The sequence below is a fragment of the Teleopsis dalmanni genome, chromosome 1 (genome assembly GCF_002237135.1).
Source record: "Teleopsis dalmanni isolate 2A chromosome 1, ASM223713v2, whole genome shotgun sequence".
In the NCBI taxonomy this organism is placed as follows: Eukaryota; Metazoa; Arthropoda; class Insecta; order Diptera; family Diopsidae; genus Teleopsis; species Teleopsis dalmanni.
Genome location: NC_051846.1, coordinates 66,539,597 through 66,611,685, shown reverse-complemented (window position 1 = coordinate 66,611,685; position 72,089 = coordinate 66,539,597).

The following is a 72,089-nucleotide window of genomic DNA, read 5'->3' as shown; positions in this document are numbered from 1 at the left end:
GCTGCTAACGCCAGGAGTTTTCCTTTTCACGACCGCACATAACCAGACAAGAGACCTTCTTCCAAGTGTACGCAACTTTTATACCGTCAACGATCAACGGTGCCAGCTGTTGGTACGTTAAAGTTCAACGACCGTTGATCGAAGCTCGTGAACTGATCCCTCTGCAATGCACCAGCGAAAGTCTAGCTTTAGGGCGAATTCTACTTTTCCTCTCATGTGGAAGCTGGAACTTGTTCTTTCTTTAAGCTTCGCCCTAGTTCTACACCTTTTCCACAAAAGCTTTCTTCGTTTGACAGCTCGTGTTGTTTTGTTTTGATTTTGTTCTATTTTTTTTTTACAACGTGTTGTGCCGGTGAACGTGTGTATTTAATTCTATTAATTAGAAAATTATTTTAAAATTATTTTATTTTCCAATAAAGTTCCAGCAAAATAGAACACCCAACGATAGCTCAAGATATGTGTCTTATGTTATGGTTTTATTCAAAAATTGTTCACGCACTAACCAAGGATTTCCATACAATTTTAAGATTTGTCAAATTCAAAGTCACGTTGTTGGTGGCAGAGGATTGGGGTGAGTTGGTTTAACTTAATGTTTTTGTAAGTATTTAACAATTTTTTTATTACAGGAACCTTCGAGTGAGTGTTACTTGTTGTGTGTTAGGTGGTCGTGTTGTGTTTAGTAGACAGCTATACCCACGACGTTGTAACGATCAAATTTTTGGTTGACAAAATTTTGGCCGTTACAGTGTTCATAATAGTTAATAGATAATACACAGATAATAGATTATAGTTAATTATTATCAAACTTTATTATATCTTAACTTACTAGTTTTGTTTAATTATATGTTCTCTTTACTTTACTTTATAATCTATATAACATAAAATAGACTAAATATGTTATATATTTATTTTGGCTATGAACTCATGACAGTGATTAATGTCTGCTGTTAAAAAAAGTTGTTATCAATATAATTTTTACTTTTTATGTGTATATTTAAGCTTAAACTTATCTATTCCATGTCCTTTACTTTTATCGATGTGGTCCTCACTTTATTTGCAATTTGTTCCGATCATGTGTTTACCGGTTCCTCCTTTGCCTAAAACTATGACTTCAAGTCCATAGTTATAATTTATTAGATAACTTAAGTTGTAATTCAACTTGTCAATTACCTATAATTTATATGTCTTTTTGTCTTTTTTAACTGATTTTATGACAATAGCCATCAGAAAGAAGTTTAGAATAGGATGATCTTGAGATGGTACTCTAGATATTCGTTTAGATTAGACTTTAATTTATTTAGATGCTAAATGAACTAATGATTACCTTGGCTATTTGCTCGTCAAACACAAACTGAATATCATAGCTGCCTGTTAGTTAACACCTAATTTTCTGGTAGCACAACCAATACATAAAAAAATACTTAACTATTTTGATTACAACTTCTTTATTAATGTTTTTCACGACTTAAGGAAAAAGCTCTTAAATTTTTCATAATATTTTCATTACAACTTTATTTGCATATATCAATGCAAATGTACATTTTTTGATTAAATACATAAATTGTTATTTGTTTAGCACATGATTTAATATATTTTAATTCTACTTTTATTTATCAAATTAATTTATCAATTAAAATTTATCTCTTCATTTGAAATATTTCTACAAATAATGAATAATTCTACAAAGAAATATTTAACGCCTGCAACAATTTCCAAAATAAATTGACAAATTAAATTCATATCTATAAGGTGAGGATTAGGCCTGTAAAATAATTTAAACATATCTGTAAAGGCGAATTACCGCAATTTTAGTAAATATTTTGATTTTCTCAATTTTGGAGAAAAACAATTTTCCATTTCCAATTGCAATTGCAAATTTTTTTGATAAAAACTCAACTGAAACTGAAGTCGTCTTAGAATTTATTTTAGACAATGTAAGACATAAATCAGATTTTTGGCATATTTTCTTAGGTAATTAAGTCTTCTTAAATTTAATTTTATTGTCTATATGATAATGTATCTGAATTCGTAATTTTAAGCAGATTATTTTTGTATGTCACACAATTTACTATTAAAATATTTTTATATATACTCGTGTGTGTGCAAAATTTTCACTTCACTTGATAATAAATATCTCCGAGTTTTTTTTTTTTGACAATAATAGAAGCATTGGGATTTGGTTATTTATGTGGTTGCATTGGAAACCACATTCAATTTGAATGGCAAATTAAAATTGTAGAAATTATAGTATATTTTTTTTATTTTTGTAAGACTTAAACATTTTTTGTTAGATTCAATATTTATGTTTAAGCCTCTAAACATCGGATTGATTAAGAGCAATAAAATCTTAAGAAGTAAGTTATTAACATTGTAAATTATATAAAAATTGCGAAACTGCAATAGAAAAATCTTTCATTGATTTCAAAAAAGTATTTACAGCACATAAAGTTTAGTTATTTTATCACGTATGAGTTCAAAACAAGAAAGATGTTCAGAAAGAAATATGGTAAAGCTTCATCGGCTATGAGAGACCATCATTCTTGAACGGACTAACGGACATTGTTCAATTAAGATGGATAGGGATATAGGATTAAGGAATATGACACATTCTTGTGTTACTGCTTTATTAAAAATTTGTATTGGAAAGAAACTGCTCGTATAAACATCTGTGCTGATATGATTGAAAGATTGTCCATGTTATCAGGAGATATATATCTGCTGATATGACTAAAGGATTGTCTAAATTATGAGAAGAAATATCTCTACTGATATGACTGAAAGAATGTCCATCTTATGAATAGAAATATCTTTACTGATATGACTGAAGGAATGTCCATCTTATGAATAGAAATATCTCTATTGGTATGACTGAAGGATTGTCTATCTTATGAGGAGAAATATCTCTACTGATATGATTAAAGGATTGTTCATCTTATGAGGAGAAATATCTCTGCTGATTTGACTGAAGCATTGTCCATCTGAGGAGGAGAAATATCTCTGCTGATATGATTGAAAGATTGTCCATCTTCTGTAATTCTGTAATACATGATATTCCACATATTATATACATACTTTGAGAAGATTATTCAAGATTCGTTTATTAACATTGATCAAGGTGTTAAAATCACAAATGTATTCATTGAACAAATGAAGATTTGTAATAACAGCAGTCATATACTTTGAAGTCTCATAGATTTACACTTTTAGCTAATAAGTGGTACTTATTGGTAGAGTATCTTGATATAGATAGGTCGTTTCTTATTAAACCGTATATAATCTGGCATGATTACGGGCTATTTGTATCAAATAAATGTAAAAAATTAGTTATTTTTTAATAGTAAATACTATCAAAATTAAACGACAATTTAAAGAGAACTAGTGTATCTTGTAAATTTACTTATACCAAGCGACTTATTGGTGCTTATTATATGAGCCATGCGTTGATTAAGTTTTTCCTAATCAAATTCAATCAATGTCCTTATTTCAGTAAAAATTGGTTCACTTACCTGACATTGAAAAATGTTTATTTATTATATAATTGGTACTTTCTAATAATGTATTAGAGAGCTTTTACTATTGCGTGGAGGATTTTATTTTGGAAGGAATATACGACCTTATAATATGTTTTTTTAGCAGATTTTTAGCATAGAGCTTTATACATTTTGGTGGATTTCACTTTGATAATTTGATTATAATACTAATAATAAGAATATTTAAATATATTATTATTATTACAAAATTTATAGTTTTATTTCGAAACATAAAGAATTGCAGTTTTATCTGCAAGTGTGGTTTCAATTGATTTATCATGATGGTACATCGAAAGTATAAAGATGTAATTTAGATCCAGCTATACTGACTTGAAGAAAACTTTTTTTCAAAGGCTTAGGCTTAGAAAAACCGTTTTTATGTTTAAGATGGAAAAATCAATAGAACTAATATGTTTCAAAATGATTTAATTGGACTTAATAGCCAAAATTTATCGAAGGCCTCTACTATCTCAAGAAGTACAGCAGAGTAAACTTATTCTGTACATGTGTTTTATTGTTCTGTGTTTAATCTGGAAACTAATTTAATACGATGGCATAAAATTTGAGTTGTCAATTATTGTAAGTATGAATCCCAGAAGTATTCATACAAATACTTTCGTCGTCGTAGGTGACAGTGATAAAGGCTTGTTTCTTGAGTTTTTATGGAGATGCTAGCCTGATTTGTGGATTATGACGGTTTTGGTGAAAATAAATTTTCAAAACAAAATATGTATCAATTGTTCGGTTTATTCAAGAACCTGCCTTTCGTGCTTAAAATTTATAATATAAATAGCTCAAATTCTGGAGCCTCGTTGCTTTTAATTTGTTTTAAAAAAGTTTCAGCAAATCCGTTGGCTTTTGGAAAACACGTTTGGCTCATATATAAATATCTGAATAGATTTAAAATTTCTTAAAGTAAAGTGTTAATATCTGTTATTATATATTTATATTGAGTGTCATATACACGCTTAATATATCTAGGATTTATAAAAAAAATCAGTAGATATGTTAATTTTTTCTTGTTAAGAGTGACGCATCTTTATGGCGATCAGTTTCAATTCTTCTACTTCAATTCTTCTAGATCAATATATTTCACTTAGCTTTAGGTTATAGTCAACCGATTTGGATTGTTTGGAATCTTAACCCACAAATTTCTTTTTAAAACTCTAGCACTTGTATGCTTTGAAACGCTTTTAAGTGTAGTATAGAGTGGACAACATTGGATCGATTTGAAATTAATTTGAAATATATATCACCACTTCAAAACGCATTCATTGTTGTTTTTTATTTTGTAAGAAATATCTAATATTGATAATAGATTTGTCAAATTTTGAAGCTTAAAGTCAGTATAAAGGGTATTAGTTCACCCTTGGTATCTGCAATTTCAAAAATATTTTGTGGGAACTTTGTTTTTCTGTTAATACTTACATATACATGTAGTTATTGCATCTTCTTTTACAATGAGACTTACAATAAATTTTAAAATCTTATCACTAATTACATAATATTACAATTTTTCATTTTAACTATACATTGTATTATATAAAATAATATTAGTAAAGCTTATAACACGGACTTCACTTACATCTATGGTTAAATTTCATTGGAGTGAATATTAGGTTTATGAATATTAGTGAATATTAGGTGGTTTATTAAATAGGTGATTAAGCTTTATAATTTTGTGTAGAATTAAATATGAAAAACATTTTGAAAATGATCACTGCTTATGGATATTTGATAATACCCGAAGCAACTGTATGATCAACAAAAAAATAAATTAATTAAAAATTTTGTTGTTGTGATTCACTACTGTTTAAAAATCTACACATTATACAATCTGACATTAAAAATTAAATTTGTTAAATATTAATAAAAATAAATATTTTAATTTATCACTTCTAACAATCCCATACTTACAGTGTTTTCAACATATATGTGAAGAGTATATAAATAAAAATATATTATTTATAGAGAGAAAGAGTAAAAAAAATTACTCAGATTATATAATCTGACATTAAAAATCAAATTTAATATTAATAAAATTAAATATTTTAATTTATCACTTCTTACAATGCCAAACTCACAGTGTTCTCAATATATATGTGAAGAGTATATAAATAAAAATATTTTATTTATAGAGAGAGAGAGAGAGAGGGAGTAAAAATTAAATGACAGCCTTTTAATAAACTATGCTATTTTAAATACATGCTTTTTAAATTTAATCAATTTGAAATGACACAGTTTTCTGTAATATTGTACACTGGCATTAATCTGATGTAAATATGCCCTGCATTCAAACGCTGAGCAACATTTCGACTACAAATCAGCAGTTTAAAACACCACCAAACTTCAAGTTATTTAATTAAAATTCACAATAGAAAACAAATTTTATTCAATGAAATTATTTAAAAACTTTTCATTTTAGTATTTTTTGCCAGTATTTTGTGCGAGTCCAACTTGTTCAAAATTTATGTTCTGAATTTTGCCCAACACTGCGTATGAGTAACCTTACAGCACTTCGCAGCACTGCCAGCAGAACTGCTCTACCCTTTGCTACTCGGCCAAAAGTGTACATAAATTTACTACAGTTTTATTTCGGAGCTGTCAGTTGCAACACTGGCAGCATGTTGTGCTGTGCAACAAGCCAGCGTGCTTCAGCTACGAAATGCTGCTGATATTCGCATAACAACAACAGCAAAATACTAATAGCAATAATATTAGCAATAGCAACATATGCAGCAACCTTAAATGCTAGTCCAATAACAAATACATTTTCCGTTATTTTTGCAGTTATTTTTGTATTTATTTTTTTATTTATTCTCTGTTGTTGTTGTTGTGTTTCGTTTGGTTTTTTGAAAATTATTCAATGCGAAATTTAAAATTCGCTCACATAAAACTTGCTGTGATCTTGACATTTACAATTGAAATTTGTGGCACTTCTTTTGATGCAACGTCAAATAAATTGTAATGGAGTCATGTGCATGCATGTTGCATACTGCATACTGCATACAGCATGCTGTACGCTATACGCTGTACGCTATATGCTGCGTGTTGTTTGTTTTTGTGTGCACATGTGCATGTATGCACTTTTGCGCTTTATGTGCATTCTGATGCGTTTGTATGTGTACGTGCCTGTAAAAGTTTTCAAATTTGCTATTTCGGTTACTTGCAGCTCGTTGATTTTATTTTTACTTTCCAGAATTATTTTCATGTATCAATTTTTCTGAAAAGATTGGAAAAATATATACAATTTAAAAAAAAACGGAAATATGAACACTAAACCATTGTGGAGTTGCTTAAGCAAACGGTAAAAATAATAGTTTCCACTTATTTACCCCAACTCTTGTTTAAGTGACATTCCATAAATAGTTCTTGGGGTATTTTAAGCTAGATTGACTTACCTTTTTAAATATTTTAGATTACTTAATTATCCATATATGTAGGAAATAATAACAATATGCTTATTATTAATTTCTAAATATTGTTTTTTAAATGCTAAGTGATATTGTTTGTTAAATGTTCAGTGATTACTGTTTGTTAAATGTTCAACGTTTATCGTAATGTACTCTCCGACTAACCATACACGACCGACTCCTTATACCAACTGTCAACAACTGCTTCGCTTCTCTTCTGTCACTATTGCTATCTGTCATCATTATAAAGATGCCATCCTGTTACATATAACATACATAAAAAGAACTGCAATGACTACTGAATTACACTCGGACCATTAGCTGCATTTTACTTAAACGCCTTCTGAATCTCTTTTTCGTATATTCAACTTCATTCAAAAATAGAAGGTTTCGAACAGTAATGAAAAAGCAACAACAAAAATTTGATTAATTTATTGAAATTTGGCTGTTCGAGTCTTGTCAAATATTCATCATCAGTGATGCAATCTGTTGGACTGTAAGTGGCACGCTTTAGAATTCGTGCCTGTCAGATTAGAAATGATGACTAGTAGCGAATGTTGTACAACACTTTCAGTTTAAATCTTCCCTAGATATCTAAAGAGAAAGAGACAAAGAAGGTAAGAGTAAGTAAGGGAATGAGAGTTAGTGAAGCGAGAGGATACGTAGAGAGAGAGAGAGAGAGAGAGAGAGAGGATACGTAGAGGGATAAAGAGGATACGTGGAGGGAGAGAGAGAGAGAGGATACGTAGAGAGAGACAGAGAGAGAGAGAGGATACGTAGAGAGAGACAGAGGGAGAGGTGTGAAAGAGGCGAACAAGAGTGGAGAGAAATAGAATACAGAAGAAAATATGGTAAGATATTCAGGGAGAATAAAAAGACAGAGAGAGAAAGAGCATAAAAACGATTTGTGCTTATCATAACTTCAAAATCAATGCCAATCTAGTTCTAGCAAATGCTGGAAGAACATATCTAAAAATAAGAGGCTAAATAGTTGGTGTTGTCCACCTGTTTAAAACATGACTTGAGTAGTGTTCTGTGATAGCTGCGATTAGTACTTTGATATCATCTCGCATTTTTTGCATAAGTACTTTCGCCAGTTTGTTGTGAGGTTTCTTCACAAAGCGTTTAGTCACCTTACAGATTTTCATTTGAGACCATCTTTTCTTGTGTATAGAGTCAATAAAATTATTGACTTTGTGAAAAATTATTGGAGTTAACGCTTACAATTGGTCTTTAAAAGAGGAAGACTCAAGTGAAGAATTTACTTTTAAGAGTTTCATATTATTCTCAGAGTGATAGACATCTTTCCATCGATTTTTATATATAGAATTGTGGTGATATTGTAAGAAAAATATACTTAATGCAAATCTTTTTAAAATAAATTTAATTAAAATAATGATACATTTTTGTAAGAGTTACACACGATTTTGGAAGTTATTACTTCAAGCTTTCGTAGGCTTATTTTATAAGTTTTTTTTTATTTATTTACACAATTTAATTGCTGTACTTCAAGGAATAAAAAAATTTTATTTTAAAATATCAAAAAATCCGCTTTTATAGACTTAAAGTTTTTATTTTTACTTTCCATTTTATGATTTATATGCATTGTTGCTATAAAAACTTTAATTCTCCTTATGCATTTTTATGTGAATGAGCAATGAGAAAGGAATTTTCACCCGCGTACGGCTTCCTTTAATTTCAGTACTTTTCTCGGCTATTTCTCAATATAAAAGTTAAGCTTATTTAGGCCGCCGATTGGCATTTCGTTCCATACCCCAAAATCAGTGAAAACTGTATATAAAGTAACTCTCCCCTTTACAATTTTTTTGAGCTTCAGTTTAATAAATTTTTTTCAACAAAGTTTTTTATTTTCATGATCAACATCTCCGACCACTGGGAAGCCTCTCGTTTCCTGGCCAACAGTCGTCTTTTCGGTTTGTGCGGTTGGTACATCTAGAACTTTTCATTTTCATAAAACTTATGACTACAATGAGAATTACCAACATCGAAGCACAATAAACAGAGCCAAAACTAACAAAAGTGCTACTTATTATTTTTAAACAAAATTTTTTTAAGCAATTTTAGTATTTTTCCGCTTTTTAATAATGCAAAAAATTTTGTTATAAATTCAGAATTTTTAATTTTTTTTGCGGCTTCTGTGTGCTGCCTCTCACCCTATGTTCCTTAACTGAAGTGGTGGCAGGACTTAAAAGGTGGAAAATGGCATACAAAATGGCGGAAAACTCAATCGTCTGCAACAGAAAATAAGCCACTTTAGTATTATTTCGCTTGTGCTTGACTTTTTTTTCGTTTCGGTAGACTTTTTTATAGGATTTTTGCCATTTTTTACTATATTTTTAATATCATTTTTACTGCACACATAAAATAGTTTTCCATTTCCTTTCTTTTTTGGTCCTTTTGTGATTTTCATGTTTTGTTAGTCATTTTATTATTTGCTTGCAGTTTTTTTCGTCAATTACTGTGGCTTTACATAAAGAAAAGTTAATGAATTTCAATGAAAAAGGACTTGAGAATAAAAGAATAAAGTTTTTGTAGTAGAATAGAATAGGAAAAAATTCCAAATAGCATAAAATATGGTTCCCAGGATTAGCAATTCCACAACATTGCGAAACAGCACAATATGCTGTTCTCGGAAAGGATTTTTACAACATCTGAAGTAAAAAATTATTTTAATTAAGTTGCAATTAAAAGATTTGCATTAAGTAGTACCCAAAAAATAATTCAATATTGAGAAGTTTTTGGTAGAAGCTTAAAACTTTTTTAATACTTGAAGTATTAATTCTTCAATACTTCATGATTACCACTTCAAGTATTATTTATTAGTACGCGTACTTAAATTGGTAGTCATAATATCCTTCGCTGCTGCATTGCATGTAATTGATTGCATTCTTAAAATTTTTTAATCCTTATTGAAGTTTTAAATCAAATTCTTTAGTGACTGCAATTATTGCTATTCACTTATTCTGAATTATAGAGTATAGTACAGTTATATAAACCTATACTAATATACACTGTTAAATCTAGGGTTCTTAACGTAACCGATAGTAAAACTCTCTCTGAAGAACACACAAAAGCACAATTGCTTAAGACTTCTTGATCACTGATGTGTCTGAAAGGAAAGTCCATTGTTGTTTTACGTGGCTTACTATGTCGTGGAGACTTAAAACCACGGTGCTCTCAACACACGTATTAATATAAGCGTCAATCAACGCTCCATTGGAATATCACTCCTTATTCCGCCGGTACCAATGAAGAAATTCATGCAAGTCATAACTTCCACCTTGCTGAGATGCGAAGGCTATCTACTACCTCTGATACAATTTGGGCTGTAGCACCCGGTTTGAAATGCACTCCACGGCGAATGAATGACAATCCCCAAATCATTCTTCCCGCGTACTGTTGGTCAGAACAGCAGAAGCTGCGGGCCACTGACCCCCATAGTATCAGATCGGATCATCTCTGGTCAGATGTCGCAAGTTGCATGCCTCAACTTACTACCATTTACACTTCTTGCATAAGTGCCAGACTGTCACTGGGGGACTTTAGTCGCCTCTTACGACAGGCAATCCTAACCGCGGGAGTATTCTTTTCCCCCCTCCGCAGGATAATGATGTGTCTGTAAGTCAAATTCTTATGTTTGAAAAGCCACGCTTTGCCTCGAAGTAGAAAATATAATATATAATAATAGTCAATAGTCACACTGTCAAGCTGACTTATGATCCTTGAGTTCACGGGGATAGCCTCTAAAACGTTTTTTGACAGCTATGCACAGTGGCATAGCCAGGATTGTGCCAACGGTAGATTACATCAGATAATTTTCTTCTTGACAGTATTTTCGCAGTTCACGAAATTAATGATAATAAGATTTAGTAGCAATATAGACTGTATATTCTGCAGATTATTGTAAGGGGGTAGGTCTGAACTTATTCTTCCGCTGACTAAAACGAGCGATTTTTCGCTGTTCTATTATCACATTCTTTGGAAGAAACCCCATGATATAAACCAATTAAAACTAAATTCATCCACGGAATATATATAACTTTATGGGTCAGTGGCAGAGTGGCAGGTTAACAGTTATGCTTCGCTGACCAAAATTAGCGATTTTTCGATCTTCAATTACTACATTCAAACCTCAAGATATAAAGCAATAAAAATCAAATTCATTAACCGGATTTAAATAATTTAATGTTAATTTTTTTTGTCTTTTTGTTAATTTTTTGAGTTCTTGAGATCTAACCTTATTATATGAATCCCATGTTAAACCAGAAGTAACACATGATGTAAGTGTCTTCCATTTAATATTGGCAAGCTAAAGAAAGTTAAATTAAGTACTTCTCTTAATGAACTCCAGAAGTACATTAAATGGTACCCCTAGGAATAAATCTAGGAAAGCAACAAAGTAGGCCGAATCATCTGCTTTTTCATTCTGGATGAGAGTGATATCAGCTACTAAAGTAGCTTATTCATCACTTCTCTACATTCTTAATACATCTACATTAACTGGTTTGGTTTTTATGATGTAGGATTCCAGGACTCTAAGAGCATTGGTTTGTCAATAAATCAATACAAAAACTAATATTCTTTAACTGGCTTTGTGACGAAGGATGGAAAGGCTTTAAATGTCGCTTGGTGGTCAATAAAAATGATATTACTACTGTTGCTATGTGACTTGCAATTAGTCGACATATCTCCCTTATCGCTAAATTTTCAACCTAAAAATTCGTGGTCTAACTAGGTAGCCTAAAAAAATAGTTTATGTCTGGAAATGGTGAAATGGAAATGTCCTTCTCTTACCCTGTAGTGCATTTTTAAACTAACCGTTAAAATTGATACATCATAGTTTACTTCATGGAAACTTAGTTTCCTTTTTTTTACTTCGTAGTTTAAGTTTCTAACTTTCATTTTTTAGATTATATTACATGTATCATAATGAATTTATTAGACCCTCTACTTATAATAGTTTAAAGTTTTTAAAAATTGTTATTTATATAGTAATATTTCAGTTTTCTTTGTACTTAAAAGGCACTCATAAAAGTCTAAGTAATTTTCTGAAGCACATAACATTAGAAAAACTAAAATTTTTAACCAACAATTTTTGATTCCGAATTCAATAACCTTTTGGGGTTTAAATGGATTCCTTTATTCGAAAATTTTCGCTTTGTTGAAAGCACTCTAAACAGTAAGCAATAAATCCAGCTCAGGGGCTCCACATTTACCACTGCTCAACATGTTTGTCTGAGAGCGCTTGTATGTCACCGTGTATCTGCGTAACTTCCTTTATCTGTTAGGTGCTGTGTTAAGGCCAAGTGAACGTTTTAGCAGCGCTCAAAACCAATAGACACTTTTGGATGCGATTTACGACACTGTGGCGCAGTATAATTTGATTTTTGTGCTGGAAGTGAAAAGAGCATCATTTTTTATTTCAAGCCAAAGTGGCGAATAAAAAGGAGCAGATAAATACAAACCAAAAAAAAAAACAAAAAATCTCATTTAACGCAAAGAAAAACACACAATAGAGCAGTAGATATAGTAGCAGCCAGACAGACAGATACATACGTTGGTTGGGAAGGACAAGCGAAGAGCCGGGACGAACGAACACTGATGTTGAATTAAAGTAATAAATTAGTTTATTGTACAAGTGATTTTAGAGTATCTGTGTGTGTGTATGTGTACGTGTTCGTGTGTGTGCGTCTGTAAGCGTATGATTTTCTATGTCTGTCCGTCTGTCTCAGTATGAATTTTGCTCCCTTTTGAATTTATAGTAAAAAAACATCTTTTTGATTTTTTCCCTATTCACTTGGTAGTCACTTTATTTATTCTTGTTGTAGCATATTTTTAGGCGTGTGACATTTTTTATAATGTACGGCATTGGAATTGTGCCATTGAAATTAAATTCTAAAAAAAAACGCATAAGTATTTTCTGATTCAGTTTAGTGTAGGATTACAAAATGTATATAATTTTTTTTCAGATTTCTTTCCCTGCTCCGGTTCCTTCTTTTTTTGTGTATGAAAATATATTTTCTCTTCTTTTTTTTGGAGAATTTATTGGCTATATGTGGTTGATTTCTGATAATATTCAACATTATTTCTGTTGGTTTTTTATGCGATATATATTTTTATGTGTGATATTTATCTTTATATTTTGTGGCTTTTGTATTGTATTTGCAATTTTTTAGCGTGACAGTTAATTTATTTAAAGTGACTAAAATATGAAACATTGCGTATAAATAAGCATAAAATCATAGTAAATTTTATTTAATGCTTTATTTTTAATGCTCATATTAAATGCCCTTACAAGTATTTAACTAGAACTGTGTAATAAATTATCTTTAGTTTTTGGGTTAGTTTTGTGTATCTTAAATTTATTGGTTCTCTTATTAATCCAAGTATTATTAATTGTCGTTTTACCAAAAAAATATAACAAATAAATTTTGTTAAAAATTTGTATTTGTGTTCCTGAAACTCAAATGAATTTAATTGCTTATAGTTGTAAAACAAATTATTATGTTGAAGCAGTTTTGAACTCGTGCACTTAAGCACTTATACTCTTTTTTAAATCGAGGTGTTTTCAAAACCCCTCTCTACACCATGACTAGATTATTGTTTATCACTTCATCAGGCTAAGCAATAATTGACCTCAGATCTGCATACCTCCCCGATGAGCCTGTAACCATTTTGAGATTTGATAACGCGTCTGTCAGTTATGTAAAACAAATATTTATAGTAATTTGAAAATAGGTGAATGGGTATAGATTAGTTTTTTAACCAATTGGAAACCTGTCACCACGTGACTGCATTCCTTGAGGATTATTGTTGCAAACCCACCTTAGTTCCATAGGCGAGTAGCAGTTAAAAATATCATTATGTCCTTTGGAGAGCTGTTGTCTAATTTCGTTATAAATAGATAGGCAGTTAATACGTACCGAAGTCTGAAACTATCACAGTGACACAGAACATGTTCTGCTGTTTCTTTTTATTTCGTAACAAAGTCTGCACCTATCATTACTTGGAGTACCTAGGATCTGGATGCTTTTTTACCTCGCTATGTCCAGTGAAAAACCCTGCGAAAAGTCGGATGCCTTTTCTGTTCAGCATTCGTAGCTTACTAGTTCTGACTTTTGATCGATTCGACATAAATTGTCTGCAGGCAATAGCATTACCTCAATCAAGCTGAATCTGAGGGGTTTAAGAATGTTCGGTGTCGTTTAAATTTTCTAAAAAAGAAATATAGTTATTTGAAAATTGAATGCATTTTATTTTTTACTAAATGGAGTGGAACTAGAGTGTTACTAGAGATATATGTTAATATGGTTACAAGGGTCAGCTATATGGGAAGCACAGAACTTCTGTTATGATATTAGTGGAACCGTTGTGTATTCAGTTTTGAGCTATTTCATTCGATGGTAAAACTTTAAATAAAAAAAAATTATGGACACGTTTTACGTTAAAAAAAAAGTTTTAAAAATAAGAAGGTTCAAATAAAAATGAAAAGACAACAACAAAAAGTCACTTGGCAATACTCGTTATAAATTAATTAAAATTTTGTTGTTCTCTTTTCATTTCTATTCGAATCTTCTAAAAAAATTTATTGTTTGTTGAATTTAAGTGCTCTCCAATTCTATAATAATAAATAATAAATAATAAAATAATATATAATATATTTAAATATAAATATAAAATATATTAAAAATTTATATTAAAATAATATATAAATAGTACCTACTTTTAGTGATGATGTATTTCTGTCTTCCTGTTGTTAATTTATGTTAGAGTTTATTATACGCTATATCAGTACGCTCCATTTTTTAAAACGCATGTCTTGGCTAATTCCATGCAGTGTTGGCAACGTTGTGGTCTTCACCATTACATCTATGGTACAAAACTCTTATAAACACTTGTTGTTTCTGATGGATTATCCACATTTACGTATTTTCTATTTCAACTACTCATATAGCTTTTCATAGATTACCTCAAATCTTGGAGTACCTTGGAGCTTAGACTTGGATATTGCCTGTTGGATATATGGTTGAATACCCCGATGTAAGATTTGGTATTGGTGTTTGTTTGTGTAAGTTTCTTTATTGTGCTGGACTAAAATTTTAATTTTTCATATTCTATTTTTGTAGAATAGAATTGATCTTATATTTGTATAAGTGAAATTTTGTAGTGTTAGATGTATGACGGAAGTCAAATAAAGACATCTGAATTTATTTGCTTCATATTAACGAAATGGACTTCTTTTTCGTCGTTTATGTTTATGATTAAATTTATAAGATATGTTGTACATTGTCCACACACTAGTTACTTGAAGATACCACAACCACATGTACGCAGACATATACCTAAGTGCGGTTTTGTTATCACACTCTACTGAGTTGTCATACTGAGTTTCGAAAACAAACGCACAGGTTTGTAAATAAAAGATATTAATTTTATAGATATATGTCTGAATGTTCAGGCTCATTATGGGCCTACTTTCTATAAGTCAATAGTTTAATGGTTATCAGGTCAAAAAGTACTCGGATTTTGTAAATAAAACACACAAATTTAAATTTTATTCCAAATTTATTTTATTTCCTTCAAAATATGCTCTTTCTAAAGCGATACACATATGCCAACGCTTAACCCAATCTTCCACACACTTTTCGTAGGCCCGTGAAGATATGCCTTTTAGTTCCTTCAGCGAATTCTCTTTTACCGATTCAATCGACTCAAAACGCTTACCACGAAGGGGCAATTTGAGTTTCGGGAACAAGAAAAAGCTACACGGTGCAAGATCTGGCGAATATGGTGCCTGAGCGATGTCAGTGGTGCCATGTTTGGTCAAAAAATCGCGTACAACAAGAATTTAAGAATAGTAAAAATCGCTAAATGCAGTTGAGGTAGTCTCACATTAACAAACTAATTGATAGATGGCGATCAATTTGTACCACATGTCAAATTTTTGAAAAATGTCTATTATTTAAGGAGTAGTTAACAAACAACAAAATCCAGATACTTTTTGAGCAGAAGGTATGTTCACTTAATTTCTTGAAACTACAAAGCGCTAAGAAGTTAATATCATGCATTATGAAAATTAATATTAATGTATTATTTATTATTTCCAAGTAGTTAGGGGTTTTGAATCTCCTTGAACTTTTCTTCACACCTATACTTTTTGTGTTGGGTTTGTAAACTAATTGAAATAAATTAACCATTTACTAATTTCTACTCCTTTCTGACAAATACATCCCGTTTAGTATTGTTAATTCAATAAAGTGTGAAATAAAATGTTATTTTTCACAAATTCGTAATAAATATCAGCAATTCCTTGATGACTATATAATAATAGGTTAACCCTTAGCTCGTTAGCATAAAATTCAATACAAAAGTACCATACATAAATACTCGTAGTGCCACAAGTACAGTAACAACACCTATAACTTCGAAGCTAATAATTACAGAGCACAGCCAATAGAAAAAGAAAATTTATGTTGAAAATAATTTAAAATGTCAATGTAATCATGGGCCTTACTTAAAAATCACTTTTGTCATTAATAATTCATTTGTATAACTTCCGGTAAACGCATAGTTGGAATTTTTTTAAGGACTCATCCACATACTGGCATTAAATGTCCCAGGGGTAGCAGGTATAAAAACATATAAATTAAAAGGTCTCAACTACACCTACACCAATAACATAACCGTTATTTAAGTGCATTTGCCATAACAATTTACAACTACAAACTTGCAGTCAACGATTCAAACTACAAGGATACAAGGATTATACAAACTGCGCATTTGACATGACTTTAATGGGCGGCAATTTCATGTTTTTTTACAGGAATACAAGGAGCAAAACGACAACGACAACGGCAACGACGACTACTACGACGACGACGATGGCGACGGCAAGTATAACGGCAACAACGTCGGCAACTACAACGACGACTAGGATGACTACGACAAAATCGACTTTCATATAGAAAGCGTCGTCGACATTGAGCACAATAACAGAACTAAACTGAAACTTTTTTGTCATGCAACCACAACAAATTCGTACCTGAACACACAATTACAAAAAATGGCACACACATGGGTCTCTGAAGGTGCTGGTACGTGCCGATAGACTCTAGTTCTGGTATCGCGTGTAGAGTTCGGTTTGGTTTCCATTAAAATCGGAGCGTAATAGAGTCGCACAACAGATTTCAAAGCATAAATTTTTAGAGCGTCGATGCACGACATTTTCAAGTGGATCGGCATTGGATATGCGCTGCCGTTGGCATTGGATATGATGAAGTTGCAATTGTTGGTATTTGAAACATGCTAACTGCTTCATATTTATTATATGATTTCTTTTTTTTGTTTTTTTGGAATAAACTTTTCTAGTAGTGCTTTTATTAATTGAAGCAATTGCTTATATGAATTTATGTCATATTTACAACACTAGACGAAGTAATGCTTGAACTCAGTTAAGGGTCTGGTTAAAAATGTTGAATTTACAACTATAGGAACTTGTTGCACATATTTATATAAGGAAAAAGTATAAAAACTATTAGCAGTTATTCTGTTCAAGGGATACATATGTAGTTTAAATAATGGATAAGTACTAAACTAAGTATATTATATTGTTTTAAATGAAGGAACTTTTCTGGTTCCTTCCTAGAGTTGTAAAAATGAAGTTATATTTGTAAATACCTATGGATAATGTATAAAGTCAAATAACGATTTCCATTTTATTATTTAATCTAATGATGCTCTTATAGATTTAAATAAAGAATGTTTAAAAGTACTAAGTTTAAAAGCGGTCTTTTTAATACATTCTTTATCGCATCGGCAGATAATCTTATATTTCCAAACAGTTACATAAAATGATATCAAATAGAAATGGAGTGAAATATTTTATATTTATAAGAATAATTTGGTGCTATGAAAAACCAAAGTCTTTTTATTGCTTAGAATGTGTTGATATAAAAGAAAAAATGGATGGGATGTTCTCGTCTCTCTCTAAAATAGCTCAATGCTAAGCAAAAGTGGAGTACTTTTAATGCTTTAGTATTGATATAAAAGCGAATATGAAAGGGGCGTTGTCCCCTTTTTAATAAAAAATTTAAGTATCTTTAGATTGCTTGCAATATAGGAATAGAGAAAAATATGATGTTGTTACTATAATCTATTAACATAGTAATATCTTAAAATTGTGTTAGATTTCGTACCACAAAGAGTTGGTACTAGAAATCCAACTTCTCAATTCTGCGAACACTCTTAATGTACTCATAGGGGGCATACTATTTGCGCCATGTTTTGCGCTCTATATTTATAGTTACTGTTATTGTATGTATCTAAATATATATAGCGCGGTTTCTGTACTTGAACGGAATTGAAAACACAGAAGCTATATTTAAACTTCTTTTATTTTAAACTTATTATTTAGTTAAGCCGGAAACTTGAAACTTCTTTTTAGGAATAATTTTCTTTCTTTTATTTTCCAAATTTACTATTGTGAATATATTTGAATTGTAATCCAGTTTTCTGTAATTATTGAGAACATCGACGGCTACATATATATACACATCTTTATATTGTATATATCTATGGTTATAGTCTCTATAAAATTTTTTGTTACGCGTAGACTTTTGTATCATATTAGGTTTGGCTGAGTTAAAGTGGAAACCTTGTGTCCAAAACCCACTTAAATTCAAATAAGGGTACACACAACACCACACCATATTAGCGACATACTAGCGACGCATCGCTCTCTTGTTAGGTGAAGATGAACCAACAACGCTGAATGACGCGACTCTGCCATTAGGTAAAGATGAATCAACCTATCAATTTAATAAATTTGTCTAAATCCCTAATTTTACAGGATGACAGCTCGGTCATGTTGGTAAGAAATGAGACCCAAAGACTTTAGAGTTCCATCGGAATACAGATAAACTTAGATCTTCATATACCTGAAGTTTGAAGATGCCTTGAAAGGCATGTTAAAATTAAATAAGTTTGAAAACCATCCAGGAAGCATTTTAAACGTTCAACAGAAATACCTAATGTTAAACAGAAATAATGTTATTTCTAATGTTAAACTGAAAATAAAACCACTGTTAAATTATAAGCGATTAAATAAAATGTTTTCGGTATAGAAATTATTTAATGTTGATATTGTTGTTGTTTTTACTTTACTTCTTCTAAAAATATTGAAGGTTAACATATTTCTATCTCTGTTCTATTTCAATTTGTCAAATCAATTAATAACTTACACTGAACATCTTTGTTGTTATTGTTAAGTCTTTAATCGGCACATTAGCCTAATTGGTTTTTGCGCAAAACAGCAAAAGCAATACAAAGTGCATTTAAAACAAATACAGTGCGTTTTACATGCACAGAGTAAATTGTACACTGTTAAGTAATATAATTGTTATTGGAAAAAAAAAAACAATTTGCTTATGTTTACTTTTGATTTGTCTATTTTAATTCTTTTTTTCTTCATATTACAGTTCAATATTGTTAACATTGTTATTGTTTTTGGCATTTTGTGGCTATCATTTTGCACTCATTTTTATTTTTTTTTTTCGAATAAGCGTGTTAAAGCATCAAATGTGAGCTTTTGCGTCACTCCACCTTGATTTGTTTGTAGTTCTCCTATTTAAAGTAACTGTTATACATTTTCATTCAAAGCTGGGTGATTGGTAAATTCTTTAGAGTGCGTCGAAATTTTCAAAGAAAGAAGTTCGTGTTTTTTAAAGTTTTCGTCGCGATTATAAATGATTTATTTTGCTAAAAAAATAAAAGTGAATTGTGATTTCAAATATTTTCTAAAAGAAATCTATGTAAATAAAATATAAGTTTTGAATTGATAATAATATTATATTATATTAATAGCTTAGGTTATAAATATGTGTGCAAATTTCTTATAGTTAGCAAATATTTAAATGGTTTCGTTTTTAAATTGTGTGTTTCTTTTTAATTGTAATTTTTGTTTCAATGAACAAAATTTTTTTGTAAAATTTCTTTTACGGCGCTATTTGATCAAATTTATTATATTTTTAAATTAATTTTAAATTAATATAATATTAATTAATATATTATATAAATAAATATACTTTATTGTTATTAATATTTCGACTGACTATAGTCTATAGTCATCTTCATCATCTTTTTTTATTGTTATATTAAAGTGTGCATTAAAATATTAACAAATAAACTGCCAATTAATGAAACAAATTCTTGAATTAAGGTAAGCCGATTCAAATTAGCTAAAACTTTATAAAAATAATATGGACAACCCTTTAAAGCAGCGATTTTTTAATTATTGTTGTTTGTGTAATGTTCTCTTTGAGGTTATATGAACGCTGCTACTGCGCGGCTTTTCATACGATTCGTTCCCAAGGTTTCAATGCTTGCGTCACATAAGCAAAGCTACACAGAAAAACACGTATAGATCACAGCAACAATTCTCTGCTTCGATGAAGCAAGCAGAATAAACTTCTTATACGTAAAAATGACCCAGCAAAATTTATATTAGCACAAAATTGGTAATATATCCCTTTGATAGAATACAATAAAAATTCGTTATTTTTGTTATTTTTAATAAAAATATAACTTACTTTATCATTAAGTATTACTTATTTATTCCAGTAAAATAAAAATATGATTTACTTTAATATTATATTATTTCAAATATTAATTATATATGATAAGCACTTCAAAATTTTATTTTAAATACTAATTTAAATGCTACTGGGTGTTTTTAGATTCATCACAAATTTTAAAGTGTTGGGTTTGTTTTCTCATAAGTCTCTGATTGAAATCACTACTTAAAAGTTATAAAATCGGAAAGTGAACATCTATATAATTCACTTAATATGCAGGGATGCTTCTGAATTTTAAAAATTGAATTCTTTTTCGACAAAACATCCAATTATTCACTACTAAGTATTAGAAGTAAAAACTCTTAGAACTGTCAGGTTGATTTTCCATTATCCAATGAGGAGTCGTTACCTTTTTCGGCGTTGCTCGTTTACTGATCTTTTGATTTATGTATGTACCAATGTTATTCCTGTGGTATCACAATAGGCCATTATTTGAGCTCAAGTGGGTTTTTTGGAAACAATTCCACAACTTCAACCTACATACTTATTAGAAGTAAAGTATGTAACCCATAGATAGGCATTTTGAATAGCAGTCAATCACAACAACAAAATTAATGTTTTTAATTAATAGCACTTCAATCAATAATTTAATTGCCTCTAATAAATAACTAATAATTGAAGCAAAATAATAATTTAATTCAATTATTTTATAACAGGTTTATGAATCTGTTTTAATATAACACAGCAAGTGAATTTGTGAATGAACTTTCACAACAAATTAACAAAAAACTCCAAGTGCGAACACACAAGTTAAGTACGGAATTGGGTCAGTTGGCCCAATGAACACTGACTTTGAGCTTCAAATTTGACAGGGCATGAGTTCAAACCATGGTGCTAGCAGTCTTAAATAGTTATTTATGAATTTGATATGCATTCATCAAATAAAGTGACGTTTTATAATTTTCCTAAATAAAGTTCTTCCTAAATACAGGGAGAACTACCCTAAGTTCATAACTTTAAGTATAACTTAGTTATACATAAATATAAGAAATAATTCTAAAAAGAATACTGACGATGAGCATTTGACAATATTTGAAACAGTTGTAAGATGTGCCAAAAATTCAATGAATTAAAAAATAATAAAAATATTTGTTGTTGTAATTTACTACTGTTCAATAAAAAGTTCTGTATTGAAAACAGTAGTTTATATCAAGAATTTAGTTTCTTTTGTTAAAATAGACGTTAAAAATAAATTTAAAACTGAAAGCATTCCTTTAATAGATACAATATGCTTTTATCTGAAATTTATTTTCTTTACATTTTTTGTCCGACAACAAATTAAATTACTCTTCTTGGTGATGTCGTGTATTCTTACTGTCTCGATGTTTGGCATGCATTCTAAGATTATGTCTAGGTTCGTAAAATGTCTGTTCAAATTCGACTAGTCTAAAAACTAAAAAGAAAGTATGAGTTTGAAAAAAGAGAGTAGATTGATAGGCCAAAGAATAATAAACTGTCGCTAAAATGACTTATCTGTTTCGTCTCGACAGCGTCGTAAATAAATAAATATTGGTACTATAAACACATTATTGCCAATTACCATGTAATTTCTCTTCGTTATTAGTTTATTTATTCATGAAAAAATAGAAAGAAAATAAATTGAAGTAAAAAATTTTAAACAAACTGATGTTTAAATAAAGAATAATATAAATTGACACTCAAACTTTATTGAGAGCAATTCAGTGAAATATTAATAAATAAAAAAAAACATATGCAAATGGTAGAAAAAAAAATATATATATAGGTATATATAGGTATAAGGAATAGAAATGCATTCCATCTTCATATTTATTGTATTTGGTGAAGTTAAAGGCTAAATTAAATTTAAAAAAAATTCTATTGGTCTTTGTTAGTAGTAGAACAAAATTTAAAATTTTTTTTATTAAATGCACATTTGCTGTTAAATGCCATATGCACTTATTTAAAACTCTTTAAGTAAACAGTAGCGGATTTATCGACTAACTATCATTTATCTGTGACTGTTATTGACAAGTTATGCAGAGTGTCATATGATAAATTGTCAAATTAGTTTTACTCTTTTTCTTGTCATACTCGCGGAGGTATGTTATGTAGATGGATAAGCCTTAATTGTGAATTTCATACTATTAACACCATTTTGATTTTTTTTGGTTGTTTATAAATCTGAAAGGTAATACTTTTTGTGTAGATGGCCAACATTTAGAGTAAAATGCTTTGAAAAGGTTAATATCTTGACAGTTACTAGTCAGCAACAGTATTTTGATTAGTATGATGAGGTACGAAAAGCCTCGTCTTCTTTGATTGATTCTTCGAATGTCAAATTTTTAATTTATAGAAAAGGAAATCCAATTTTGCATTGAAAGTAATTTTTTCAATAAGTAGATGTGTATTTTTTTTTAGTTTTTTGTAGTTAAAGTAATATTAGCACTAATTTCTTCTTTCATAGTTGTAAAAAAACAGCATTAAGTCGGGTTGAAACAAATTGGCATCACTTTCAATATATGTTAAATGCTTGTTTTTGACCAATGTTTTTTGTTGTTTTGTGTACAATAAGAATTATCAAAATTGTAAACTCTGAAAATTAATTTATTTAAATTAAAGGAAACAAAATGAATACATGAAGGGCAATCTTAAGCATTATTATCTTATATATTGAAATTAATTAATTAATTAATTTATGTATTTGAATTTATTAGCAAATGAAATGGTCATATGATTTCAACGGATGACTAGAATTTTGCAGCATATTTTATAAAATAATATTTAATACACATATATAAATTAAATAAAATATTTATATAATCCATAAAAATAATTCTTAACAACAAAAATTATTTTCAAAACATATTTCTTTACGAGTAAAACTTAACTCTGTAGATTTTAAGGGTATTGTTGTTGCTTCACATGTTTTTTTTCGTATGTTGGGAGTATTTTTTTGCTACTCTGAAAGAAAGAATTACGACTTTTATGGAACATTCACAATAGACATTCACAAAAATCTAACTTTGATGATTTTAAGAGCATTGTTGCTGCTTCATACGTTTTCTTTCGTAAGTTGCGAATATTTTTTTTTGCTACTCTGAAAGAAAGAATTACGGTTATGATTTTTGGATTTGGCTGCACTGAAACATAAGACTTTACTCTTTACGAGTAAAACTTAATTCTGAAGATTTTAAGAGCATTGTTGTTGCTTCACATGTTTTCTTTCGTAAGTTGTGATTATTTTGTTGCTACTTTGAAAGAAAGAATTACGGCTATTATTGAACATTCACAATAGGCATTCACAAAAATCTAACTCTGATGATTTTAATAGCATTGTTGTTGCTTCATACGTTTTCTTTCGTAAGTTGCGTGTATTTTTTTGCTACTCTGAAAGAAAGAATTAGGACTTTTATTTTGAAAGTTTCGCGAGTATAATAATATTCTAATAGTTATTTAATTCTATTTTAATAATTCTTAAGAAAGTCTTATAAATTTCATCACCTAAACACACCGATTACTAATACTTACACCATTTTGAATGCCTGCAAATCGTTTAATGATCCAATTTAAGCCTTTATTTATGCTTAATGTTGTAATAATGGCATAATTAATTACAATTTAATAAATCGATTAAATTTTCCATAATGAATATTACCTTTTCGACACTTTTCTACCTGCTCAACATGGCATCCTTTCCGATATCCTTACAGATAAATTGTAAACGTGACATGTTTTTTTTTTGGATTTCGTACCGCGACGTTTTGTGGCTGCAGTTTTACAGTTTCTCGCCTTCTTAACTTGATTTTAATATTGTTGGAGCTACCTTTTAACCAAACCACCAGACTTAACTAACAACCTTCCTCGTTGCGCGCTTCTCAGTACTTATCCTGCAGCGCCGCAATAAAATTACATATATTAAATTTGTTTACAACAATTTCCCTATTAATGACATCATTGTAAAGATGTAAACATTTTATGCTGGATGTACCTGCAGATGATGGCAAACAGATTAGCTGCGGTTTAAGTGGTTCGAGAGGTGATGAGATAGATGTAGACGCTGTGCTTTGTCATAAAAATAAAACCGAAAGTGAAAATGAAAATAATACTCAAGAGAAAGGAACAAGAGGAAGAAGAAAAAAATTAAGAAAAATATATAAAAATATAATGAACAAATAATCGCATTAGCAGTGCTACGCCCGTCGCAAGGACACACCCATCATATGACACGTAGCTCATCCATTAACAAGGATTATCGTGTGTTTAGGGCAAATCTGCTTAATTTTTTTTTGTTTTTTTTCTCTTACCTACTTTTTTGCATAATACTTTATTTGTTTTTGTTTTTGTTTTTTTTTTTGTTTTTATATACAATATGTATAATGCCCCACGTATGTGAGTGCTGCTTTAGAGTAGGCGTCGCAGCGGGCGGTGCACAAAAAAAAACATGTCTGGCGGTAGGTGAAGACGTGTACGCGTTTATTTGCGCAAATGTCTGAATTTTAATTCAAGCTCACATGTGTTTGTGCATGCAAATGTGTCGTAATGAATGCGGAAACGTCGTCAGTGCTGCCGCATTAAAGTGGGTCGAATTGATGCCGCTACTGTGTCAGTGTGTTAGTGTGCTGATGTGTTGGTGTGTTGGTGTGTTGATGCTGGCTCATTACATGTGTGTGTAAGCATGTAAAATTTGTCGATTTTGTTTGCTGTTTTTTGCTTTTTGTTTCTTTTTTTTTGGCTGTACTCCTCTCGTAGTTGTTGTTGCTGTTGATGTTGTTGTTGTTGTTGCTGCTGCTGCAAGCCATAATATCGATTAAGGATTATGATAATGATTGTGTGCTTAAGTTGTAATTGTGTACGTCAGTGTATGAGGCAGGATAAAAGGATACTTTGGTTTGTTAACATGTGGCAAACATATACTGCTGTGCTGTTGTACTGCTGTTATGCTGTTATGCTGTTATGTTGCTTTTGTGCTTTGGTGTTAATGTTTAGTTGTGTTAATGCACATTTCCACATACGTTTCGATAATATTTGGAATGCATGACTGCATTGTGAAGATTGATTAGAAATTTTCTTTATGAAATTTCAATTTCAATTTAATTTGAGTAATGTTTTGCCAGTGAACTTTGAGTAAATTTTATTAGGAGTTTGATAACAAACTTTGTTTTTTTTTTGGTTTAATATAATTAGTTGATTATTGTTTTGAACAGTGTCTGCCATTTACATATTTATTATTTAAAAGTAATATGATATTGAAAATGATATAACGATAATGAACAGAAAATTACAAATGGATTTAGAGAAGATAGGGTTTTATTTTTAAGAGATAATTAGAATGGTATTAATTAGAATTAGTTATATATTAGTTGTATAGAATGGTAATTAAAATGGTACTAAAATTAATTTATTAATTAATTAAAAATAATAAATCAGTTTTTAAATCGGGCTAATTGCTCAATTATTCAAATACCTTCTGCTCAAAAAGTATCGGGATTTTGTTGTTTGTTAACTACTCCTTAAGTAATAGACCTTTTTCAAAAATTTGTTATATTGGTTTGTTATATTGGTACACCCTTTCGTGACATTTGATACAAATTTGAGCACCATCTGTTAATTAAATACAGCAGCTGTTAATGTCAGACTACCTCAAGTGCATTTAGCGATTTTTGCTATGGAAAATTCTTGTTGTACGCGATTTTTTGACCAAACACGGCACCACTGCCATCGCTCAGGCACCATATTCGACCGATCTGAATCCGTGCGATATTTTCCTGTTCCCGAAACTCAAATTGCCCATTCGTAATCGTTTTGAGTCGATTAAATCGGTAAAAGAGAATTTACTGAAGGAACTAAAAGCCATACCTTCACGGGCCTACGAAAAGTGTATGGAAGATTGGGTTAAACGTTGGCATATGTGTATCGCTTTAGCAGGAGCATATTTTGAAGGAGATAAAATAAATTTGGAATAAAATTTAAATTTGTGTGTTTTAAATCCGAGTACTTTTTGAACAGAAGGTAATACATAATTTTTTAAACAATTTGTAAAAAATATATATTATTTTCATCAATATATTGACTTCAGAGTAGTTAGTTAGTTATTTACATGATACAATAACAATAAAAATAGTTTAGGATATGATTAAAGATTTAGTTTTAGTTTTAGGTTTAAAATTTAAATTAAATAAGAATTTGCTAATTTTTTTTAATTAGGTGTACTGTTTCATTTAAGCACTTTCTTTAGCTTATATACATTTTTTATGATGGCGTATGTATGCCTAAATAAATACTAATTCGCATTGAGATAATATTCATCATACAACACTTATTACGGATTATGTGCCTAAATGAGCACTAATTTATCATAACACAATAATTAAATAGATAATATTTAACATATAACAATTGTTACGAATTTTGTGCCTAAATAAGCATTTATTAAATATAACATGTTAATCATAATATTAATATTATAATATTAAAAATAATTAAGTGTGATAAGGTCCTAATTAGATATACTTTCATATTTTAACAAACACAATAAATTACATAGTAAGTCTGCGAATAACAGCAAATGGTACTTATGCCTCCGGTTTTTACTTTGATATTTATGTTAACATATATAATAATACAATTAACCCCAAAAATTAAATCAACAGCCATTATATAAGTTGCTCAAACAATGTGGCCTTTTTATAGGGAAACTTTTTAGATCAAGTATTTTCTTTAAATAAATTCTCTCTCCTTTGCTGTTGTTGTAGTAACCACCGGAGATCCATCGAGCACATAGATATGTATGCACTGGTTAAGGTGTGGATTGGTGAAGGTGTATGAGGGGCGAGGGGATTGTTTTGGTATAGTAATGGATTTTTGCTTATTTTCTCCATTAAAGTGGATGTAAAGTGGACTCCTCCTTAAAGTAACTCCTTCAAATAACGCATCTGCCAAAAATATTGAAATAAGTATGGATAAGGTACTGAATTCTTCTCTACAGTATTTTCCCCAGCGAGAAGCAGTAAGAATCAAAAAATATATTTCTTGTGAAAATGTTATTTTATAAGTGCAGGTTTGAAGGCAATGTTTTTTTGCTGATTCCTAAACTCAGTTTCAAATCAGGTATAGAGCTTGTATGTGACAAAATCAATTTACAAATTATGATATTAAATTCTCCTATTAACAGATAATCAAAACTCAGTTCTGTTTTAAAAGTTTTTTTTATAGCTGTAATATTATGTATCCTCAATATATAGTTTGCTATCTCAAAGTGGCTTGTAAACAATATACCACCCAATACTATTTGGAGTATAACCGGTAGTGAGTAAGTTTCATTTACGGCACCCGACAGGAGATGTAATTCTGGTACAATGTTGGTTAGAGCCTACAGATTCGTCTGATCTGACCAATGCAGGACGGCTCCTTAACGGTAGTGTTGTGGTGGCTGTGCTTAAAACACAAATGTACTCGGGTTGTATGATTGATTATGATTAATTTGCTTTCATTGCATGAGGTGTTGCATTTTCCACTAACAGCGTTCATTGGTGCATTAGACCGATATGCGTATTAAGAGCACTGTAGTGTTAAGCCTTTATGTCAGTTATTCCCTCTGAATTCTGTCTCAAGAGATAGTTATAGTGTCCAATTTTATTCATCATTATAGGTAGTTTATCTAAGTAGAAGGAAATATTTCTTTAGACAACGATTTATTTTATCGAAAATAATGTTATTCTGAAAAAAATACAGAAATTGACATATTTTTGTCTGTCTTCTGATATTTTTTAATATAGATCTTATTGTAGCCTTATATATATACTTGAATGTTTTTCTGAATGTCGGTACAAGCTTTTTTGGCACTTATTTTCACAGTACCTTTACTATTATATAAATGAAGAACAGTGTAAAATCAACTAAATATGGGGTGTTATTCACCTTACCGTTCCATGTCATTGCTAATAGATGGCTATATTATATACACCTATTTAACATATTAAAAGTGAAGTTTATTTTCGGCTGCACTTTTCTTTTTGCCATTAGTGATAAATTCTTTCATATGACCAACTAAATCTGCAGTGTTCCTATTTACCAAGTATAAAAAGTAAAATTTATAGCCATTCAACTATCAGTATTTTGAAAATCATGTAAAAGTATGATAAATTTAACAAATAGCAGTGAAATATCTTTAAAAATGGTTTAAAATAATGGATCTATCTAGTTTATGCTTAAAGTTTTAAAAATAATTTAATGCATTGTTTTTGCTATGATGTCCAGGCCAATGACTATAAACTCTTGTGCACCCTCGACTGTGTTTCGGTGGTGCATATGCATGTCATTGTCTCAACGTCCTTTGTTTTTGGTATTGTAGAGCCACATATATGCCATTGTAGGGAAGCTTTTCATTTGTATTAAAAGTGACTGAGTGACAGCTTCTTTTGTCACTCTTCCGCTGTTAAAAACTTTTCAACTTTAAAATTTTTAATACTCGTACTATTTCTCTTCGTTGTAGATTATTTGCTAGTAGTTTTTGTTTTTGTGAAATTATTTTTTTCACTCACTGAAACTATTACAAAGACCATGACTCAAGTGTAGACTACTAGAATTTCCTTGATTCTCCGAACCGTGCAGTTTATGTGCGGTTTTTAAGTTCCACTAAGGCACTTCCGTACTAAAACAAACCGTAAACATACTTACAGTTGCATTGGTATGTATGTATCTGCTGTTGTATCCTTAAATGAACTGCTTAAATTTGTGCATCCTTATGTGCATATGTAAATGCCTGAGAAATGTGTCTGACTTCTTGATTGCACCGAGCTGACAGCTGCTTGTCATGATGGCTCTTAGTGCTAATTAGTTGTAGTGTTAGAAAAGCAACTTCATCAACATCACTAGCAGCAAAATTCAGAAAATTTTCAAAAGTTTCTAAGATTTAAAATTATTTTTGAATAAAAAGGATTTCTATTTCTATTTTGCAATGTCTTGTTCTTGTTGTTGTTGTTGTTGTTCAGATGATGTGCTTACAGAATACTTCATGTTCAATTTACGCTGCTTCTGTGATTACACATGTAATCCTTTTACAATGCAAATAAGTAGGGTAACGTTTCCGGCTTTGTGTTGTACGTGGACTGAAAGTAAGAAACTAAATCGCGTGTAAGCTGCTCTTTTGTGTCTTATAAATAAAACTGCTTAAATCGAAATTGAAAATCTTGTAACGTTGTCACAAATTATCAAAGCTACTCCAACCGGAAACGCTACAATATTTACACATAAGCAATCGATTTACATACAAACAATCACATATTTACTGCTGACAAAATATATGTACTTATATAAATATAATCCACTCGAATACACATATTATCGATAAAATCCTTTTTGACTGGTGTTTCAATTGAATGCGAAAGATTGGGTGCCTTCGCTCTCAATACTTTAAAGAAAATGAATTCCTTAGGCAACCCATAAAGTAAATATTTTTATGTTGTGACACTGAAGTCGACATTTATAAATTCTGAACGCATAACTGAGCGCGTATGGAACATGGAACGTGGCAGCACCGCTGACTATGTCAGATGTCAGAGCTGAAGGATTTTTGGTATTATTTTGTGGTTTCATTAATTTTTTTCTTGAAAATATTTCTAATAATACTTTGTGATTGGGTTTATTGAAGGATAGATGGAATCTGGCGTATGGAAAGTATATAAAATACATATCGGATTGTAGTGAATCCAACAAGATTCGTAGATTGCAATAAAATTTATAAAGTTAAGTTTATTTTTAATTTTGTAACTGAACAAGTTTTTATGGAATTCAAAGTTTTTTAAATATGGAATAATGTTTTTTAATAAAAATTATAGATAGTGGACAATAGTCTGAACGCTCTGTAGATAATGTGTTCTAAAAGGTATACAAATCAGAACTAGATTATTCTAAAGGTAATTGAGGGAATTTCCACCGAAAACGATGTTTGTATTAAGTATTTTTTAAGAAATTACTGTGGAAAGATATATAGTTTATAGATTACTTACCATTCGGAACACATAATTTTTATGCAGTCTAAAAAAAAAAGTAAATGAGTAGAAATTGTATAGAAATTTTTAAGATTGGGCACATTTATTATTTTATGGAATGGGTAAATATTCTATACATAGGAATCATGGACACATGGAATAATCTATGGAAATTTATATCTCTCTACATTAGAGATATAGGAACGAGGGCTGTTATATTTATTTCTGGCCTAATAAGGAAAATGTGAATATTTATCATCAAAAATTGTTTTATTGTTTTTCAAAGTATTCTCCAGCCTGATAAATGCATGCGGTCAAACCAATTGTCGAAGCACTTTTTCCATTCCAATTAAGACACCTCCAAAACATGATTTTTGAACGCTTTAACAGGATCTTCTGGCGACAAAAATCGTTGACCAAGCATTTTTTTCTTGATGTGCGGGAATAAAAAGAAGTCATTGGGTGCAAAGTCAGCGCTGGGAGTTCAATTTTGAATGGTGTACGGTCAGATCTGAGAAAATTGAGAAAATGAGAAAATTAATCCTCAATTCAATTTCGCACAGATGATTCTTCCCAACAAAAATGTGAGCTCACTGTCATTGGCTCCAACTTGTTATTTCTTCGTGTTTCACTACATAGCCTTGATACTAATGTACTATGATATGATAACCATTATGAAACATTTTTTGTGTCGTATGCACCTGTATAAATAACTTAAAATATTTAATTGTGTTCCTGATTGAACATTATAATAAGTCTAAGTTAAGATAGAATTCAATATAATTATATAATTATTAATTATTATATATTATTGTAATTATTATTAATTAATTATATGTCTATACAATTAATTACTTAGTTGGCTATTACGGACGTGAGTCGTCATTGTTTACATCAGTAGCCTCCGCTTATCAGCCCGATCATTGGTTTCTTGTTGCCAGTTGGTAGTGCCAAGTGTGTTCATATTGTTGGTTATTTGGTCCTTTCATCGAAGATATGGACGTCCTTTATTACCACGTTTTTCACCAGCGCTTATCGAATTACTCTTCTAACCGGAGCACTTTCTTCCATTTGCACGACACGACCAAGTCAGCGAAACTGCTGCATTTTTATGCGCTAAACTATGTTAATGTCCCGACGATAAGCTGTAAGCTCTTACAGCTTATCGTTCTATTTAATTTGATACTAATTGCCAATGCATAAGGGAACATAGATACATATTTTTTTATACTGAGCAAATTAATATTGATATCCATATTGAATTTTATTTGTACATATGCGAGTACATAAATAATTATACATTTCGTAAGTAATATATATATATATATTAAACCAGGACTACTCTATGGCAGTATAGCGTTTTGTCAAGCGCCAAGCTCAACTTTAAAAATTCTTCAAAGAGGGCAAAATATTGTCTTAAGAAAACTGGTTAACGCCCCATGGTATGTAAGAGGAGCCGATATCCACAGAGATCTGAGAGTGGATTCAGTTGAAAAATACATTAAAGATCGTGTTCTGAAACTGTTCAATACAATTGACAGTCACAATAATCCAACACTCAGTATTCTAAAAATACAGCGAAATGTGATAAACACAGGCAGATACAAAGACATCAGATCCATCATATTATAAAGCCCCGTAAATCCCCGTTTTTTTAGTGTGACTTAAAACTGTCCACAGATAAAATAGAGTAAAGGTGCTGATTCACCAACTCAGACATCTGAATATCAATATCAATATATATATATATATATATATAATGTTCAGTCCATATAAGATCCGGGGCCAGTTCAAATCACTGAACAGGTTTAAACAGGTTTATATAAAATATAAAATAATTGACATAATAACATATAATTTGCATAATTGTAATGGAATCATGTCGCGGGCCGCATGGTGCCCGTTGGACGTGCTTTGAGCAGTCCTGATGTAACATATAGATTTTATAAAATAAAATATTGTCTATATTCAAATATACACAATATGAAGAAGTTATACTAAACTAAATATCAAAAATAATAAAAATAAACTAAATAAACAGAAAAAATTGACAAAAATATATATATGAGATCTTTGTTCTTTAATAAGCCGTACGTGGGCACCATTGACCCATTTCCAATAATAACACAAACACTTGAATTAATTTTTTTTTCTCTTAATTATAAACATTAAATGCTGAAAATTGTTGATCCAATTTCTATTTTTAATATTGAATTTTTGCAATTATAGCAGTATTACCAGACACATGTTCCACAAATTTCACTAATTTGAACTAAAAATGCATTCATTGCACATAAATAAACATATTTAAGTATATGTGCACTTCTAATACGTATGTTATATATATAGACGCTCATATGGTGATGTGGAGTGTACACAGATGGAATGAGTACGGAAAATTTTAGAATCACATAAAATTGTGCTGCATGCAGCACTTTTGCTGCACGTATACTTAATTAGCACTTCACAATGCGCATAGGAAGCGCTATCAGAGTTCATTACTTTTTCCGAACGCGTACACTGGCAACTTGCAACAGACAACTAAAATTTGTTTCTATATTGTTTTTGTTTTATTTTTTTTTTTCTGTTTTATTTTTAATTATTTTTTTTTTTATTTTTCTATGTTGAAATATAATTACTAATACAAGTACTCGTACATGAAGTTCATTATGATTGCTTATGTGATGATTATGAGCATGCAAGGTACATATTTTTTGACACTTTGTGCGCTAAAAAAACAGGTAGAAATAGCACAGCCATATTATTATGCTTTGTTAGTGTGTGTGTGTGGGTGTGCATTGTTGCGGATATAAAATGACGAAAAAAAAGGAAAAGAAAATTGGTGTATAATAAGTGTAAAGTATGTATAAATAATTATGCTGAGTGTAGTGTGTAGTAAGAGCAAGAAAACACATATGTGTGAGTGTGTGTATATATTGCAAAAGCTGAACTGCTGACTGTAAATACTACAACAACAACTACAGAAGTAATTAAGAAAATAACGTTGAAAAGTTTGAGTGAGTTTTGTTGTTGTTGTTGTTGTTGTTGTTGTTGTTGTTGTTGTTGTTAGAAGTACAATTACTGTAGGTTGCGTCCAAGTGTCCTGCCAGTGTCTAATGCAACATGAATAGTGCGGAGCTATGGTGAACTATGGTGCGCTGTGTTGAGTTGTGCGGAAAATGTACGTGCTTGAACGCTTATTTCGCAGCTTTTAAAAATGCTGCCACACTGTTTACATTTTGCTTCAACGATTTTCAGGTTCAACAAAAATGGCAGGTGAGCAAGTTGACGTGTGCAGTGACTGCCGCTGCTGCTTAAGTTACGTTTTGTTGTTGTTTGTGTATTTTGCGTGTGTTGCTTGTGTGAATGAATTACTTACGCTTTCGGTTCGTTGATATGCAAACTGACTCGTTACTCGTTATTCGTTGTTTCTGTCGTCGTCGTTGCTATTTCGCTATACAATGCTATTCACTGCTACTCACTGCTATTCTCTGCTATTTCGCTATGTTGCTATACTGCTATGCTGCTTTGCTGGTTCATTGCTTCTTCGTTGCCTTAATGTTTATGGAAAACCGTATTTTATCAGCGTCATTGACTGCTTAAGCTGGCAACATCATTAGTAACCTAAGTGGCGTAATTATCGTTTTGTTAAGGAGTCCTTATGCCAAAAATGTATTTGATGAGGTAGTGAACTGTGCTCGTGTAACACTTGCGGCAGTTAAACGTGTCGAAAGTGGAAATTACTCTACTTTCCTACCGGTGTGAGGCTGTCTCTCATTGAGGCACGTTGTTCGTTGCCCAATGAAAAATATGACTTTGAATTTTAATTACCAAAATTTTGCTTACACCAATGAATGTGAATTATTTCACAATTTTCTTGCTATTTTTTCAATTCTTTTTTCTTTTTTTTTTGATTTTGTTGAATGTCATTAAAATTAATGCTCAATAAAATTTAAACTGTACATTACATAGCCATTAGCTGAATGGAGTGAATGTGAGTAGCATAAAATATTGTTAACATTCTTCAAGTTTTAAGTGTATAATAGTCTATAATGGACTTTATTATTAAAAGTAATTGATGTCATTAAGCACATTGATTGATTTCTACTCCTTAACAATAGACATTTGAATGTTCTTACTTCAAAACTCACTTCCATCTACTATTCTTGTTTAAATTGTTATTATAATTATATTTCATAGAGAAGTAACACAATTCATTTGTATTTTATTTTGTTTATATATTTTCCTTAAATGAAATCTTAAACTGGTATATTTATCTTAAGAATTTTATTTAGCTATGATTTTTCAATTTAACTGCGAATACATTTTTCAATGCTTTTGCTTTCAATGATCTCGTTTTACACACTTAAGTGCAAAAATATTTTATTTTCGAATAATAGCATTAAAACAATTTACTATGCTTTTAATTTAATACAGAAAAATTGGCAAAATAATTTTTATTGATTCTCGTTTCACTTGCCAAAATAAATAAATTTATTTAAAACGGACAAAAAAGAAAAGTTTAATTCATTTTAAAATATTTTGTTTGGCATAAATAACACTTAAGTGTGGTGTATTTTTATTGGCGATTTTCATTTGATACCAATTTTCATATGAGTTGAAAAAATTGCAAAAAAGGAAAACTGGAACAGTAAACACTACAAGTATACAGGGTGTTCTAATTTAATTACAAGTTTTCATAATGCTACACTTAAAAAATATGTAAGTGTGTAGAAGAAACTTTACAAAAATCATAATATTTTTCATAAAAAACTTTCTGTTAAGTGTGGTTTAAATGAATGAATGGAAGTATGGAAGAAGCCTATGGAAGTATGTAAGAAACTAAGGTTTTCTTAGTTTTTCCATAAAGTATGGAATCAATCGAGCTCAACATTATGTCTTTTGACTTGTAAAGCTTAGATTTCTAGGCACTAAGCCTCTTTATCTTACCTCTCTCCCCAACTATTGAAATAATGTTTCCGACTCTGCCCATTGGTGTAAATCTTTTTCACTTATTCTTAAGAGTTGGTTTCTAATAGGTTCCATTTAGCATCTATAATGTCAAAGACTACCAGAACTCATCTCTTATATGTTACAGTAATGATCTGTGTCTACAAAATGGTCCACACCACGAAGTTAAGTAGGTTTGTATTAAGTGTGTTGTAGATGCAATTATGTGGTTAAGGTTGAGGTGTGGAACGTTGACTGACAGTTGCTGTTCTTTGGTGTCTATCACGTGTGACAGCGTAAAGTCTTGCTAAAAATTTTCTTCTTTCTAACGGAAATAAACTGTTGGTAAAGATTTTAGTACACATTCTTAAAGTGTTACGCAGAAAATGTTTACATCAACGTTGACGCCATGGTCTACTTATTTCCTTAATTATATAATACAGCCATATCAACCCGCTAACGGGGTTTCAGTCGGACGCAGCAAATATTTCGCAGACAATATTTGATTAACGATCCACAGAATGGAAGAAGTAAGAATAACGCTTCCTACTTGGTCAAAAAATACCAAAACGGTCAGGATTCAGAGAAACTTAAATAAAATGGAATTTAGGTTTATTATTGCAACAAAGAACTTCCTTTTAAATAATAACGAATATTATCGAGAGAATATAATACAGGATGACGAAGACTTCTGTTATCTTGGTAGCCTGATAATTAAAGGCATGAGAGCTGAAAAACATTTTGCTGTATTTATTAAAATAGCAAAGTAAGGGTTTCCCTGTTTCTCAAAAGTTTGACACTTGCAAAATATGTTGATCCGCATAAGGTTCAAAGTTTTTAATACTCGCTTCAAACTAGCTTTACTCTAAGGTTTTAAGTGTTGGAAAGTCAGACGTAGTTTATCCTAAAATGGCAAACATTTCTAAATAAATTCATTAATATCATTTGTGGCATCTTTCGAGCAGTGTAATTTCGAATCCATTTGGCTTAACAAACTGTGTTCCTAACAAAACAAAAATTATAAATAGAAACTGGGCATATATAGGTCACATCTTGCTGGGTGTCTTTCAAAGGGATCATAGGTATGCTTCTGAAAAACATGAGTATGATCCATCATCGAAGAAGACCAACATATTTATTATGGGCTAAAGAATCCTTCATTACATAGAATAGTAACGATTGGAAATATAATAATATATTCACTTTGTAATTTTTCACTCAAATACAGTGGTATTATAATAATGTATTTGAACTCCATGACGGACGAATTTTGAAGAAAAAACTGTAATGGAAATGTTTTCATAATTCTTAAATATGAAAATTTCTTGGCTATGAGTAAAATATAGTCGGGGTGTTGCCATCAGTTCGAAAATTATAACAATGTCCAGTTTGGTTGGGTAAGATCAAAGTGGCTATCGAGCTAGATGAATAATTTATTTAAATCATACGGCTTCATTGTGATATCAGCGCTTCATTTGGCTTCGTACTTGTTATATATATGGAATTATTATGTGTCACAGTCCGTAGCTGGTTGTATTCAATTCAGTCACCCTGTATTTAGTCACGTATTTAAATAAAACAAGAATTGATATAAAATTTAAGTATCAAAAAACAGAAAACTGAATGGAAACCTATTTGTTATGGTAATATGAGTACTAAGGAACAGAAGCGAAAAGGAAACGTGCATAACAAATAAAAATAATGGAGTATAGTGAATATAATAAATAATAATAATAATAAAAAAAGAACATATTGGAGAAGAATGCAATTCAATGAAATATAAATAAACTTAAAATTTTTGCAAATTGCAGTACCAGAATGATGATGACGGACAGCAGTGAAATGGCAAATGTCAACATACTTTTTACTCAACTTTTGTTTTATTTCCTGTTACTCAGTTTTTATTTTTCTACTTTTTCCATTCGAAATGCAATAAATGAATTCATACAAAATGAATAATTTTTAACTAAGTTCGAAGAAAAATTGTGCAAAATATTAAACGAAGGAAGTAGAAACAAAGTATCTAAAATGTACTGACGAGAAGTCAATCTATTGCAATTTTAATGCAGTCAAATGTCAATGCAAATTAAATCAATGAAAAAGAAAATAAAATATAGCATACCTTAAGGCGTTCAAAATTGTTCAAATCTTAATAAATTTATAAAATATTATATTATACTCAATTTTATATTCTTAAATGCAATTTTATTTCAATTTTGAATGTTTTATTTAATACTTTTAATCAACATTTAAGTTATAAAATTGAATCTGAAATATATAAAAAATTGATATACTAAAATAACAAATTAAAAATTAAATAAAAACAAGTTTAAATAAAATGTTATAAAATAAAATAAAATAAAATAAAATAAAATAAAATAAAATAAGATAAAATAAAATAAAATGTTATAAAATAAAATAAAATAAAGTAAAATCAAATGAGCTAAAACGAATTAAAAAGCCATTAACTTAAAGCAATAATTTGAAAAAGAATAAAACTATTATTACTATTTGTTACTACTGAATAGTTTTCTATTATCATATCATTTCATTTTAATTCTAATAAAAAAAATCAAATAAAAAATTTATATTTTTGTAATAAATTTCAAACATTATTTTTGCATTATATATACTCTATTATTTTTTTTGATTGGTTTTTTATAGCAAATTTATTGAGAGTATTAATGAAATCACCTCATAACTTAAAAATTAAAATAACATTTTTATTTGAAATGTAAAATTTAATAGTTATTAAAAGTGGTTTTTATAGTCTATTTAGTGTTATTTTAATAAGATTATTTAAAGTTATAACTATCGACATGTTGATAGTTTGAACATGTGTGAACATTTATTAAAAATAATAAAAGCGACTGAGTATCTATAGCTGCAGAGAAGAATGGATGAAATTTAAATTTAAACAAATATTGCTTATGACATAAAAATATTACTTTAGATATTCGTACGAATAGAGTGAAATGTGTAGTGAAAAAATGAACAAAGTATAAAAAAAATTTATTAAAAATCATATATTATTTAAATTTTACAAAATTGTTATTCATTATTTTATTTAAATAATAATCAAATACTTTAATAAACTGCGGTCTCAATTCAAGTATCCATAATTCAGTTTGGTCTTTTAATCTATTTATTCTAACAATAAGTTTTCCTGTTCTCTGTAAGTTTGCAGTTATATTCGAGAAGAAGAATATAGTATTTTGCATATATAACTAGGACTAAAGTAGAAAATAGTATTTATGTATTTACTTAAGTTAAACACTTAAGTATTATAAATACATAAATAGTATTTATGCATTTACTTAAGTTAAACACTTAAGTACCTTCTACTCAAAAAGTATTTTGTTGTTTGTTAACTACTCCTTAAGTGATAGACCTTTTTCAAAATAGACCTTCTTTTTGTTATGTTGGTACACCCTTTCTTGACATATGGTACAAATTTGAGCGCCATCTGTCAATTAGTTTCTTTACAGCAGCTGTTAATGTGAGACTACCTCATGTGCAATTAGCGATTTTTTCTATGGAAAATTCTTGTTGTACGCGATTTTTTGACCAAACACGGCACCACTGTTATCGCTCAGGAACCATATTCGCCAGATCTGGCACCGTGCGTATTTTTCCTCTTCCCGAAACTCAAATTGTCACCTTCGTGGTAAGCGTTTTGAGTCGATTGAATTGGTTTGAATTGGAATTGAATTGGAAAGAGAATTCGCCGAAGGAACTAAAAGCCATACCTTCACGGGCCTACGAAAAGTATATGGAAGATTGGGTTGTGTTTCGTTTCAGAAGAAACATATTTTAAAGGTGATAAAATAAATTTGGAATAAAATTTAAATTTGTGTGTTTTATTTACAAAATCCGAATACTTTTTGAGCAGAAAGTGAATTTAAATAGTAAATAGCATTTATTTATTTACTTAAAATCTATTTGAAACATTAAAGATATATTTCATCTTCCTGCAAATCCTGCAAATCCTGTTTAATGCAAAAAATTAAACAAATTTAAATTATTTTGGAATGCAATCTAAAGTTTAAGAGAAGATTTCTTATATGTGTACGGACAGAAATTACTTTCGATGTCCACAAACAATTTGATGTAATATATATTTTTCTGATCAAGTTCAAAAGCAGTGCAACAAATATTAATCTTATTAAACAGTATATTAAACAGTATACAGAAAAATATCGACACATTCATTTTCATTCATACATTCACCATTCAATTTTATCATTAACTGAGATTAGCACTATATAAACAGAAAATGACTACCATCACACTGTTTATCAGTAAAGACGAAAGACCTATTAAATTATCTAAATGTGACGGAATGGAGTTGGTCTGTGTGCTTCTATATTAGGTGTTCTTGCGTGAATTGTGGTATTAAAACCGGGGAAAATCGCTAATTGAGGTATATGGAAGTTATCTAATGTCCTGCCAATGCAACCAACCAATCGTACTGCGCCTAAGCACTACTTGACATAATATGAAGCTTGGCATTCAATCCAACCATCCAATATGTTTAAATCATATATAATATAAATCATGTCATATATAATTTTCACTTAACTAATAATAAAATTAAAAAACAATTAATTACATTTTTAAACTTAATAATTTATTGTAATATTAAAATATTTTCTTTTTATTTTCAGGTAATAATCATTAACAACTAAGTATATACAAAAATTCTGTAAGTAGAGTTAAAATACCTAGAGTATTAACTACTTAGAGTTACTGCCTAGGAAATAAATTATTTACACTAACTGGAATATTATTTTGTAGAATTAACTTATTTTTATATAATAATTACGTTTCGTTATGATTATTAGCAGAAACATTTTATCGGATTTCATAATGTTCTATATACAGGACCAATTCTACATATTTCTATAATTTGAAAGGAAATTATTTGGTTTAAGACCTGAGAAAAATAGTATTAGTTGGTTAATTTTTAGTACATAACTAGTTGAAATATAAGCCTTGGTTTTGAATAATGCTACATATTTAAGCACTCTTAGGGAAAATTGTAGAGAGACTTAAAGAAATTAAATCTGCAACAGATATGTGAGTTAAATAATTACCTACATTAAGACCGAAAAGTTTTCGGAAATTCTCATTTAAAATTCGCGCGCTGTATATTTTTCGATATTTTAAGTTTATGTAGTTTGGCAGCACTGTCCTTAATTACTATGCCAAAAATGAGCGCGATCTGTCAGACAGTTCGTTTACGGCAGCTGTTGAAACCAGTTCACCTCAGTAGGGCGTTGCGAAAAAAACAATGGAAAAAAATATTGAACAAAGAGTTTGCATCAAATTTTGTGTTTCGAACGAAATTTCGTGTGCAGAATCGTTGCGAATGCTACAAAAGGCTTATGGGGAATCAGTTTTATCGAAAACTCAAGTTTATGAGTGGTACAAAGCCTTCCAGGACGGTCGTACGACCGTCGAAGACATTTCGCAACGCACTACTGAGGTGAACTGGTTTCAACAGCTGCCGTAAACGAACTGTCTGACAGATCGAGCTCATTTTTGGCATAGTAATTAAGGACAGTGCTGCCAAACTACATAAACTTAAAATATCGAAAAATATACAGCGCGCGAATTTTAAATGAGAATTTCCGAAAACTTTTCAGTCTTAATGTATATCAATAAATTTACGCTTGGCAAAAAGATTCACATTATACCATAAAAATGACGGACATAGTTATAATATGTTTATATACAGGTACTTGTATGGTATGTTATGACGCATTCTGCATTTAATTATATGCATACACATATTATATAATATATTATATATATATATATATGTTTATAAAGACTTATAAACTCATTGTAATCAAGAATTGAAGCCGGCTGATTATGGAATCTATAGAACATATGTATATTGACTAGGTGCTCAAGCAGATTTTATATTCGTATTGATGAACAGCCTGACAGGTTTTAAGTGTAGCCTATCTGTAAAAACCTGTTTCTTCTTGAAGTTAAAGCTGGGCTGTCACAGGCGAAATATTTGATTGTTTCTCTCTTCTTTAGGTTTGTACAATTTCTGAAATGGGTACTTAGTAGAAGATGAGTTTTTATCCATTAGTGACCGAAGAAAAGTGCAGAAGATCATGCAGTTTTCCTTTTATTAGATGCTCAAAATCTAGTCTCGTTGTATGAAGGCAAAATGGACAAAGCAGTTAGACATAATTTTTCTCTATTATTGATTACCTAAAGAAAATCGATGAATTTATTCCTGTTAACGATATTCAGTGGAACTTCAGACAGACTAGTACTTCTAGGGATATGTATGAAGGACAGCATGTATTAGCACTATATAAACAGAATGTTCATACCATACCATCAAGATGAGAAAAATATCAGTTAACTAGCCCAGACTATTAACTTCGCGCTAATGGTTTGATTAACATTTGGTTGAGCCTATGTATTTTTTGTATTAATATACTTTTATCTCTGGACAGAAGAATATATATTTTTGTTTCTTATTAAATTTTACAATTTTTGTTTTTATTTAGTAGTGGAAAGCTTCGGACGCCATAGTGTGAGAAGATATATGGTATAATAGAAAACTAATGCTGTTATAAGGCATATTTAGTTTTAATTATAAAATTGTTATTAACACATGAGTATTCATTAAAATTTTTAGCGGTTGGCAATACAAAAAACACGTCGTTAAATAAAGTAGTATTATAAGTAGTAGAAATAAAATAGTAAGATATATAATAGAAAAATAATGCTGTTATATGGCTTACTTAGTTTTTATTATAAAATTATTATTAACACATGAGTACTTATTGAAATTTTTGACGATTGACTATTGTAAAACGTCGCTAAAAAAAGTAGTATTATAAGTAGTAGAAATAAAATAGTAAGATATATAATAGAAAAATAATGCTGTTATAAGACATGTTTAGTTTTTATTATAAAATTAACATATGAGTACTTATTAAAATTTTTACCGGTTGGTAATACAATGAAGTAGTATGAAATACTACCATGAAGTAGTATTTATTAGTTTTAAAAATAATTTGCAGTAATTTTTTATTTTGTTTCATTTAAATTAAAGTGTGATTTTTCTTTAATATTCAATAATATATAGTATTTTCCATTTTGCAACTATTTGCATGATTTAATGGCAAATCTCATATTGCAAAAGTTTTTGAAAGAATATGTTCACTGAACTATCGCTTAGCACTTTCGGATCAAACGCGTGTGTTCCTGCTACTTTTCCACACCATCAATTTCCAATCAATCATTGTCAGTTTTCAATAAATCATGCACATTCTCATATAAAATTTTATGCTTCATCTATGCTCGTTAGTTCCCGCGTTGGTCTGTATATCACTGCGTTGCGACACATCCTCAGAATTCAGCATTAGAGTGCGCATATGTTGCGATATTATTAAAACTCTTTCGAATGAACGAGTCGTCCCCTCCACATGTACACCGCGTTATAACCAAGCGAGTTGGAAATTAAACTTTTCCTCGTACTCGCAAGTTGCCAAGAGCAGTGGGAGGAGGGGGACTAAGTGCAAATATTTATATGCAGATGTGTGGTGCCTTATTATGTCTGTCGCATTTTCAATTAGTTTCAGCAGAAATCCTCGTTGTACTATAAAATTTAGTTACATCTAATATTTGTGGTGGCAGCGTACCGAGCGCTGCAAATATGCATATGTAAATAGCAGAGACAAAGGCTTATAAGCGGTTAAGTGTCAGACAGTTTCGAAATAGTACAACAGCCAGAACTGCGGTGGGACGTGGGGAGACATGGGGAGAGCGCGATGTTGGGAGTGCGAAACTGCAAAGTCGCAACGACAGGCAATAAACGTACAATAAATTCGTCGCCATTAAAATCTGTCATTTCTGCTAAAGTTTTGCATAAGTAAAATGTGCATTTTTATTTCATAGCTCCTTTTTTTTTGCACAGGATATGCATGTCAAAGCGAGGGTGCAGGGTGTGTGCAGTTGAAAATGCATAAAAATGCACATGCACACGTGCTTTATGGAAGTTTAGTTTAGAAAAGTAAAGTGAAGTGAAGTGAAGGCGGAAAATGTTTTCATATTTGCACATTTGCTTGTGTGACTGCCACAGAAAACGTTTTAACATTTAATTTTGCAACATTTTTCCCTTTCAGGCACAAAACCGAGTTTAGTCGGTTAAGAAATATTCTATTTATGTTCTATTATATATGTGTTCTTATCCATTTAATGTGTATGAGAGTTGTTTTATATTAATATTTGACATTTACTTTTGTTTTATTTTTGAAATTTCATTTTTCAAAAATTCTTTTAGGTTTCTGGTATGGATGAAAGTTTAACCACACCATGTGGTGTGGTAGCACCAAAATTGGCGATCTTACCTTTAATGTAACCAGAGAGGAGGTACTTTTTTCTAAGTCATCGTGAGCACTTGGAGACTTATCTCATTGCATTTAACTTGAAATATGCCAGCGCAATCTTTAACAACCTTAATCCAAGTTATCGCACAACACTGAAGTTATATTCCTGGATCTTTACCTAGCATTCGATGAGTAAAGAACTGATAGTGCGTAAAGCCAGAGTGTGATATTTTAACTCACTTAAACCACCTTTAAGGTATGAAATGAGAAGATTTCCATTACAATGTGGAAACTTCATTTCAGTAATTAAGTGGGAGAGATGTCTAGGTCTAGGTTTATCTAAAGTTAGAAAGCAAGGGCGTGACGCTGATGGAAGTGGTGTGTTTATTACCAAGCGCGGTCACCCCCCGTGATAGACTCTGTCACTAGGTTCACTAAAGCCATGATTCTGAAGTGAGAAGATTGGAGCAACTGACTCCCGCTCATAGAAGAACTGTGCGAGGCATTGTGGGGGTTTGAAGCGAAAGACTTGCATAAAATTGGTAGAGAGGGTGCTGTGGGTGAGACATGAGGGTGTGTGCTATGCAGTCGTTAGAAATGTCGACGGGTGAGATGGCGGCGGGTGAATGTAAGAAGCTGCAATTGTTCACTTGTTTAGTATTGAAATGAAGAAAAATAACTGAGTCTTATATTTTATTCTGCAAAATATCAGAAGGACACTCATGTGAAGGGGATGGAGTATTTACTAACTTTTATATATATATCTTCTGCTCAAAAAGTATCCGGATTTTGTTGTTTGTTAACAACTCCTTAATTAATAGACCTTTTTCAAAATAGACCTTCTTTTTGTTATGTTGGTACACCCTTTCTTGACATATGATACAAATTCGAGCGCCATCTGTCTATTAGTTTGTTTACAGCAGCTGTTAATGTGAGACTACCCAAGTGCATTTAGCGATTTTTACTATGAAAAATTCTTGTCATCGCTCAGGCACCATATTCGCCAGATCTGGATCCGTGCAACTTTTTCCTGTTCCCGAAATTCAAATCACCCCTTCGTGGTAAGCGTTTTGAGTCGATTGAATCGGTAAAAGATAGTTCGCTGAAGGAACTAAAAGCCATACCTGCACAGGCCTACGAAAAGTGTGTGGAAGATTGGGTTAAGCGTTGGCATATGTATATCGCTTCAGAAGGAGTACATTTTGAAGGAGATAAAATAAATTTGGAATAAAATTTAAATTTGTGTGTTTTATCCGGGTACTTTTTGAGCCATATATTATATCATACATACCATATATACTTTTTAATAATTTAAATATTTTCATTATATTTTAATAATACCTTCTACGTATAATTGATTACACCTAGTTCTCATATAGTTTACTTTTATATAAACCGATAAATTTCCATAACATACTAATAATTGTTACTAAAAATGGATGCGAGCAATTCGGAATTGGAGGTATTCTCTAAGGGGTTTAATAGTTTAGGCCACATTCACTGTAAATTGATTTAAACATCGGACTTAACATGATATTTTTTAACATGCTCAAACTTCCTTATAATGAAAAACTTTTTTTAAGAAAGGTTTAATAACTCCGGGTAGCCTGCACCCGGTTAAAGTTCCGGTAAAGACAAGACTATCTGTCTAATAAGTAGCTATATGAGTTTTTAAAACATTTTGTTTTGGTAACCAAAAATTATTTCACATTTTCGACATACTTTGTTAGAAAATATTTACTTTTTGACTAGACGTTAAAAACGGTATTAAATATTTAAGCTAAAAGTATTAAAAAAAACATGACTGCATATTTAATAGATTTAAATAAAACTGGGTTTCAAAGGAACACTTTAATTAAATATTAAAATATGCAGTACTGATAGGAGGGAGCCTGGAAATAATTTCATTTCATGTTATTTTAGGTTTTATTAAATTTTGCTAACCATACACAATTCAAAGTTTTCGCATAAAAAGCCTTGCGGCTAATACTTTTCGCAGGACCATAAAAAAAGGATAATTAAATTTTACCGCACTTGCGCTTATTCACACTGTTCACAGATGTGTTGAGGTGTGAGTCGGGGCATGTGTTTCATATATAATATGAGTATTTCATACTTTTTATTATATTTTAGTGCAGTTTTTTTAATAACATTTTGCTGCAATTTACATGACGCAGGACAGTGAGGACATATAAATTCAATTTAACAGAAAGCTAACAGCGCAAAATAAATATTGTTAATGCAATAAAGGACAACTTTTAAAGCCACGCTTAATACATGTTAAAGTATAGCAAGTTCAACAATATTGACCCTTTGTGAAGTTATTTACTCTATTGAAATGTAATAGCAGTCATTTTATATAAATTTTAAAGGCGATAGTAAAAATTGTAAAATATTTTATAATAAATTGAATAGGTTTTTCTATAAGATTAAAACTTTTTCAATTCACAGTCAGGAGCATATTTTAATGTAATCAATTTAACTTTTTTTTCTATTAGACTTTATCATGTCATAAGAGTTTAGGAACAATATTTTTCTATCATTAACAGCTATTTTTAACTGAATTTAAAATTTTTAAATGCGATTATTTGCGATGTGTTTGTGTTGGGATAATTATTTCACCCAGAATGAATACTGAATAAAGCTTAGACTATCAGGTTATCTTCTTAGTCAAACGGAGAACCAAGAAGTGTGTGGACTGTGGGACAATGGCATTATAATTAAAGCAATGATTTTATAATAAGAATGAACGGATGATTGGTCTTTTGTGCTACGATCTGATATCTAACAAGAAAACATTAATAATGTCTCAGTACTAACACAAGAAGAAGAATCAAGAAGTACAATGGATCAAGAGACTTAATTATGATTGTAATAGAGTAGAATAATGTGGACACATGAGATAAATTTAAAGTCCGTTCACAAAGAAATCATATTTTATTACTATATTTTTAACAAACATATGGATTAAGTAATTGTTCTTAAAATATAGGCATGAAAGAAATGAAATTAATACTTAAATAAATATCTCTTTATATGTAAGAGTTAATCTTATAACTTATGTGGTAATTAAATAAGATTGTGTCGTTTTCTTAAGATAACATGATAAGATCTCTTGATGTGTCGCTTTATCCGTTGGTAACGGTCTTATTTCAGGGTTAACGAGGATAACCTCATAGTGTGGTTTTAACTTCTCTCTTAATGTCTATTTTACTTCTAGTGTACGTTAGCTTTATTGGTTTCAGGATTTTAGTGGTTCAATAACTTTACAGTGTATTTTAAACTTTCTTCTTAATGAATTTTTCATTTCGGTTATACTTCAGCGCTTAAGGTATCAGGGTTTGGATAAGGGTGATAACTTGGCAGTGTATTTTAGACTTTTTTGACTTTTTCACTTCTGATGTACTTCAGCTCTACAGGTTTTAGGGTTTGGATAGATCAATATCCTTAAGGGTTAATACCCTTCCAAGCCCAGTATTTTACACTTCTTTCTTAACAAGTTTTTCATTGTTGGTGTCTCAATATCGATTTTTCTGGTAACTATATTAGTTCAAGGTTTAAGCAGGTCTATTAAGCAGGATCAGGGCTTAAGTGGTTATTATTATTCATTAAGATTATTTTGTTTAATGAAGAATCAGACCTTGATATAAACAGCGTAAGGTATGCCACTCACCTTTGACGAATTATTAATTGCAACCTCTGAAGTAGTCTTACTTCCATTTTGTTTGTTATATCCTAACTCTTCTGTAGATAACCTAATTTTAGATTATCTATAATTTGATTTTGTTAATAAATAATTTTTTTGGAATGTTTTTGGGTAATTGAGTTACTAAAATTCTAGTTTTTAGAATTTTTAAGTAGTTTTGAATTGTTTAATTATATGTTACTTCTTTTCTCAATATTTAATTTGTTACTTTATTGGTTAAGCCATCTCTACAAAGACGTTAGTACCTGTCGCAGGTTTTGTCTATAGATATTCATGATGTAAGCTAGTATTATTATCTGTAAGCATGACTATCATCCAAAAGCGTGTCTATCATCTGAAAATCTGGCTACCATATCATAGAAATGATTGGGCGATGTCGGTAGTATAGTGTATTCTGTGCAGTGGTAGTCTATCTAAAATTCCATTAAATGGAAGCGCCTATATTGGATATATCTACTGGCGGCAGCTATCAGAAAATATTTTTGTGATGGTGGAGTATTTAATGTTAAGTTCTTTGTGGTATACGCTTTTTAAAGTCTTAACTACGGCTAAATATACCGCTATAGAGTATAATTCAGCTTAAACTGTTTAAATCAAATATAGTTTTATTCGGTTTAAATGAGTTGTAACTTTTAAATGGTAAATGGATGTTTATTCCTGATTCCAAATCGATAGGATAGGGTTAGGTTTTGTATATTGTTTGTTTGTATGTTTTTCTTTGAAGAGAAACTAATTAGAAATTTAATAGAAAGTGGTTAGCAACTCTTATAAAAGTAGTTTTTGAAAATTATTATAAAATGAATAAATGATAATTCATTCCAAAGTCATTTTTTCCTGCTCAAAAAGTATCGGAATTTTGTTTTTTGTTAACTACTCCTTAAGTGATGGATCTTTTTCAAAATTTTTTTTTGTTATGTTGGTACAACCTTTCTTGATATATGGTACAAATTTGAGCGCCATCTGTCAATTAGGTTGTTGTCAGCAGCTGTTAATGTGAGACTACCTCAAGTGCATTTAGCGATTTTTACTATGGAAAATTCTTGTTGTACGCGATTTTTTGACGAAACACGGCGCCACTGTCATAGCTCAGGCACAATATTCGCCAGATCTGGCGCCGTGTGACTTTTTTGTTCCCGAAACTCAAATTGCTCCTTCGTGGCAAGGGTTTGAGTCGATTGAATCGGTGAAAGAGATTTCACTGAAGGAACTAAAAGCCATACCTTCACGGGCCTACGAAAAGTTTATGGAAGATTGGGTTAAGCGTTGGCATATGTGTATCGCTTCAGAAGGAGCATATTTTGAAGGAGATAAAAAAAATTTGGAATAAAATTTAAATTTGTGTTTTATTTACAAAATCCGAGTACTTTTTGAGCAGAAGATGTTATTCTTAAAATTTTTCAAACAAAAAAAAAATCAATATTCTGCTGAAATATGACAAGGTAGTAGAAAAAAAAATAAAATTAGGACTATGAGGTTTCTCAAAAAAATATCGAATCACATTATTTTTCATAAATATTTCATTATATTCCAATTTATCTTACCAAGAAAAAAAAAAGAATAAAGAATAAATTAAATGCAAATAAACATCAAATAACAAAATTAAATAACATTTTTCAAATGAATTACATGTTTAACTATTGAAAGACTTATTTAAAAATAACACGCAATAAAAATACAACAAATGAAATGAAAATTATTTAACAATTTAAAAAAAAAATTTGCAAAATAATGTATCGACTTACCTGGGTTGGTGTGCAATTTCATGTTTAAAGCGATCATCCTCGGGTCTTAAACTGTAAATAAAAATTTAATGAAAATAAATGTTTAAAATTCAATTTGCGTTTTCAAAAAGGATATGCAGATTTCGTGTCGAAAATTGTTCTGCTCGCTCAATAATGGGGCACGATAATGGAGGTTGCTATTGGCATGTCCATGTCTATATGTGCAGTTGATTATTTGTGCGTGCTTTAAATGAGTTGGTCAATAAAGAAAAAATTAATTTTTAAAAACAAGTATATAATACTCTACTATATAATACTCGTACATAAAAAGCATGTATTGTGTATATTAAATGTTTGAGTAATTACTATCGTATAATGTGGTTACGTATACGCACTGTGGGCTTTGAAATCTATTAAAAAAAATGTATTTTTATGATGACTTTAGTGCAAATTTTATTTATTTTTCATGTTTTTGTTATTTTATTAAATTTTTTGAATTAAAATAATCATTTGTTTCTACTTTTGTTGGGTAGATAATTGTGGTTTGTTTATATTTCACTATAAAATGAAATTGTTGACATTAAAAAATACTAAAAAATGTGTAGCAATAAGGTGTAGAAGAAGTGCAGAGACGAAGAAAATAATACTAACAATTGTTAATCAAAAGATATCGATTAACCGTTGCCGCTAAAAATATACAACCATTAACATCTAGAGAAGTATATACATATATTGGCAAGATTGTAGTTGGTCTATGCATGGAATAATTAACAAATAAATTTAAAAAAGATTTATATATGATATTATTGCTTCTATTGCTTCTGTCTGAGTACACACATATCTACGTCAATTTCAAAAACTCAAATTGGTTATTTCAACTGCGGGTTATCACCGGTGGAGTAGTAAGAATCTAATGTGGTGATTGCGTTTAGTGCATACAAAAGAATAAGAAAACAGTTACTATTGTTTTTGATATAAATTATTCAGAGTCCATCTAAACAGAAATTAATATTATTTTCTCAACGTACTAAAAAAAGAAATATTTACAATGAAATTTAATAAAAAAATAAAATAAATTTATCTTCTAGTTGAAATGAAGTGCAGAGGACAATGCTTGCACTTAATAATCTCATTGCATAGGCTATATAAATAATAACTATTCATAGAAGCATAAATATAAAATAATAATAAAAAAATATATATAATAAAATTATATTAAAAATGCTATTCAGTTTTTAAATTTGATTGATTCATCTGGCTTTATCCTACATATATCGAATATAGCTATATATATCCACTTGTAATGAACTAATTGACTATTCCGAACTAATTTAAAGCTTGTTCCATGTACAATACATTTAAAATTCAAAAAACATGGATTAGCGTTCTATAAGGCTCTATTCCATTCGCATCAAAACTTTTGTTTATTGTGAGAATACTATTCGGTTTGCTGATGGGGTGTCTGTTTACAGTTTTGATAATCCATATATTTTGAAAGCCAATATATAATTGTATATTTTTTGTCGGTTGCATATTTAAATTTAATTCATTTTTTAAGTGATTGAAAAAAAAAGTCGAAAGAATAATGTAATTTTTTGTCCTAATCCTTTTACTCAAAATTCGCATCTTTTTGTTTCCAACTTTATTATTCCCTGAATACTTTATTTGAGTTCAATATTTAATTAAGATTTCCATAGCTTAGCAAGCAGAACATCAAAAAAAACTCTCGACCACATTCCTTTTTTTTGCACTCTTTTAAGTACTTAAGTATTGAGCAAAAGAATTCCTTAGCTTTTTTATTTGAACTTTTATGTACAGCGGTGTAAAATCCTTTAAGTCTTATGGATTTACAGCTTGGTCATGCCAAAATCATGGCACCATTAAAAAAGTAATGAAAAAGGGATACACTTTTGTATGCTGTCGTTCTTTGGAAAAGTCCATCACTCGTCGCCACTGTCCCAACAAAGCTGTGGAAGAATAATGTAACTCTGGTGAAAACTTTTCACAATTAAGCACATTTTTTATTGCTCTGAAATGATTTCGAAAACTTCTTTCCGATACCTTTGCTCACAAAGACTTTTACGGGTTGGTTCGTAAGTTTTTCTGCGCTATTTTTAACGAGGCTTTGAACATTTTCTTCTTCCAAAAGTTTTGTTAATATATTTTATGCTTCTATTGTTTAACTGTTTATAAATTTTGTTGCAACTTTTTGTTTGATTTTTTTTCCTTGCTATTTTAGTACATTTTATTTAATTTTGTTTTGTTTTATTGACAACCTAAACATGTCACCTTCTTTTCTTTTGACGCTTCCGCTGCCATTTTTATTACAAAGGACACAATAACTACAAGAAAAGTTACAATAAAAATTTGCTACTGACCAAAAGTGGAAAGTGAGAGCAATTAATTTAAGTTAAGTGCTCGTTAAATGCGTCTTTGGGGTATTGTTAAGCGGAAGCTTTATTAATTAAATTAGTTTGAGAAGTTACAATGTCCTATAAGTGTGATATGCTGCACTGTTAGAGTGTTATGAGTTGGGCCGTTAGTGGGTTTAAATAGCTACGTGAATAGTTCTGGATTTTCCCCGAGTATCCTTATCCTTACAAGCCAGCAGCTTGTAATAGCGTCACTTTACAGGAAAGTTGCTCAAGTGAAATCTGATATATGCGCAATTTCGTGTTAAGAAAACAGCGTTAAATGCGATTTAAGTTTTAAGCGGTAAAAACTTAAAGTGTTAACTATTTTAAATTAAAATAATAATGAAAAACTTAATACATTTTTTATTATATTTCCATATTATTTTACAATTTTGTTTTTATCAGAAACGCTTTCACATGCAACATTTCATTCCGTCGGATTGTGAAATGCATTTGTAATCTTACTCCACGGTTTTCTGTCAGTAGCGTGAAGTGTGACTTTCTTGAGAGTCTCCTCCTCCTACTGCTGCTCTTCGTCCTCTTCCTCCTTTAGTACGATTTTTCATTCACGATAAACGTCGGCTGGCACATGTGTGTACGTACGTGTTTGGTGCTTAAAAAATTTGTTGCATACTTTTAGTTGCCTATCGTAATGCATTACTAAATCACATAAATCACTTGCATGTCACGTTATACATTATTTAAGGTTTTTGCTTTTCATTATAATTCCTTTGAAAAAGTATAAAGATTTAAGGATAACATGCATGAAATAATTGAATTTATAATTAGATTTGTGTGTAAAATGAGCAGGCGGCAAGTCTAATAAAGGATAATTAAGCTACAAAACGCGTTGCAAAAAAGAAAAAATCAAAGTGAAAGGCAAACAAAGAACTCGCGATAATAAATGAAACGGAAAGAAAAGTTAGTTAAAGCAGACGAGATTAGGATACAGTAAATTATAACCAAAGGAAAACTTTTATTGTTGAATTAATTTACTTTAAAAAGGAAATTAATTTTTTAAATTCACCGTAAAATGAAAGCATAATTAATACATGTTATAAAATAAGAAAAAATATTATTTCCTCAAGAGTTATTAGTATGTTTTAATATTGATAACAAATCATTAAAATTTCACACGTTTTATTTATCTGATATTGATCCCGGAAAGTGAATGCCTGAGACTCGCAGGGACTAAAAAGATTCCCTCTGATTCCTACAGATTTTACCCTACACAGGGACTGCGTAAGTATTACTTCGAGGTAGGGTTCCTATTAGTCATTTACGACTTCCATGGGTGCGACTTGTTTCAGCTATCTTCTGTCGAGAGGTACTTTTTATTGTACTTATTGTATGTTCTGCGGTATCGTCCAAAGAGACTTAAGAAGAGACTTTATAAATACAGAAAAATAAATTGATTAGTACGATTTTAAAAGTAATGTATATATTTACTGCAATATGTAAACAATATGTATAACATATGTATGTAATGAATACTCGTATTATAAACTACCATAAAATTAAGTAAATAAAGGTTACTATGCTAGTGTTCAAGTGTAAACGCATACCTACTATTTCATCTTAAAATAATTAGGATGTTCAATGAGAAATATAATTAATTTATTTCGGTTCATACGGGTGAACAAATTTTTTAGTATTTTTATCATCTCATTATAAATTAGTATTTATTTAGTCACCAACGCTATAACAAATGCTTCAATATAGTTAACATTTCATTGTAATTAGTGTTTATTTAGGCATATGTGTCGTAACAAATATTTCGGTATGGTTATAAGTTCTATGTAAAAAGGACTTTTTATTGAAGGGACAGTATAAATCAGGAAGTCTTAAATGTGAGTTTATTCCTAGTTTTAAAAAAAAAATTCATAACGACCTTAGTTATAAAATTTTGAACCATTAGTTAAGAATTTAATTGCTACAATTTGTGCACATTCGTCTCAAATGTGGGTGAATGTCAAGTAATTCTCTTGCTTTGAGATGGTCTTGTAATCGCAATGAAACGCGTTGTTTTCAGTTCGAATAGTTTATTAAAAATAATCCAAAAATGAATCTTAAAATTAAAGCAAAGCTCAGCGGACAGCTGTCTTGAGCTAAGCATTACATTGTTTCTTATCGCTAAGTACATAACGACGCAGCGTATGTACATCTTATTCTAGTAAGTGTGCATATGTGTGATTGCTGTTTCAGCATAAACTCACAAACGGTTAAGTACGTTGTGTGAGGTTTCATATTCCCGTTGCATAAACAGTGCAACAAAGTATGGGAATGGAATGTTAATAAAATAATGTCCTGGTAAGCATTCAGACACACATATACACACTAGAATCTTCAAGTTTTGATTCGTATTTGCACTTATTTATTTGCACGAATTTTATTAAATTTATCTTTAAAAAGAAGAATACGTAGGTTTTATAGCCAGGGGATACCAGTTATTCAGCAAAGAGTTTTGGATTGCCTAATTAGTTGAATTTTGAATGATCAGGTATTGCCTCACGGTTGGGCACCATTAGATCAGATACGCTTAATTAAGGCTTTCTATAGAAGTACTTTATAATCAAAACAATATTGCGACTTCTTGTTGAAATAAATCCACCAATGAACTCTTGTGATTTTAACTTTTTTTTTGGGTTCCTTTAGCTTTAAAATGCATATGCCAAGTTAGTCTTCAGTCAAGGTGAAGTCCTACCTTAAAAACAGTTTTTGCTTGCGGAATGATGGCATCATTGAAGATGACTAAAGGACAATAGTCTTCTCGTGGAGTAAATGGGAACCATACTTGCTTGTACGTGACTGTGACAGTTTACTAACCGTGTTCAATTGAGGTTCGTTATATACAACGCTTTAGGTCAGACCTTATACACGCTATGTCATCAGCAAATGTTAGATGTAACAATTTGAGGGTTACTAATCAAGTCTGAAGTAAACAAAATATTTACTACTTCAATAAACAGGCGTAATTTGAGAGATGCGAGCCATTATATCCTTATCAATCGTAATAAAGATTTCAAATTTTATAAGGACCTTTCTATTCTCTAAATAAAAACCTAATATCTTGTGAACATTTGTTGGAGTGTTTAGTTTAATTTTATATATTAGATCTTAATGTTATACTTTGTCAAAACTTCTGCCTTACTAAAAAAACTTCAGAACAGAACATTTTTTGTCTTCGCAAGGTTTACGAATTTCTTTTAAAATTATGTTTACTTGGTCTATAGTTCTTTGTTTTCCTCGAAAAACAAATTAGTGTTATGGGATTTTATTGTTTTGATGTAAATAAGAACAAAGTTTAGAGAAAAGTTTTTTTCTAATAGTTTTGGAAGAACATTTATGGCTATATTTGTTGTAGTCAATGTAGGATCCTCAGTAGATTTTAAAATTATTTGTGACATCTTCCAACTAGAACGGAAGTGATCATACCGAAGAATTGGGTTGAATATGTGTGTGAAAACTTTAGTAACTATCTGAGAGAGCACAATTTGCATTTTAATTGTTATCAAGTCATAACCTGGATGTTAATAATCATATTGGATTTAATGATTCAGTAAATTTCTGTAGTTCTAGTATTAAAATGTTCATATGCATCAGTTAGAACTATCAGTGGTAGCTAGAATCTATCCATTGGTGAGTTCGATATGGGTATAAATAATTCACTTGAATGTAATAGAGACTTTTGGCGTAGAAAGTTAAAGTTAATAAAATAAGAAATAGTCTGGTTAGCATCGTTAATCCTCATAAACAGAAACTAACATTTTTGTTTTTTTATCTGAAAGTATTAGGCAGAAAAGTGGATTATGTTGGTCTACAACTAGGTCTCTGATTGATAAATGGTTTATAGCCGAGAGAAGTCGCTACTGGCGCGACATTGTAGGTAACCGTCAGGGTAAAGAGCTGGTTTATCCCTACATTTATGGTAAGGCATGCTTCTTCAGCAGAACAGAGTTGAGATTGCTGGTGGGATATTTAACGGGTCACCATGAAATACGTTATCGCATTAACAAAATAAGTCTGTCCGAAGCGATAGATTGATGACTCTGCTGAGAAGCAGATGAGACTTCTAGTCACATTCTATGCCCAGCCTTGATCTACGAACTACTCTCGCCTTCTGACAATAGGAGGTCCTCAACGGTCAACATTCTGACCTTCATTCAAAAGGCGGAATGACTTCTGTTCGGTTAGGGTCTGTTGCAGCATAAAATATCAACCATAGTCGTAGTACTTCGCTCCATTGGGAGTTGGTTTTTATTCATATTCCTCTTTGTTCGTTTTCCTATTCCTATCAAGCAGAAAAAATAAATATCTGATTGAAAAGAAAATATTTATTTATTTATGAGTTAACATTGAAATTAATTGTAAAGTTTAGTAAGAACAAGAACCGGGACTGCTAGGTCCTACGCTCGGAAATAAAATAAAATATATGTAAGCAATGAAAAAGAAATCGTCTTCAATATCAAGAAAATTTTGAAAAATTGATTCGAAAAAAAATGGAAATTGGATGTAATATTATTTATGCAAATATATCAAGGCCTTAATTAACAATTTTTTTTTAATTTTCTTAATATTTTTTTAAATTGTCTATGCATTTTATGTATTTTTTTTATTTCAAATATACCATATTTGGTCTATTCAAATATCATTTGCAGTTTTCCATATATTATTTGAAATAATTTTCCCATATCAACATCATGTATAATATATCTATGTATATAATACATACGAAGTTGTTGTTAATCAACAACTTATATTTATCAAACATCATCATTTCATTAATATTTAATCATTTGGAAAATTTTAATTTAGAAAAAGAATAAAAACGGAAACAAACAATTTTCAATCAAATCAAATACAAAAACTACAAAACAACTTTGGTTCATACCTTCACCACAGCCGGAGGAGGTACCTTCGTCACTTGGCGCTGTCAAAAGTTATTGACTCTCTCTTTGTGTGCGTGTGTGTGTGTTTGTGTGTTCAATATAGCAAATACAACGAAAATGACCTTAATAGCACATTTAACAACAAAACTTACTAAGCAGTTTCATAATTAATAACAGTGAAATAATAATGAGCTTCCGTTTTTATTAAATAAAATTACAAAAGCAAAAGCAAAAATATTAGGAAGTAAAGACAAGCACCGAACAGAATGGCAGAATGGCAGAATGAATGCCAAACGGGCGGACTATTACCAAAATGAGAAATTAACCCTAAAAACATAATTACAAACTGCCACTTCAAATAATGTTTTTGTTAGTGTAATTCAAAAAGTAATGACAAGCAAAGGCAAGCAAGCAAGCAGGCAAGCGTAGCTGCTATGGCGGAAGGCAGTGTGGAGCTGCGGGCACACAAGTTAGACTTTATTTGTTTCAATTTCTTTTTGGTTGAAATTAGTATGCGTGAATATTTTTACTAATAACGACGCAACGACGCAACGCCGCGCTGCCGTCTAAAAGTACACCATTTAAACGCGATATAAACGTTAAGCACTTTTCCTCCTGTCCTCCTGTGCTTCTACTCATTGCAAAGGTGTGTTGCACTGTTGAAATAGGGGAAAGCAAGCAGTAGGTGTATATCGTAATTATTTGCAGCTTTATTTGGGAAGCCAAAAACTACCACACAGTAGTAGCGCCAAAGGTTGCAAAGGGTGGGGAGTGCTTTTAGTATAAAAAATTTTTAACAAGTGACGCACCAATTTTTTTTTTGGTTTGAATTTTTTACTTTTCACAGCGGCGCAAGGTGTTCGTTGTTTTTGGCGTACTGCCCAGCAGAGTAAAGGAAAATTGTTTGTGCCATTTTTGGCTTATTGTTTTTGTATATGCATATTTTGTTTTTATTTTTAAAAATAGGTTAGTGTATGTGTGTGTGTGTGTGATGAAAGCATGCTTCTTTTGGTTCCTTTTATATTTGCGGTATGTCATGTTCGTGACACGTTTATTAATTCTTTTGTTGTTGTTACATTCAATTACGTCTGTCGGCAAATTAAATGTAAGAGAACAATAAAATAAGAAACAGAAATAAAAATAAAAATAAAAAACGAAAATCAAAAGAATTAAAAAAAAAAAACAAGAACATTTCACATATAAAAAACTGGCAGCAAATGTGACAATTAGTATAATTACAGGGTGCTCAACTAATGAAGGGGCGGCTTATTTAGTTACAAATGTTAATTTTTTGTTGTATTTTTGTATTTTTGTATTTTCACATTTTTATAATTTCAAACATTTTAAAATGAATTTCATTTGAATTGTTTTGAAGATTCGTTTTAGCTTCAGTAGGTGTGGAAAGCTCTTTTAAATTTAAACTGAAAATGACTGCCTTGCTTTGTCCTTTGATGTTTCTGTAAAATTACATTTAAAAATGAATTTTTTTTTGTACATTAATAATTTGACTAAGAAATAAAAAAAAAATTATGTTACTTTATTTTATGAAAAAAATTGTTTTCAGTTGTTTTATAAATACGTTTGTTCAATTACAATACGTCTATATATAACGTATGTTATTATAATAATTAAAATTTTTAAATTTAATGTACAGAAGTTACCATTTTCTTCAAATTATTAGCATTGAAATCTTAAGGTATAATATTCTATACAGACGGCAAAAATTAATATATAGCGATACCGTTATCAGGATTAAATCTCCATTCGCACAACATTTGTGCTTAATATAGTCGACAATTAGCTGTTTGGGAGAAACACGTGAAGAAGGAAATACATAACTTGTAATAACGAAATAGTATTTAAGAATTAGGTACACGGAAAATTTTCCAGGTGCTGCCAAATAATAAGGAAAATGCTAATGGCCAATGCTAATGCTAGAGATTTCCTTCGTTATTTGGCAGCACCTTGAAAATCTCCTGTATTAGTATTGACCAGATTCTTGCTATTATAAATACCTCTAGCTATACATTATTACGAGGATTTGTGGATTTAAAACAAAAGCAAAACGAGAATCAGTGTGTGAAACTTGAGTATTATTGTTATTATGTTAAAAAGGTGATTTATATAGTAAAAACGTTAAAAGAAGACAAACACATAGACAATAGCAACCATACAATCTACAACAGTCGTAAATTAAGATTATATTATATCAGTGATCAGTTAAAAAGTTATATAGAAAGGAGTTAGAAAGTAAATATTTTACTCTATCAAACTCCAAATACGAATATCAAGTTCTGCAAGATTAGAGAGTGTGTAAGGAAGAATAACACTCAAGAAGCCATTTTAAAATCATAATGAAGACCTCGTGCGATCATTTAAGGAGCTTGGGGAGGACTTGTGAATTAATCTAAAAAATAAACTTAATAAAAATAGCTCAGATGGATGGTATTCTATTGCATTCTGAACAGTATTCTGTAATTTACCTGGATGGTATTTCTTTGTACAGGTGGACGATATTCCATTGAATAGATGAGTAGTATTTTAAAATACACATGGACGGTATTTCTTCGTAGAGGTGGACGGTATTACGTTATACAGTTGGAGAACTCAACGTGGATGTTATAGACCACATAATATGTATTATATCTAAAAATGGTTTGTGAAATTGCAATAACCATATTACAATATATTTACAAATGAAAATATTTACATATATTGTAGTATTTTTAAGCACTTTATTTATTGCACTGTATTTTTAACACTTTATTTAAGTTATATTTTATTAAGTTCACATATTACTACATGCCATATTAGATAATCTGATCTTTTGATAATTCTCGCAAGTTTTCATTACGTCTAATTATAATTGATAAGTAATATAATATACCAAGTTATACTAGAATAAAGACATGATGATTTTTTTTAAAAGTAATACAATTCACAGAAATTCAAATAGAATAGATCAATCGAACAATCGAATTATAATAAGGAAAGATCTAAAATATTTACAAAACTAGGATAAGTAAACATATTACACAAAATGGAAGAATGTATTAAAATGGAATGTAGAATAATAAAAAATATTCTTTAGCTACAGAAAATAATTTTTATAAATAGATATATAAATAGATCTGCCATTGAAATAAAAAAAATGTTTCAGTAATAATATAATCGAGTTTGAATCGAACAATGAAGATATGTATATATCTATATACAAATATATTCAATCTCATTTTCATTGAACAAATTCACATTACAATGCACACATTATACTTCCTTCCTGATTCAACAAAATTTTAGAGATATTCACTGGGACTAAATAATGACAGATTGTTACTTTGATATCTGGAATATTTGTTGATGCAAGATGGACTTCACAAAGAGAGCTGTGTAAGAAATTTTATTTTTTCAAAGTTAAAGTTCTGAAATATGATAGTTCTTACCAAAAAATGGCTAAAACATAATTTAAGATGAGAGCGACAGAATAGTGGCTTTTATTAATAGATTTTCAAAATTTTATGACAATTACAAGATTAGGGTTGGAATTATTGCATCTGAATTGAAACCCTGTTAGTGCCGAAATGCAGATCGAAACAAGAGTTAGTATCAAGTTTTCTGTCTCTATATATAAAGGATGTCTGACGACCCTTTAGCACAATTTCCTTCAATGAGGTAGATTGTTACTCCGGCAATTTTGGTTTGAGGATTGGATTAACATATACACCTTTGAGCCCGTACTTGCCTCTTTTGGTCCGCGACCTCATTTTACCAATATAATATCAAGCAGTGCCAGTGTAACATAACCACTGAGAAATAAGCAAATCCTATAAAAATATCATATGTCGTGTTAATAATCTCCAAAATGATTTATTTCTTCCGTTATTTTCTTAATGTTTAATAATTTACTTTGCAATGAATTATCTTTAAAAAATTTAAATTAATTTAATCACTTGTTCCTTGTACGCACTGATTTTGTACTACTTTAATTCTAATTAAGCACAAATGTTTATGGGTGTGTTTTGGGGATGTACCAGCATTTTGGCGCAATTTCTTTTTTATGTATTCATGTCTTCGCCTATTTCTTTCTGTATAATTACGGTATATTTAAAAAATCCATTAAAATTCCTACAATTTCCGTTAGTTGGAACGCGACTTGGTTTCTACTTGCCACTCTTGATATACTTTCGCCTTGAATCTTGTTTTATATACTCAATCTTGTACACGGAATAGCAGCGAGGATACGAGAGTGGAAGCACTAAAAATTTCGAAAATAAAAATGAAAACAATAACAATAATAAATGCTAGAAAATAAGCAACGTAAGGCGGTAAAGAAAAATACTGTAGGAAGTTTTATTGAAGTAGAAAATTCCCGTTTGCAAATGGACATGCATCCTGGCTGTTTCACGTAATGTAATATGGACTTGAATGAGTAGAAAGTTTGAGGCATATTTCAATCCTGCAGGCACTTCAGTTTATAAAGAAAAATTTCGCGCAAACATAATCACCACAGGCGAGGCGTACTTCGTGTGCGGCTTAAAACAGGACGTCAAAAAGAACTTAAAGAGAAAAAAAAAAAGAAAAATATTTAGAAAGAAAATGAGTAAAAAATAAGTCAAAGAAAAAACTAAACTAAAATAGAATTGAGAAAAAAAAATAAATTTGCAAAAAGTTTTTGCTTGTTTCCGGTGTTGGTGTTGGTCGTAACTGCGGTGTCCTAGGTACGTGATTCAAATACATGAGCAATTTAACTGGCCGACTACATATCTACTTGCCCGTGGTTTTGCACATCATTAAGAATATTAAAATGAGCAATAGAATTTAAATATGCGAATTTAAATTTCAACATTTACATATTAAAGTTAAGCTAAATGTTTAGTATAGTTTACCGGGTATATATAAAATCGTTGATTTTGAAGAAGAATCTTAATTTTGATAAAAATAAATAGTAAAAATTTGAGCTATTACAGAATTTCTACCCGCTATCCTCATTGCGAAGTAGCTTTTTAGGCGTGTTTCTTTTCTTTTCATTTACTTACTTTGTCATGACAATGCGATTCTCTGTTGACATTCTGACATCCTCTTAACATTACATTTCCTTCATTTTCATTTCTGTGGTCTATTTGTGTCTGTTGGCATGACTTGTTGACCAGAATTTTCTGTTAGGCCAGCTTAATACGGGGCATACTTTTAGGCTTTATGATTTAATATGCAGATGGTGTAGTTATTTTACTCAAGCAATGTTTAAGAAAATTTATTAGGAATTCACAAAAATCATATAAAATGCTTAGAAATTTTAAAGCAGTGCTTTTGACATTTTTGCTTTACAAGCGATAAGAGTTTTGTTGTCTGGAATATTTCTGAGCTAATTTTCTTGATTAATGTAGTTGCCGAAATTCCACACATTCTTTATAAAACATTGTTATAAAGAAATATATGTTAGGTTATATCCCAGAAAAAAGGAAAAATTTATAAATATTAATTAAATTCTGCAAAAAAGTATTTATTACTATGGAAGACCAACTTATTATCACAAGTTTACTGCAATATGCGCTGAATTTAATATAATTTTGATGGAAGTAAATATTTTATTAAACAAAATCAAAGTATTTTTTAAGTTTTTCTATTAGAAAAGTATTAACAACTCTTTTTAATATAACAAATTTCGATTCTATATTAATTTTTTTGTTCCACTTCTCAGCAAAACCTTTATCATACTTAATTTCATTAATTTTTGTTCCTCAACTCATTTTACTCCTCAATCAGTTTTCGGTGTAGAAAAAAAGGTTAAGAACGAAATTAAATATTTTATTATTCAATCTACTAAATACTTTATTATTTAACTTTGTGTTCATCTTTTAAACTTGTTATGCACGTTAACTGTTTATAAATCTCAACATTTCAACGCCTAAAATAATGCAAAGCAAAATTGCGCTTTGCTACTAAATTCATTACGTGCTCGTCCAATGAAAAGAAGGATTTTCTCCCAAATACAATCAGAAAGGCTGAATCATTAATCGTTCCACTTTTTTTGTATTTTGTATTTTGTATTCTGTATTTTCTATTTGTTGTTTTCATCCTTTTACTTTTCGTCCTGGATATCTACTGCAACTGCCACACTGCCGCACTGCCAAACAATAGGAGAGCAAAAGAAAAACGAAAGCTTTTCAATTTGTTTACTTCGACAACAATTTTTGCTGGCAGCTCCACTACGACGTTTCGCAACTGTTCTCAGTCGATTTTCAGGAAAAGTTGAACAGGAAAACAGTTAAAAATTGTGTGTTTATAGAATTTGAAAGTTTAATAAAATTATCGAAAAACAATTTCCAAACAATTTTTAATATCCTGAAAAGTTAATTTGAACTGGCACAGAAAAGGAGCTCAGCATTATTTTTCTTTAAGCTTGTTAAGATATTTTGTAAAAGGATCAAAATGTATGGGTCATTGTAAGTAAGTTGGCTCTGAATGCAGTTCAAAAAGGATAAGAACCGAGAGATGTTAGATATTAAAAAAGTTTCTTGAGAAAAAACAAATATCTGGTTTATCTTGAAGTAAATTGTTGAGTACTTATTAATCTTGATGATGTTTCAGAAGAGACTTTACAGTTTATTTCTATTGTCTGATATTATTGTGGCTGACAAGTATCTTGGGATACTAGTTTATTTCCTCGACTTAGCACTAATAGATGAAATGTTGTCAAGTTTCTCAATCATATTTATCCACCACAAAAATTTGAGTACCGAACTTAAAACAATACATTAAGTTACTTTTAACTATTAAAAATTTAGACGTGAAATTGCCCAACAGGCGATACTGCGGCCAGAAGAGTCCTACTGTACAAGTTTCAATATTGATTACTCAAAGCCCTTTAAAGATTTGTGAATAAAATTTTAAAAGGCCTTATAATGTTTCCATTTTTTTTAAATTTTTTTTGAGAAGTGTAATAAAACGTTTCTTTAATTTTTTGTAATTTTGTCTAACACAATACAACCATTTATTTTAAATAGACTGAAACGGAATGATAGACCTGACATCCTGCTTTCCTAAAGATTGTCCTGTTTAATTTAATTTATGCGCCGTGATATCTGGTATATAAGTTCTGACTACTTATTCAGAGGCCCTTTAACTTACAACTCATTTTATAATTTATTATAGTAGGTATAAGTAAAATGATTTGTAATATAATGTTATCAGTTTTTTTAAGATTTTAAAACTATTTATTAGGCTTTAATTAAAAGCGAATAAATAAAGACATATTGTTAAATAAACAAATTAACTCAGATTCAGAGAAACCCTGTATTCACGCTATCATACTGAATATAATACGTAGCAACTTTTGATGAGTTAGCTTAATCTAGCTGTCCATAAGCAATGTAAGGATCTGTTGATCTACAGTGATAACAGACAGTGTTATGGTAAGTCTACATACAGGCCTTATAATAGTCATTGAAACGGGCTAGTACGTCAGTTGGTAAATAATACACCTTTTTAAAAACTAGTTTTTAAAAGATTAATAATTATAATTTTGGTCTTTAAAACAATAAATTGTTAATAGCCATTTTTGTAAATGGGTATTAAGGTTGCTTAAGGCGAACTCTTCAGACCGAACCCTTAAACATTTTTTGAATGTTCAGACATGCGTATGTCATTAGGATGGTCATTTAATAAATATGGAGCCATCGAAAATATACAACATATCTCTAAAGTTTCTGACATACAATTTGGTACACATATACCATATTCTATCCAATATAAAATACTCCCCTAATAAAAGCAATCAGAGCTTAACAGTTTCTATATATTATAATAACAAAAGTGCAAGAATCATTCTTGTGCAAGAATCATTCTTGTGCAAGAATGTCTCGGCAATCTAAATATGCTCGGCGAATCTAATCAGGTATTGATTCTCTAGGTACCGGGACATATTGGCGTACGCGGAAAAGAAAACGCAGACAAACTAGCCAGGAAAAAAGCAACTACATCGATGATATTATGACACAGTATTCTTCTTTTTCTCATAAAAATAAAGAAGAATCAAAAAAAAAAGGATAACTGCAAAAATATCACAGGACTAACAGTATCCAAATCATTTATTGGTGCCTAAAACAATAAGAGATACCAATGTTGTATAGACCTATCGAAATAAAAATTTAGATTCATTATAGGAATTATAACAGAGAACTGTTAACTAAAATACCATCTTACGAGATTGGGTATATATACGAATGCAAACTATAGATACTGCAAAGAGAATGAAGAGTCAGTCCCACATATACTGTTAGAATACCCTGCTCTAATGCGTATACGGAATAGACTCCGTATATACATTTCCGTTAGAGAACAGTGCTTAGAGACTTTCTGTAAACCCAGAAGTGATCACAATAGACCATACAGTCATAGTGCCACATCCCATAGCAGTAATAATAGTATCGAAAGTAATCTAATCGTGTGATGAAATGATACCAGTGGACTCAATAATGAATCCATTATCAAGATATTAGGACATATTGTCTATTAGATATTACCATGAAACTATTACACAAATTAGGAACATACCTATATTACATATCCCAAGTAATGTAGGAGCAATCTGATAGGAGCAATTAGAGCTTTAAAATTTCCATTGATTATAATATCAAAAAACATCGAATTATGTGATGAAATGAAATCTTATACACCTATAATTCGGACACCTTTTTGGCCTCATCATCTTCGATTTGGTTGTAATTTTATTTATGAGTTCTTTTCATAAAAAAAAATTTCAGTCAAACCAATGACGATAAGATCATTTTTGCTAAAATCCGTTCAACATAATATAAATTTGGTGAAGAGAGACAAGAGACGAAACGATTCCAAGATTTGTGGCAAGACTGTATTCTCAACTATGATTAGAAAACTAATGAAGTTTAGTGAAACCAATATAGCTTAAATTATCTTTGTAACAATTGCATGTTGAAGAGTAGGTTTGTAGAGACTTATGCTATGTTAGATTTCTAACTGACAATCTCTGCAGTATATGCCAAGAGAAGGGGGAAAATTTATCAAGCTCTGAATTACAATGCAGATGCTCAACTTTAATTTAGAGAAGGGCTTATCGAAAATAGGACAGTATCGAATAATATTTTAATAAAAAATTATTAATAATCATAAAATCGTCGCAAGGAAAACAAATTGATTGAAGTGATATAGGTTGCTCTTAAATCAGGAATACATACTTCATATAAAAATAATTAAATCATCTTCTTATTTATTATTAGTCATCTTCTTATTAATAGTTTATTCCGAATTAGAATATTTTCAAACACTGTTTGTTATAATTTTTATAATTCATTTTACTGATTTAATTTAATTTATTTTATAAATTTAATTTAAAGTTTAAGCATTGTAAGTATTTAGTTTTTTAAATTCAGAGCCTTATTTTTAACTGCAGAAGTTTTAAAAATTTGAACTACTTTCCTGAGTGTTGTATGCTCCATTTTCACTCTTTTTTTTATTTTATATAATATTTAAATATATAACTATGTGCTACATTGTACTTATATATCCTATTAAAAGTCCAACAAACTAAAAGACAAAACTATTAAAATTGTGTAGTACGTTTTGCTCACCCATTTTTGGGTAATTCGTGACAAGTGCTCCAAAAGTTTTTAGTTGGAATAACGACAAAGGCACAAAGTATTTAAAACAATTTCACTTCTGTGCTTCTGTGGATGCGTGAGTTTGACTAAACTTTTTGACAAACATCATGTCAAAGGGCGTTATACCGCCTTTGTGATGTAATTCCATTAGGCTCCACTTCACCACTATGAACAAGGCAAATTGCAAGTTAATTGTGAAAAGCAGAAACAAAGGCGTACGCATTTGTTTAGCATACTTTGAGGCGCACGTAAATTGAAAAGTTACGTGTAAGTTTATTAAAACATAAATTTAATATTCTTATTTTTAGTTTATTGATTCAAGTTGATGAATGAAATTGATCGCATGACAAATTCAATTAAATTTTAACAAAATTTCCTAATATCTTTATTTGGAAATAATTTATTGTTAATTGAAGAAATTTATGTAAAAATATTGAATAATGATTAAGTAAATAAAGTAAAAATAATGATTATTAGCAATTCAGTAGACAAATGTCCTTAAGAAACGTGTACACTTTAGAGATATAATGCGATATTAATTTTCTATATAAACCCTTTTGAATTTTATGTTTCCATCCCTTTAGTTCAAGGGGTTCTTGAAGTAATAGTTGAGTTATTTGTCAAATATCAACATTTTATTTACAAACTCTTAGAAAGATATCTTAAAGTATTGCAGATCACAGTACTGATATAATTTAAAGAATATATAAGTTAGTCATGCTATGCTATACATATTATATACTATGCATAGCCTTCTCTAGTCTTTTAAGGCAAAATTACGAAAAATCATTAAAATGGTTTTAAAATAAATATAAGAAGAGAGAAGGAAGCCTGCTATAAATAATAACAAAATCGTCAAGTAATGACCCAAATATGTCGACTATAGTCGGAATATGATCTAATAAATAATGAACTGTTACGAAAGGGGCTTATATTCTGGTTACAAAAAATTGGTCGCATGAGATTAACAAAAGAACATGATTAAGGTTACATCTCTAATAAAATGATTTATTAAGAAAGATGTAATTGCATTCAAAGCAACTGCCTGCACATAATAAAGGTCATATCTTCGCCACAGATCACTTAGAGTGGCTCACAACTCCATAGATTTTCCGTTCATTAAAATATATTATTACTTCCTATCAATTCCAAGTCAAATTAGTGACCCAACAAATTAAACAGCATCACTACAACAGTCGTTAACTTAACGAACGTTATATCATAGCAACAATTATATATATATTATATGTATAGATAAATACATATGTATATATATCTATTTAAATAACAATTATTTAAAATGATTGGGATTGGGAGATTGGGACAAAAATTACTTTTATTTGCTGTTAGGTTGTAGTTACTTCGTCAAAGATGAGTCTGATTGGAGCAGTTCGTAAGTTTCTAATATATATGATTTTCTGAACGTCTTTCAAATGTATAATGACACATTTAAGACGTCAAAATAAGTTAACTTTCTCAATAATCATTCCTTAAAAATAAATCTGAACTTAAAAACACTCAAAGGTTAATGTGAAAGCCAGTTGATTCTTTTGAAAACCATATTGCTATTGGGTTGAAATTTATACGTTTGACGAAGCCAGTCATTCCATTAAAGGAATTACCTGAGGATTTTAAAGTATATTAATATTTAAAAACTAAATATTCTCCTATATATGTTAATGATTAAACATTCAATATGTATTAGCAATTCAATGAACCTTTTGAGCAGAAGTTTTTATTTCTAAACCCAAATACAGAAAATACAGAATTTATGAATTCACTGAGGTGGAAATGAACGAGATTACTACTATTTAATCGAATATAATGAGGAAACTCTAACCATATGGAAAAACAATGCAAAAGTAGACTAGTGAGGTTTAAAGGAAGTATTCATATCTTAAGGAAGACAGCACGTGGCTATGTTCTAATCTGGTAACTACTTGTAGAAAAGCGGTTGATTTTTGCAGTAGATAAATTGTTGGAGTAATTCTGGATACAAGAAAAAATAAATTAATAGTAACAACTAAACTGAAAAGAGTTTTAAAAAAAAGTGTTGCATTAAAAGCTATTTTATAATAGCTTCCGGTTTTGCATGGACTATAATGTCGTAGTTAAGAGCGATGTGTGAAATATTCCGGTTTTTTCAAAAGTATTTCTTATTAATTTTTGTTTTAATTTAAAGCGAATAAAGGAGAGGTTGACGCAGTAAAATATTTCTCCACTTTGGCTTTTCAGACGTAGGGATAGTTTTAGCAATAGTGTTAAGCAGAATTACCTGAAGGATCTGGTCATACTTCTAAACTCACTCAAGTATTTGTTGAATTATTATGTCGAGTAATTTAAGATGAGAAGATGTTGATGAGATTAAAGTAAGTATGATGACAAGATGGGAAGATTAACAGTACCATGGACTTACTTTTTTAAAGCAGTTAATCAATCGGGACGACCCCCTAAAGTGCATTTTAGGCGTTTCCAAAGTATTAGATGGTTTCTATACCTTTAAGTTTTAATACTGTATCATAATGGGCCAATAGGCTTAAGTAGATCTTTAGCATCGTCTTTATAACCTGAACTAATTTAGTTAAAATTAAGTTTTTAAAGCGAAATTTAATTCATTAAAATAATGGTAGTGATAGTGGTATAATGGTAGTTTTGGTTTCGAATGTTCATTTTCGGTTTGGCTCAAGTAAAATGTAATCTAAAGCTAATTTTCAGTCACATGTTAAATAAAAAAATCCATAGAGGTGGAATAATTTGATAGTTTAAATCAAATCATAGAACTATTATGTGAAATTTAGTACTAATTGATTTTTTTTTTGCACATTAAGTTGAGTTATATTAGGTTAAACCGGCAATTCAAAGGGATCTAGTTAGGCATATTCGACCATTATACCGAATCGTATTAGGGACAAATTTAGAGATTTAAATCTACCTTGAACCTTTGGCAAAGCTTGATATTCTATTTAATGGCAGGCACTTAGTGCCGGGCAAGCAGATGAGAGCACTTTCAGTGCTCTTCAGAAACTTTCAGTTTTCCATTCCAATTAATTATTTGATAGAAATAGCTTTCCTTGGAGCGATCTTTTCAAGTTTAAAAACTGGTAATAGTTACTGGGAGCCGAATCTGGAAAATACAGTGGATGAGGAATCAATACGTACCGTAACTAATTTAATTTTGCCATGATTTTCATTGACGTGTGATGTGAGGTAATCATCAATCCACTAGTATATCAGCTATCAACTGTCAAATTCATTGTAAGGTCCGGGTTAATGCATAGCGCTTTACGATACATCATTATTAAAATATTAATTATTTCCGCTGTTTAAACTGGTGACAGTTTCACGTGGGAATGAAATGTTAAGTATAGTAGCGTAGTCAGAATATCAGACAAACTATACTTCTACATACAGTTTTGCCAACTATAAAGTTAAACCTCTATAAAAACTCATCCTTTATAGAAGTAAATTTAATTTAATAGAGAGCAGTTGGAAAAGTAGTGAACTACAACAACAAAAATTATTTTTATATTATTTTAATTAATTAAATTTTTGGCTGACCATGCAGTATTTTCGAGTATTGCCAAATGTTCACCGTCAGTGGTCTTAGAATATATGTAATTATTCATAAATAATTTTTTGAAACTGCAAGTATCGAGAGGAACTTCATATATTTATATTTGCACTTAAAATAGATTGGATATCGGAACGAAATGCATTAAACTCTCACATAATCTTGTGATTCTTCTTCTCAGCTCTCAAAATCGTGGTTCCAAGTTCAATAATCGTAAAATTTTATTTAAGTTGAGAAAACTGAATGACAATTTTTACTTGCTTTGTGTCTTAAGCTTATTATGGGTCATAATTGAAAGGACATTCTAAGAAGTTCCCTGTCGAAGTATGTTTTAAAGTTAATTAAATCAAAAATGTCTGCTGAAAAAGTTTATCTTAATTGAATTATCAAAATTATGCGTAGCCCAGGAAAGCGCCTGTTGAATGAAGACGACGATATTTGCGAAGTGCAGGATTGAGTAAAAATTAACCAAAACTTAAAAGGCGTGCTAAAGTTAACAAAAGTTAAATTCCTTGCCTGAGGTAATTTCGTGTTTTCGTTTATTTTTGTTTTTTCATAATTTAGGTTTTTCCCCGCGGTAAGTTTCTAGTGCTTCCTCTTCTACTTTCCCTCTGGTTTTTTGGCTTTTTAATGTTTTTCTAGTGTTTTGAAAATGACACTTGACGTCGCTTATGAGTGCGCAAAGTTCAAGTAAACGCCGGTAAGATTTATGAGGTTCTTGCACGCAAAGTTGGGTGTAAATAGTTCACGTTGACTTAATAGAGCAGCAAAAGTACAATTTAACTAATAAAATTAATTGCTTTTAACCATTTTCGGTACGCTACATTAAACTATAAATCATTTGTTGCTTTTGTTAATAGTACGCCAAATGCGCTAATTTCACAAATCTCTTAGCCACTCGCCTTGGGTTGGGCCGTCATCAAAAATTTCATTCAACTAATTTGCGCGTATCCTTTTCATCCGCAATGAGCTGGAGCTCAGCTCAGTTCAGCTCAGCTCATTTTTAATTACGAATAGAAAACATGTTTCCAAACAGTTAACTTTGTTTACTAATTTAATTATGTGAATATTCAACAGCAGATCCATTAAATTTTAAATTAGATTATAAATTCTACTTTATTTGTTGGTATTTGTTGTAATTTGTTGTAATTTGTTGTTGCCGTTTCAACTTTTGTTATAAATTTTTGCCCAAATATGTTATGGCACATATAAGGTTGGGTGTGTGCTTTTGTTGGCTCATTAAGTTTATTTATCCTTACAATATACAATATACCATATAAATGTTTATATTCATTTACTACATGTAGGAATTATGTATACTACTTTTAAGTTATTTAAGTTCTCTCTCACTTTTAATGAAAGTTCATTAAATTATGCTTTTCTTTTGCAGGTACGTTGAACTCTTGAAGTACAGATTGTGTGTTCAGTGCAATATCTTAAAGGTAAATTTCTGCAAGTGTTCGAGAATTTTATTAATAAAAGTTTTGAAAGCAATTTAAATTTTTAATGAAAAATGTGTTATCTAATAAATTCCAGCACTTTGAGACTTTAATAAATGCAGAAGAAATAAAAATTTATAAAAACTTTTCAGTCAATATTTAACTAAACATGCAGTTTTCAGGGAAAATTAATATTATAGAACATTTTGGGTAAAGAAAATGTTGTGGAAGCGTACTTTCTTAAACATGCAGAGTTGATTGATACTTTACAACAATATATAAAAAACATGATATATTATTATATTAATAAAATAGGTTTCTCTCAAGCGAGCTCTTCACTCGTACGTAAAGCTATAATAAGAATTTGAAGAACTACCACTGGCTAACTGGTTAATAAAATAGGTTTCTCTCAAACGATCTGAGTGAACTTCGCCTTCTATATAATAATTCTTCACTTGTGCGTAAAGCTAAAATAACAGTTTGAAGAACTACCACTGGCTAACTGGTTAATAATGTACATAAATAACGTTTATAAATGCAATATGTAGTCTATCAGGAAGACATACTGGTTTTCGAATTACTTTCTTACTTACTTAGTTACCATAGTTATTACAGACATGAGTCGTTCTTGATCGCGATGAGTAGCCTCCGCTAGCTAGCCCGATCAGTTGCTTGCTAAAGTCAGTTAGTAATACCAACCGCTCCCAAATCGTTGATCACGTGATTCTTCCACCGAAGATGCAGACGTCCTCTATCATATTTTCTAACTGCAGGTACAGAATCAAAAACCTTTCTATATGAAATACTTTCTTCTTTCATTCGCACGACTTCACCAAGTCAACGAAACTGCTGAATT